The following is a 72,089-nucleotide window of genomic DNA, read 5'->3' as shown; positions in this document are numbered from 1 at the left end:
GCCTGTCTAAGCACTATAATGACGTCATTCAGTTTCGGATGCCTTTGCGATATTTTTTGACCAAAATATCGGGTATCGGTCTTGGAATAAAATGTCAAGTATTGGACAACACTATTATGAACTATGGGTATAGGTTGTCATGTATGTACGTTGGGTATATGATATTTTTTATGTAAGATCAAAACTGTGAAAAAAATGCATCAACAATACAAGCGTTTTCCCGGTATGTACGCTAACGGTAACATAAATAAAAAATGTGCACACTGTAGGCAAAGAAATTGTCACTACGAAAGCCTTAACAAAATGTTGGAGCAATGTAATTAAGCGTCAAGTGCCTAGAAGGAAAAATTCAGCTGAAATGTTGCCAAAGACTGTGCGGATGCATCTGCCGGAAATTGCACCAAAGATAAATTATCGACAGCAATTCGTTACGCAATTGGAGTGTTTGGAAAAAAAACTCTTTGAAGAAATCAAGCTTTGCAATACTCAGCACTTCTTTCTATTATTGCTTGCGTGTACAATGACAATAGCGAACGTACAATTTTCGCACGGTACAAATCAAAACAGTAGAGAAATCGGTGCAGGTTTTCTGTAAGGCGAAAGAGGAAATTGTTAGCGCACAATACTTCATATATAAACAAAAAATTTGCGAACAATAAACATACCCAAAGTTTGATGTCTGGCGTGTATAGTGTCTTCAGTAATGATGCTGGTGATGACTGCACCAAGCACCGCAAAACAAAAGCTTTATACAGCAACTAAAATGGCCCCAAAGGCTAGGAGCTAATTGCATTCTTTGCGTGAGAGGCGCGCACTACCGCGCCTAATTAAGCGAGTGTGCTTATGAGATGCGTCGCGCCATTATGCGCGCGCAAAAAACGAAAAATGGAGCAATAGCGAAAGGCAAAAAACTTACACTCTTATTAACGACAAAAAATTAATTAAAACACCAAAACATAACAATAACTTCGCAGCACGAATCAGTTTGTTGTTACAGTTTAATAGAGCTATATTTCAAGCAAATCCTTTTGATTATTACATATGACGAATCATACTAAAATGCAACAGGAAGTAAAGAAATGATACTTCGCTTAAAGCTTTGCCAAAATCTTGTTAAACCAGCTGCGGGGTTTTAAGCTAAACGTACAGCTCTTAAGTGTTTTAATGCAGTGAGAAATAATAACGAATAAATAAACTGGGAAAAGCCAACCGGGAGATCTAAACCTGAATGATGTAATTACTTTGTTTTCAATTTTGGATTCGATTCTTAAAATAGAGTAAAAATCGAGTTAAGTATATAGTTAAATAAACAGCCACAAGTGTGACAGCAGTATTTTTTATAAAACTTAATGAGACATTGCTGTGTTGAGATGAATGATTGTACAATGTACATGAATAGTTGAATACGATCCAGACAAATCTATTTACTTGACATAAAGGTGTAAGTTGAAAACTGCTATGTCTTGACAAGCTTATACAGTGAATTGGTTAATATTCTGCCTTATGTACGATTTAAATGTTTTTGGAGCCTATTTACTTCACATCAAACAGCAAGTTAAAAAATGGTGCATTATGACAAGTATGTACAAAAAAAGTCAGTATTCGGCTATAAGTACGATTTTAATAGCTTTTGAGCTTATTTACGAAAACTATCGCTTTTTAAACCGATGCCAAATGGTGTCTCTACTGCAGGGGTTCTTAAACTTTTTTTACGACGGACTCCTAAAATTTTTTTTAACGTCGCGTGGATCACGATAGGGAAAAAATTTAAAAAATAACGTCACAATAGAAATAAGCTTCATAAGTCTGTTGATTTCGGTCTAAAAATGTGTAAGTGAAATGGAGTCTAAATACGGTCAGTGCAAAACCGTTTTTTTTTAATTAAACTGCTTTCTTTGAACGAATGTTTACTTTTTTAAATGTACACTAATATTTGAATTAAGCCTTCATGGACCCCCTAAAACTAATTTATGGACCCCCAAGGGGTCCATGGATCCCAGTTTAAGAACCCCTGCTCTACTGTGTATAAACAAGCAAAATAGGGGACATTGAAAACTCCGAAGCCAGTTTATTTGAGCTCTTAGCACAAAATTAAATTAAAAAAGGGATAACGTTTATTAGTTTAGGTACCACCACTTGTTGAACCAAATGTTTTTTTTATGTCTTTATCTTTTAAGTTAGAATCGCAAATCATAGCTGAAATTCCCGCATTAAATTGGTATCTTATAGACACCCGAAAATGTTTAGTTATCGGATGAGTACCGATACAACCATTTGGTATCGGATATCGGATTCGATCCGATATTATCGGACATCCTACTGTTGAGTTAAAAAATCATTTTCGTGATCTGATCACGACAATCGCGGAAAATGGTGATCGTGTTTTTGATGTGACTTGTGTACAGTTTAGAGGTTAAGTAGGTTTCGCAATTGGCTGCCCATCCCTGACACAAACGTTATGGTTGTCAAATATTTATGATTTTTAGGGCCGATCACTTTTGAGTTTTATAGCTAATGTTCTTTTTGAGTTAAATGCGTTTGGATTCACAGTAATCGACTTAAGTTGATTTCATATTTTTCGGTTTTGCAAGTTTGATTTATAACGTAAAATGTCCCCAAACCATGTTTTTCCAATTTCGTTTAAACAGGTAAATGACTGTTACAGGAAGTAAATCAACAACAGTATGACGAATCCAGGGTTTGTGTTGTTTGTATGTCTGTGCCTCACCTTAGCTCTTCCTACGTCCACCCACCAGCAAACTACATCAGGCGATTACATGCTATGCAAACCAATCAGCACTTTCTTCGAGTCAACCAATGCAGGGTTTTCAGACGCCGGAGCCAATTCCTCTATGGGTAGAGGCCCACAAGGCCCCCCTGGAAAGCGAGGGGCCAGGGGAATACCCGGACCAGTAGGACCGCCTGGCCCAGTTGGCCCTGCCGCTTTTATCGATTGGGAAGAAATAGAAAGAAGAATGGAAGCGAAAATTGAAGGTGCAGTAATACTGTAGTAAAATGCTGTGGATTGAAATGTATAATTTTTCTTTTATATTTATTCAAAGTAGTAAAAAAAGTACTAAATTGCTGTTAATTGAAATAAATTTCTTAATAAGCTTATGGCCCGGCCGCTCTAATCGTTTGGAAGTAAATCTAGGGACAAATGATAAAGAATCAGTACTGCTCTTTGTCATAATCTTGTTTCTCAATAAATCCTAACGATTTATTTTTATTTTTTTTAATTCATTTGTATTAGTGTGCTTCAGTTTTAAATGGCTTTCTATAAAACGGCTACAATGTCGTTATGGTAATCGTTACAGAATGGTTCCAGCAAATACGAAACAGTTTATCCCGATTTTGACACAACAAAGGTAACCTATTAACTCAATGTCCGACTTGTAAAGTGTCGTGGCACAGTGTAACAACAACGAATTAAAAGCTTTTTGTGCACCCTTCGTGGTCTGCATGGCTCCAGAAACTAAAGTTGTGTAATGTATATATGTCTCGCTTTAATCATTAATATAAATTTTATTCGGGCGATTGGCAGAGCACACCTTATAGCTTTAAATGTCATACTGATAGTGTAACAATACAAACGCTATGGAGAAACGCAACAGTTTTGCACAAAAGTTAACGAAACGCAGTGTTTCTTTTTTTCCGCGACGAACCGAATACTGAGGGTAATAAATATAACAGCGAAGCTTCGGCGACCCAATTCTATTCAGTTTTTCATGAGGGAACAAACCTTAGACAAAAAGCATAAATATCTTTGAATTAATACGAGCCATGACTTAGTATTTCTCCAACAGTTTTCTCAGATATTGAAGAAATCTTGCTCTAGGGCAGTGGTTCTTAACCTTTTTTTCCCCAGCGCCCCTTTTAATAGATTTACATAGTCTGGCGCCCACCATAATATAAGGGCTGTAGCCTACTAAAGATGATGCGTGATACAGTGAAGCTATATCGGATTCTGCATTGTAGCGCTGTGCAATTAGAAAATTAAAACTTAACTTGTGAGAATATGGTAAATTTACTTAAAGAAACACATTCACATTTATTATTACTTTAAGGAAATAGGGGCAGTATTTCACTCAGTTCTCATTTACAACATGCATGTGCCCCAAACCAAAAAACTCAAAATAATAACCGTAGGCTAATAATAAGATATATATAAAAAAATGCACTTTGAAAAAGGAGGAAAAATGTATTAAATACATTGTATTTAATGACTACCTTGGGCCTGGTGACAATTTGCTAACTTAATTATATCAGGTTCAATATTTGATAAACAGAGCCTCAGATCACCCCTTTTACATATTTGCAGTCTATTTCTCTGCTTAGTTAAGAGTTGCAAGACTGAACTGAATCCCTTCTAACAGCAATAACTTGATTTTTTTTCCAAAGATGAGGATATTTAACGTGTTCCTTTGGCCAGAAAGCTTCATAGCCAATCTGCTGAAACAACACTTCAAGTCATTTTGCAAGTCTATAAGTTCTTCAACTAGATTTGGATCAGAATTGTTTGCATCAGCCTGAAATGGATTTATAACCCACTCTGGTATTTTTAATTCTTTGAGATCTTTAAATCTAATCACCAAATCTACTTTCAATGCTTGAAGATGAGAGGAATAGCAGTCTAGATCAGTGTCTGACAAACATGAATCATCGGTTTGGTTTTCTGTAAGGCTTTTATGCTTGCCTTAGTAAACAATTTTTGTAGAAATCTAGTTTGCTAATAAATGCCATTATTATTCCCTTTGCTTTGATGAGACACATTTTGGTTCCTTGCAATTTAATGTTGACCACATTTAATTTGTTGAAAATATCAGACAAATAAGCAACGTCTGCTCTTCTGCTTTCCAAATCTGAACTCACTTTCTGATCCAATAATTTAAACCTAAAGAAATCAATAACAGAATCATAGAGATCATAAAAGCGTTGTAGACATTTTCCTTTTGAAAGCCACCGGACTTGTGTATGTAGCAAGAGCCGTTCAACTTCTTCTTCATTTTCATGACAAAGTTGGCGAAATATGCGGTCATTCAATGAATGGGCTATGATCTTATTCACTGCACTGATAACAGCTTGCAGGGTACTATGTAATCTGTCGCTGAGATGCTTTGCAGCTAAATGTTGTCTGTGAATGACACAGTGAATTGTAAATATGTCCGGAACTTCTCTTTTGAAATGTGCTATAAATCCACGATGGCATCCAACCATTGATGGTGCTCCATCGGTGGCACATGCAATAACATTCGAAAGTGGAATTCCTTTCCGTTTAAAGAATTGTTCAACTGCCTTATAAACCGTTAAGCCTTTAGTGTCGACCTCTAATTGATCAGCAAACAGAACTCCTCAATAACTTTACGACTGGTATTTATATAGCGCACATAAGCCATGATCAAAGCCTCATTGTCGCGTAGTGTTGTCTCGTCAAGCTGTAAAGAAAACTGTGTTGTTTTGAGTTCATCACAAAGTTTATTTTCAATGTCATTTGCCATTTCATCAATTCTGGAAGAAACAGAACTATTGCTAAGTGGAATCGAAGGTGTCACATCTTTTTGAGTGGCCATCATAGCGCTGATGATTTCTTTCACTGCTGGTATAATAAGAGTTTCACCAATAGTGTGCGATTTACCACATTTTGCAATAAGCTTCGATATTTTGTAAGATGCAACAAATCCTTTCTCTACTTCATTTCCGCATGATTTGAATAGTGCTCCAATGGTGGGGCGTTTTTCAAATTTTACTTTCAGATCACGAAAGTATGCAACATCCTTGTTCGCTTTTTCGGGATGCTTTGCCTTCAAATGATCAATCATTCTCGAAGGTTTCATTCCTTCATTTGTAAAAGTTTTCTCGCATATTAAACACATTGGTAATTGTTCATTAGTCACAGAAGGAATAACACCATATTTTAAGTATTCACTGGAATACTGGCGACACTTTCGCTTTTGGTTAGGCCTACTCATCTTAGGTTTGGCAAATTATAGTAATAGCAACTAAATTAGCAGTATGCTAAATAATCAATAAACTATAATCTGAAACAACAAATATTTTCTTCAATTAGTTATTAGTTAGTAAGAAAAAAACTAGTTTAAGCCGATGTTAGTTTCAATACTAAAAAATCAGCACAGATGTGCCTTAAGGCTCTCAACTTAAAAGTCTTAAGGCACATCTCTGCTGATTTTTTGTAGTTAGTAAGAGTTACACTAATAACCATTATTGACTGACTATTATTATGACCAGTCTATAGAGTCTATAGACTGGTCATAATAACAACATAATAACCAGTCTATGGACTATTATTATAACCAATCTACTGCGGCCATTGCTTGCACTGCCTGCCCGCTGTCCCTGCCAAAAGCTGACCACAAAATGCCATTTACTTGCTACAAGCCAATGGAAACAATGCCCATTATCAACAACAAAAGCCTTTTTATTATTAGTAACTTGTCGGGTGGTGTTGTGCATTGTGCTGTATATGCCAACATAGAATGCTCTGAGAGAGAATCACTACTTCCCTTGTTAAACACCATCTCTATGCTGTATATAGCTCCTCATCCTGGGTGGATTCTCGCACCCCCATCAACAGCTACTCGCACCCCTGGAGGGTGCGAGCACCCCTAATAGGGAAGCCCTGTTCTGGCAGAACTACTAAAGCAAATTTGCAGTGAGGAAAATATCGTTACACCTTCTGAATGTAACGCCCCCTGAATATTTCCGCCCCTCTAAAAAGTTAACAGCGCCCACTAGGGGGCGGTAGCGCCCAGGTTAAGAACCACTGCTCTAGGGCGATCTCAATAAATCTAACCAAATGTTCAACATTCATTAGGTTACTTTTTGATGGATCAACAATCACAGGGTTTTGAGATGTAAGCATGTATAAATGATGCTTAAATATTATTAAGAACGCCTGAACTGTAGCGGGGTTGTTTTCAACGGATCTTGCTTCTGGCTTCCAAGAACCGTGGTTTCTGGAAAGGAACTCGGCGGAAAATCAGCAGCGGAGAGGCTCTGTAGGTTCCACGACGCTTCTCTGGTCGATGTTAGCAGCCGACAAATGTACAACAAGCTTTACAAATTCATCCAAAATGCCAAGATGACTTATATTGATCTGCCAAACGCAGACTGGACAAGCGTTTGGTTGGCGACCACTTACCAGGTATTGTGCTGGCAGTCTTGTAAACTAGTCTTTAAAACGATTTAAGCCCAAGTCGAGTTTGTAAAAAGTTAAAAAAATGACAAGTCAAGTCCCACTCAAGTCATAATTAGAACAAGTCAATTTTAAGTTAAACTATTTACAGTAAATTTGCCAGTTTAGTATGAGCAATAATTAAAGTAAAATGTAATTTATAAAACACTTCATTTCAACCCAAGTTATTTGTCCGAAAGACTTAAGTCATGGCTAGTCATTTTGCTCAAAACCCTCAAGTCAAGTCAGGTCATTTGAAAACAGTGACTTTAGTAAATTTAAAATATGACATTGACTTAAGTCATTACAACACTGGGCACTGGCGATGACTAGTACTGACTATAGAGGAATATGACACGACACTTTAGTAAATTGACCCTAGGACGAGATAACGCAAAATAACACTAAGGTTCAACATAGCAGATGGCAAAGCCGCCAAGTAAAACTCCTAAGAGACACACCCAACGCATTCTGGTTTGGAACGAACCTTTTTGGCTGCAGACTGCCAACGTGGAATTTTTTTTTTATAAGTAGTGCCCCTTTTTAAATTTATTTGCTCTATAGAAACATTATAATAGGTGCTCATAAGTTTACTTTGTAAAATTGAAAGAATCATTCCAACACTTTCTAAGTCAGGGGTTCTCAACCTTTTTTATATGTTTTACCCTTTTAACAAATATGAATATCAAATTTATCCCCAATTTCTAAATTGCGGCTCATTTATTAAAAAAATACATCAGTTATATTCAGTGCGACGACTGCCTTTGTTTTTGGCAACGAGTTGTTCAATGTTTGGTAAAGTAGTAGATAATCATGCACAACAAATATCAGATTCAACATGTTAAGTCGATTTAGTGCTTTAGATTTTATAGTAAGCAATGCAGAGAAGCCTCTTCGCATAGGTTAGATGAAGAAAACGAAACCAGAATATTCAGAGCTTGAATACATATCCTTGGATTTACCCCCTGAAACTAAGAAATTTACCCCACAAGGTAAATTTACCCCAGGTTAAGAAAGGCTGTTCTAAGTGTACAAAACCAGCATGACATTTTAACATTAGTTTGTTTTTATTTCGCTTCAGAACGGCGCGCTGCAAAGTTCAACTGGAAGTGAAGTGTACGTACATTGGCACGGCGACTACCCAAGGGGGACTTCCCCAGGGGTGATTTGGCAAGTGGTCACAGATTCAACGAGGTCGTCCAATACGGAAGGTTACTACAATTCGAATCTGAATGGAAAGTGGGCAATGGCGCTTTGTGGCGTCAAAATGAATTAAAACGTTGGGTTACCGAAGATGTTTGAAACTTCGTCAACTAAATACTTTTGTGTTATTTGTTTTGTCGCCGCTCGCATATAGCTTATTGGAGACCATAAAATAAAACATAACATACATCATCCTAAATAATAGGTTCGTAAAAGTGGCATGATTCAGGCAAAAAGCTTGTTGAAAGCGGACAGCTATAACTTTATGTTAAAGCTGCATTAATTACCTAAATTTACAAAGCTACATTTTGTGTAAAAATAACTTGCCTGGTGACAGGCAGTGTTGTAATGACCGCAGTTAATTACTTGACTTGACTTAAGTGCACTTAAGTCACGTTCTTCAAATGACTTGACTTGACTTGACTTAGGTCTATAGCAGCCACTTCGTCATATTGTGTTTACACAGAGAATTTTTGTTTTAATCGATGTGTCGTAACGGAAAATTTTCAGTAAAAATCTATGGCCTAAATTCTTTGCAATCCTTTCAATGTTTGCGTTACTCCTTGCAGCCAATGTGCAAACGATAAACGGAAAGTTTTCGGTAAAATTCCGTTACGTAGATTTCTTGCAACCACATTCTAATGTTTGCGATATCCTTGCAGCGAATTTGCAAAAATTCAAATTGCTGACACCAATTTTTATGCGTCAAGGCATTTACATCCGTTTTAGTATATGTTTGCAAAACACCGCGGTCTGAACATTAATCGGTTTCCCCGGTCGTGTGATTTTCAAATTGTTGACATTTAACTGAAGTCAGAAGCTGTTTCGCAATCGCATTTTGACGTAAAAATTGTATGTTTCGCGTCAGAAATAAGTGTGAAAAAGGCTTAAGTTACGCTCTTTTTGTCACGTGATATTTTGTTAAGTATTATAAGAATTAATGACGTAAATCTTTCTTTGTTCGCAGAAATTTTCAACTGATTCTCGTCTATAAATAGCGTGTTCAATCAATATAAAATGGGGCTTTTACAGCTTTTACTCAGACAGCAAACTCGAGTGCTTTTGTGACTGAAGACAGCAAAATTGACTGTTCATGTATCTGAACTAAAGGAAAGAATTGGACCTGAATGGCCTTACGAAGACAGGCCATCTCAAATCTTGTAGGAGTGTGGTCGATTCATCCTGGCAATTATATAAATGAAGACTCATTAATCTGACCCACACCCCTACAGGTCTTTTGGACAAATGGCGTGGGTTAAAATGAAGTGTTTTCATTAAGCGTTTTTCATAACAAATTTTATAGTTTAAGGTTAGATTTTATAACATGTACTTGACATTGTATTAACTGCCGTAACGAAGACAATAACAATGCTTGAAAACCGTTTTGAGCAGCAACTGACTTAGTGTTAACGCAATTCTCAAAAACCAAAAATGAGAAAACTGACTAAAAGTAGTAAAACTACATTAATGTATAGCAAACGTACTATTAACTACACCATTTGTGACGTAACAGTACATTCCAATTAAAGGTGTGGTATCCCTGTGATCGACTGTTGTGGTACTGCTCATAAATGCTACAAAACAAATTATTAAGAGTAAAATATTTATGAATTTAGGGGGGCTATGGCCCTTGTCCCCCCCCCCCTAACAATCCGGCACTTTGCACTTGGAGCGACTGGCATGATGTAGCAACTGTTGAACGGCAACGGAAATTGGACCTGAATGGCCTTACGAAGACAGGCCATCTCAAATCTTGTAGGAGTGTGGTCGATTCATCCTGGCAATTATATAAATGAAGACTCATTAATCTGACCCACACCCCTACAGGTCTTTTGGACAAATGGCGTGGGTTAAAATGAAGTGTTTTCATTAAGCGTTTTTCATAACAAATTTTATAGTTTAAGTTAGATTTTATAACATGTACTTGACATTGTATTAACTGCCGTAACGAAGACAATAACAATGCTTGAAAACCGTTTTGAGCAGCAACTGACTTAGTGTTAACGCAATTCTCAAAAACCAAAAATGAGAAAACTGACTAAAAGTAGTAAAACTACATTAATGTATAGCAAACGTACTATTAACTACACCATTTGTGACGTAACAGTACATTCCAATTAAAGGTGTGGTATCCCTGTGATCGACTGTTGTGGTACTGCTCATAAATGCTACAAAACAAATTATTAAGAGTAAAATATTTATGAATTTAGGGGGGCTATGGCCCTTGTCCCCCCCCCCTAACAATCCGGCACTTTGCACTTGGAGCGACTGGCATGATGTAGCAACTGTTGAACGGCAACAAGCCAATGCCAGAACTTGCAACATGTCACACATTTGTCGAGCGGCAATACGCCACCGCTCATACCTCCTCACCCGATGGTGACATACTGATGGTGTCGCAACAACTGCTAAGTGACAATACGCCACCGCGCAACAAGTGGCAATACGCCGCAATCAGCGACGATTCCACAAAACTGTCAAGTGACAACACGCCACTTAGCCGATGCCAGAACTTATAAGGCACAACGCTACCACTGTCAAGTGACTATATGCCACCGTGCCGATGCCAGAACTGGCAAAATGTCACAATTGTCGAGCGGCAATAAGCCACCACGCCACAACTGACAAGTGACAATATGCCACCGTGCCGATCAACCGACGATGCTACAAAACTGGCAAGTGACAACATGCCACTTTGCCAGTGCCAGAACTGGCAAAATGTCACAATTGTCGAGCGGCAATAAGCCACCACGCCACAACTGACAAGTGACAATATGCCACCGGAAACCCTTCCAGAAAAACTGCTATATTTCAGTCCAAACTGTTTTATTTATTTACATCAAATAATAACAAAGTGCATGTTAAACTGCCAAACATGTGGCGCATCATCTACCTTCAAAGTAGGTTGGTCACCCGTAACTAAAATAAGTCATTTTTTTCCATTATTTTTATTTCGCCATATTACAAAGTACGTTTTCTTGAATGTTTCGGTTATCAAAACACGTTTAAAATGCTGACATCAATAGTAAAATAGCAAGAAAACTTTTTGTTCGGTAATATATCAATTTTATCTTGTTTTTGCGCCTTAAAACTGAAAGCGGGCATGTTGTTGGGAATTTGCTCCGCATGCCTTGAGCAACTGTTTCCATGTGTTTTTAGCATTTTAGTAATTAACAAACCGTCAAGCCAAGTGCAAATAATGATTTGAAAAAAAATCTAAACTGTAAAACAGGAATTGCATGAATCTGGTTTGGAGAAGTTTTGTGTGGTTTTCATGACGAAAATTGAACGCACATTGTATCAACTAAATTTGCCCCGCGGTGCAAAATTCACGCAACGCCAAACAAACACGCCTACATAGAGTAATTCCACAATCAGCTTTAATTTGATCAAAAAGGATGAAGCTTTCGGATTTCGAACCAAAATCTCTTTTTTACTGGGCATGGTTAAGCACATGGCTTCTTGAACTTTTTAGCAATGTTGTAAACAAGTAATACCGAAATGCCTTAAGTCCGAGTCAAATCTTTTTCAAAAAATACAGGTCAAGTCCCGGTTCAAATAATCAGTTTCCTAAGTCAAGTCAAGTAAGTCATTGACATAAAAATCAAACGTTATAAAATTGGTAAAATCATTCGATCATGAGGAATTAATCAACTTAGAATAATAAAAAGTGCAAATATTTAGATATATAAACCATTTTTTCAATTATTTGATGAAAACACTTAATTGTCATTTCACTTAATCCCCGCATCAAGTTATTTGTTCAACAAAATAAGTCAATTTAAGTCCTTTCCTTAAAAAACTTATATCAAGTCACATATTTCAAAATCACTGAATTAAGTGCACTTAGGTGAAGTCATTGACTTAGGACATTAGAACACTAATTTTTAGCCTCCCTTTAATTAATTTTTTGTTAAAATATTATGAAAATAAATAAGAATTTCGTTTTTAATAAGTTTTAACAGTTCAATATTGTTACTGAAAGCCAAGCTAGACACATGTACATACGACATACGTGTACAACAACTGTTCGGCCATTTTTGTCTCTTTTTTTCATTGTTCGCGCCTAGATGTCTTTTCAGAACCTACTGGTAATTTTTAACTATGCTTTGTATACAAGTCATTTTGAAAAGACTTAAGTCCAAGTCAAGTCATGTGAAAACTAACTTAAGTCAAAGTCAAATGTTTTGCAAAATTAACAAGTCAAGTCCCAGTCCAAGTCATCGTTTGCCCAAGTTAAGTCCCAGTCAAGTCATTATGAGAGCAAGTCAATTTTAAGTCATGTCATTAACTAAAAAATAACACAAACGCAATATACAGCAATAAAAGTATTTATTAAGCAAAACTTGAGATAATCTTAATCCAAAACACTTCATTTTATCCCAATTATAAGTCCAAGTCAACTCATTTGAAAACAGTGACTTATGGACACTTAGGTCAAGTTAAGTCAATGACTTAAGTCATTACAACACTGGCTTTTATTCCTGTAGTTGTGATTTCATTTCATCCAGCAATCAGTTCAGGGTTGCAACAAATAATGACCAACAAAGGTTCAAGAATTAAATGACAGAAAGATTAGGTTTGGTAACTTTTTTGCGCGAAATTTATACCTGTCAAAAAAAAATATTTTAATTATTTAAATTATTTTTAATCTATTTTAATTTTAATACTTTTCATTTTGAAAAAAGGGAAAATAAGAAGATTTAAGCTGTTTTGAAATAGCCTTTGTAAGGTGACTTAATGCACTTTTGGCTTTATATTTTATATTTTTTTTACCTTTAACACTCAAAATATAACAACAATTGAAGATCTTATTTACAAAAACGTTGAAAAACCGTAAATTTGCCGTTGTCCTATTCGTTCCGTATCCTTTATTATTTCCAAAAAATAGCCTAATTTTACACATACTAATAATATGTAACCCAGTTATTTGGTTAAAAAAATGCTTTCACTTTCTATAGCATAAAAATATTAGGGTACACTATGTACGAATCTCTAATGTAACTTGATAATAAATTACAAAGCCAAAAAGGTCGAGTATAGATCGACACATTCTCCATTAAGACGTTTCGATACGAGCTTGTATCATCTTCAGTTAATATTAACTGAAGGATTAACTGAAGATGATACAAGCTCGTATCGAAACGTCTTAATCAAGACGATGTCGATCTATACTCGACCTTTTTGACTTTGTAATTCATTATAAAAATATTACCATCAACAATTATCAGTATTAAAAATGCTTGGGCCCTATCTAAGTCGTTTTTTTTCTTTTACAAGTATTTTCGTGCGCAGGAAACATTATTCAGAAGAAAAAACTGTTGTGCAACTGTTGCACTGCGTACGTTGATATTTACGTGTCGCGAACGTGTAAGACGTAAATTCAAAAGCACAGCTGAACATGAAAACAGGTTTGTGTGCGTCAGGAACAGGTTTGTGGGCGCCATGTGCGTCCTGTTTGACGATACTCGAACGTATATTGCGTTTATTAGCACAAAAATGGACCCCCGGCGTAATAGGCGTGTAATGTATTTTGAGCAAAACTCGGCTGGTAAAAGCAGTGCTTTACAAAACATGCGTTTTTTTAAGGATCTTTGAAAAATGTAAAGACCAACAGCAATATTAATTTCAAGATGTGAAACTTATTGCCTATTTCCAAGTTATAGATATCTATACATTCCAAAATTAACAAAGTTAACTTTTAATTATTTTTTTTCAAATCTACACTCGGTTCTTAGTACTTTTGGAGCATATGGGCTGGATGCTGTAGTTAGACGTAGAATGAATATCAAAGCCCATACAGAAGTTGGTAGCATTCTATGAACTTAAAAAATATCTTAACTAATAATGGCTGGAGGTTGTGGTTAGACGTCGAATGAATATTAAAGCTCATATATAAGTAACACTAAACAATGCTATTTTACCCTTGTTGGAAACGTATAATGTATTATTCGAAACGTTTAAAATATGCTACTTCTCTATGGGTTTTGATTTTCGTTCGATACGTATATACTATAGTTCTGCTAAATAATAAATTTATTTATTTGTTTACGACTGTTAACTCACAATTAGAACATTAATGCTAACTAACACTAACATTTGTTTAGTAAAAAAAACCTTGAAAACTTACATTAACATGCATTTTAGTTTTGACATCTATGTCACATAACTGAAAAAAATCAGATGACAATCGAGTTACTAAGGTAGACTTTACTTTTAAACTAACCGTTTTACATGTCAAACTAAATAAAAATCGTAGTACGAAATACCATAACAACTTAACACGTGAACAAAATTTACTGTCAGGATTTATAGCATTTTAAAATGAATTAAACTTTCATTTATTCTAAAGACTGTTTCGTGTTAAGCCTTTTAAAAACAGTGACTTAAGTGCACTAAAGTCAAGTTATTTAACGACACTGTAAAAATATCTGGAAAAGATAGTTGTCCATAGTTTGTTGTGGTTAATTATAGCAAATCATAACAGCGGAAAACAATTAAAATTAGAAATAGTTACGACTCTATAAAGGTTCACGGTTTGTAATGTTGTTCTAACGTATCGAAAAAACTTCTATTCTCTTGCATATGCGCGATAATATCGAAATGGGGCCGATACCCGATGCCGAGTATTAGTATCGATTCGATACTAAATTGACATATAACTTTTAGACGAGATAAGCGACCCAACGCAGTGATTTCTGTCTTATGAGGTAAATTTATCAAAAAAATAGTAACTTAGCAACTGAATGTAGGCTAAGACTTCTCAACGTTAAAGCAAATTTTGGTTTAATAACTTGAAAAAATTCCTCTCAACGTTTTAATTTTGTCTATTTCGCTTGTTTAAGTATAGCAATGACGTCATTTTGAATCGGATCGGAATGACGTCATTTGGCATCGGATCGAAACGCGATACTTTTTTCTAAAATATCGGTTATCAGTATCGGAATAAAATATCAAGTATTTAAAATATAACATTTTTAGTGGAAATAAGTTTAACAGCTCTTTTTTAGTTTTTTTTTTGGTTTAAATAAAAACTCACAGAAGCACAACGCATAAGCTCGTTTTGTCGCCTCTCTTGTTTTGCAAACACAAGCTTGCCGAGTTGCAGATTTATCACGGGCCGTGGTAAATTCCCACCAATGTCGTGTTTGCGATTTCGAGGTTTTAAGCAGAAAAGTTTCCATGTTGGTTGGCTTGGGAAATTTTGTGCCGCCGAACGTGCATGGAAGACACACAAAAATCCCAAAGCGGGCTGTGTGCAACAAAAATAATACGGTAACAAGGCGATATCTCTGCAAAAAAGCGGAGTGCACCAACGTTTAATTAAAACCAGATTAGATCGGGTATGGCGAGCTGAGAAAGCCGCAAATGTAGTGTATTGCCAGCGGTGATTCAGGCTTTTAAATATAAATTATTTTCAGGCTTTTAAATAGAAATTAGCGCCGACGTGTATCAGGCCTTCTTGTTTACGTGTTTTCGCCGACGTGAAAAACGGCACTTTTCTGCTCTTTACATGCAGATTGCAATCTCGAGAACCTCATTGCCTGATTCATCAAGTTACCACAATCTTATAATTGCCGCATCGAAGCTTAATATTTCAAATCGAGCAGTTAAAGAGTTTTTTTTCTTGACTTGTGGTTATAACAATTACAGCAAGTGCTTTAATTATAAACTATAATGAATGGTTTAAATTGAGCAGGTAATTAATTATATGCTGTTATCTCAATTGTAATTTACCACATTTGTTTTGGACAATTTTGTTGCACTTTTAGAAAAATTAGCGTGTTTTAAATGTGAAAGTTAGTGTGTTTTAAACGAGAAGTCTAATTTATCTAAATTTTCCCCAAAATAAGAATATATTGCAAACGCATGATTCCCATTGGGCTTCTGTTGTCTAATATTATGTTTCATTTTCTTTCGTCAAAAACAGAAAATGTTTTTTTTTTTGCAAACACGAATCGTTTTGCAAACTAGGATTGCTCAAAAATACTCGCCAATGACTCATCTTAACGGGTAATTCCGCGGCCAAACCCAGTTTAAATATACATCGCGCGACGATTCTACGTCTGATGGCACCCGAAGGGCAAAATTCTAAGCGGCGACGGGCGAGTGAAGATATAAAAGCAACAGGTTTCTCTCCACAAATCAAAAGTTTGAACCGAGTTGAAGCAAAAGGTTTCAGCTCAAGTTCAAATTCAAGCAATAGACTTAAAGCCTGAGACCAACGAAAAGGTAAGGTTGGTTAGGGATTTTGTTTTTGTTCAATAACTTTTTTAATATGTGTTGTTTGTGTAAATATTTCACAAAACGCTTACCCCGAACTGTTGTTTTTCATGGAAGAGCATAGGGTGCCAAAGGCATTCAATTAAACTTCAGAAAATTAGCCTGAACGGCACTTATTTTTAAATTATCTGTAGCCCTGTTTATATGTAAGCTTTTCAATGCAAAATCGGCACAGGAAATTTGGTTTAAAAGGGAATCTTACTTAAAAAAATAAGTTTAAAATTCTACACTGCTGGTTAATGATTTTCTCAGCAAAATTATGTATCATTTTTTGGTAAAATATATGCCACCTGAAGAATCATGAGTTAAATGATACGTTTTGGCGAACTCAATTCAATTTTGTTGATAAGCATTCAGCCTAAACTATAGTTGTAAAAAAAGAAAGCCAAGCTTTAATAACTATGGATAACTTTGACTGCTTCGTGTTTTTTTCGCGGTTTTTATGTCTTTATCATTTTTTTTTATAAAACGCTTTATGGAGTTCTGCCACAACTTGCATTATACTTGTTTTAAATTGTTGGACTATAATTATTACACTAATCTATAATATCGCTTGGAAATGAATGTTTAATGACAAAGATGTTTTATCATCATCAGCTAATGCGACTAAATTCTATTCCAACCATTTATAAAAAGGTTGAATTATCTGATAAAAATTATCATCTGATAAAAAGGCGCTAGAAACGTCTTTATTAGGGTAATACATATTATGCTCAACCTAATTGGCTTGAAAATCAATTTTCAAGGAAACTAAATGTTTTTTGAGAAACAAAACTCTCCAGGCATTAGTTTAACAACTTAATGCGCAAGTGTTGTAAGTAAAAAGTGATTATTTTTCTCCTTTCAGAAAATCTACGAATCTTATCGGATTTCGATCAAGATGAGATTGCTCTTTTGTGCAACTCTAGCGTTGCTAGTGGCCATTTCGTATGGCCAAGGTACGTCGTTGTTAATGGAAAAATTAATCGCGAAACGAACCAACTTTCTAAATTAAATCCTATCTTTAAACAATTGCATCTTACCCGACTTGCATTAACGTAAATCAGGTATTTCAGATATTTTGATTTAAAACAACTAATCCAACAATAATTGCAACAAATATCAGTGTTTTAAACAAGTCATTTTAAACTGAAATAGGTCCTAGTCAAGTCATTTTTGTAAACAAAACTTCCAAGTCAAGGTATTTTTTAAGAACTTAAGTCCAATTCAAGTAATTTTAAATAACAAGTCATGTCCCAGTCAAGTCATAAATAGAGCAAGTCAAGTTCAAGTCACGTCCTTATTAAAGTTCGAGTCACAGTCATATTGCTTAAACGTTAAACTATTGAAACTGATAAACTCGCCCGATTATGAGCAATCACTCAACTAAAATATAACATAAAACGCAACATACAGCCAGCAAGTTGTTTATGCGCAAAACTTAAGAAAAATAGCTCAATTTTATAATAAAAAATGCCTAATGAAAACCATTCAAAAACAGTAACATGAGTACCTTTGAGTCATGTTATCGACAGTGACAAATGTTATCTGTGATCGCCTTTATACAAATAACTTTAATTTTTTCCTTACTCTAAATACCTAATAATTTTATAATTTTAAAATAAAGTACTTAATTTAGTCCTTTAAATAAACGCGATTTTGCAAGGTTGGTTTATGCTCACTAAGAATTAATTCAAGTTTAAAAATATATTAGTTGTTTTGCGTTAAATAATTGGTTTCATTTGTCATTAAGATTTCGCCCCGCAATAGACATTTTAATAACAATATGTGGCATACCAAAAACCAAGAGAAAAAAACAAACAAAAAAAAATAGATAAATCAATGCATTTTTTCAATTTTGAAATGTTTTTGTTCTTGTTTAGCTTGTCCGGAGGTGGATGACATGAAGGACAATGGCGAAATTAACGAGGGTGAGTTGCGACAAACATATTTGTTTTTCGTAAAAAATATGCTTAAAATAAGCTCGCACTGAAGTAACTAAAGAAAACAAATGCACTTTGAACATTTTGTGTTCTAATTTTGAAGGATATTAGTTGGAGGTTTAGTTATACGTGGTAGGAGTATCAAAGCCCATATAAAAGCAGGTCGGGCTTTTCGAAATTTGCTTTAATCATTGTCAGCATCTAATGAATAAAGAGATATTCGAAACGATAAAAAGTTACCTAATTTTAACGAAATGGCTTTGATATTTCTAGCAATTACAAATTAAAATTTTTTAACCTCGCAAATGCTTTCCATGTGGACTCTAGATAAAGATTTTAGCAGACAAGTGTACAACTCAGTATACAGCTAGGAGATTTTGATTAGAACATACACGTAATGCTGTTTTTTACAAAACATTATTATTAATTTTTTTTAATTAGGGGGGAGGGGGCGAAGAGTAAAACATAGTTTTGTGGTCTCCTTTATCTTCATTACTGCTGTGCTTGATCCTTATTCATACCAGATAATGAAATTGTTTTCAACGTTTGCACAAAATTAGTTTTTTTTTACAATCGAGAAAAAATAGTTTAGTAGGTCTTCAAATTACAACCCAAACCATTTTATATTGCACAATCTTTTTTAATTACCGCCAATATTTTTCATTACTGTTGCAAATTTAGGGATGTCCGGGTAATCTTGGATCGAAGCTGATAATTTTTGCCAAGTGTTAGTATCTGTACTCGTCCGATACTAGGGTTGTATCGGTGCCGATCCGATACCAAAGTAATAAATATATTTTATCCATGATTTGTCACCCAAAGTAGCAATTGCTACCTTGAAAGGTATATCAATTACAAAATAGTAGGTTAACAACTGATGGTAATGAATTTCCCTAAACTACAGAAAGTTTAGACCAGAGGTTCCCAACGTGGGCGGTACCGCCCCCTTGTGGGCATTGGCGAGTTACAAGGGGGCGTTTTGGGTCTTTTTCTCATTTGGGGGGCGCTGAACGCACATAAAGGGGCGTTACATGAAAGTATTTATAGCAAAATTTTATACAAAGTTTACATAAAATAGTAACAAACAGCACGGTAGGTAACTTTTAACCTTAAATCTCTTTGACCTCTTTGAAATAGACACGAGTCCATTCAAATACTTTTTCACTATTTTAACTTGGTATAGGCAAAACTTTATCGCGCTTCGCGCGAAAGTTTTTTATATTTGCAATTTGGTTTCGTTTTGATGCTGTCTTTGGACTAAATCTAGATCAGCGCTTCTTTACCGTTGCGCTGGTCTTTTGGACTAGATCTAGATCAGCGCTTCTTTACCGTTGCGATCGCGCTTCGCTTCGCTCGCCAGGTGAAAATCTATAAAAGGTTATCGCGTTTTCTCAAAGTAGCTTTCTTGCACTTTTAATTAAAATGGATGAAAAAATCCGAGGCCCTGGTTAACAGTTGTCTTTACATTTGAATAACACAATTCTTAGTTAACATTTTGTGAGGCCCGCAGAGAACTTTCAGTGTTTGGTTTGGGCCCGCGACTAAAAAAGGTTGCCAACCCCCTGATTTAAAGTCATGCTTCAGAAAGTTGAATTTATGAAATAACATTCAGCCCAAGGGGGCACTAGTGTAAAAAAGGTTGGGAAACACTGGTTTAGACCTAATAACCGGACTAAATTATTCCTAAACGTTTTAATTTAACCTATTTTGTTTGTTTGAGTGAGTATGCTTATGACACCATTGGTAGCGGATCGAATCAAATATCAAATATGGGATCGGATCAAAAGTCAAGTATCGGTTATCTCTAGTTGCAATATCGAACTTTGACAAACCTCCCTAAACGCTAATGTGCCCTAATCTTTCCAGGAGTCTCGTGTTTTCTAAACCCTTGCGATCCAGACAGCGATGTCGCCAACGACACAAAAGAGGGATGCCCCTCGCACTGCGAGTTTAAAAACGGGGCCTGCCACCAAAAATTGGGTGAGTGTTTGATAAAATAGGACTAGAACAGGCAGAGGCACCAGCAGAAAATGTTCCAGGGGAGCAATATGAATACATACACATAACTTAGCTTCAGTACCCATGATGTTAATATGTATATACGGTTTGATATCAGTAGAAATTTATATACAAATCAATATTGTTCCATTCGTAACTTAGTAAAACTGACTTACTTAATATGAAGTAAAAAATTATAAACAATATAATCAACGCATTTTAAATTTTTTTGAAAAAAAAAGTACCCCCTTGCCTCCCTGTGGGGGCCCTCATTAGTACAGGTTGTGGTTTGGAAATACTGTCGGCGATGATCTAGAATCTTATTACACTGTTTTAAAGTGGCAAAAAGGTACAGTAACAATAGGAGTTACTAAAATTAAACTTTAAGGGAGAAATCAACATGAAAATTTTCAAGAAGGGGTAATTTAAGGCCATTAAGACCTTAGCAGGCGTATCATCGCCATTAAAAGGCTGGACATCGTTCGACCACGAAAAACTTCATGAAGAACTAGGTTTTATTTAGCGACTTTTATTTTCGACACGTGGCCTTATTTGGGAAATTCAACAACTAAATACACTTTTGAACAATCTCTCCATTTAGTGAAACCGTCCGTATTGGAAGAAAAATACGGGGAAGCATCTGAAGACGACTTAGACGCCAGAAACTACCAAATCGGTAAGAAATTAATGGTGAAAATAACGGCCCAAATAAACGTTAAAAGCGACATGCTTTACGAAACGTTTGAACAATAAAGCATGTCGCTTTTAACGTCTATTTGGGCCGTTATTTTCACCATTAAACTTTTGAACAGATCCGTATATAGTGTTCCAAGGTAAGAAATTAATTCTGTTAGTCAACGTAAGTACACAAGTGTTGCTGAGCTTTCAAAGACCTGTGTGCTTTAATATCAGTTTTAATCTAATTCGAATTTTACCAAAAGCACGTATTAGTCAAGAATTTTTAATTTCTCAGTTAAAACAGTTTATAAAGCGATTTGTCAAAACCTATACAAATAATGACTGGAATATTTTCCATTTACATTCTTATGAGAATAAATTGCGATTTGAACTAAATTCTTTGTGAATTATTAAACATAATTCTAGTTTAAATTCTAGTGGATATTCTAATTTTCAAAACGTCAGTAATTCTAAATCTAATCTAATTCTATAGGAAACGTAAATGACCTAATTGTATTTTTATTCTAATTTGAAAAACACTGAAATGCTTTAATTACAGTTCTAGGTTAATTTCAAAAATAATGAATGGAATATTTACCATTTACATTCTTATGAGAATGAAGTACGATTTAAAACTAAATTAATTGTGAATAAATAAATATAATTCTAATTTAAATTCTGGTTGATATTCTGATTTTACTTCTGTAATTTAAAAAAACTTCGGTAATTTAAAAAAACTTCGGTAATTTAAAAAAACTTCGGTAATTTTCATTCGAATCCAATTCATAAAAACTTAAATGAGATAATTGCATTTTTATTCTAATTTGCAAAAAAGCTCAAAAATGCTTTAATTTTCGTTCTAATTTAATTGAAAAAGCTATTGTATTGTACATTTTGGATTTAAATTGTTATGTGAATAAGCTATGATATAAACTAAATTAATTGTGAATATTTAAATGTAATTCTGGTTAATATTTTGGTTTTTAAAACTTCAGTACTTCTAATTCTCATCTAATTCGAGAAAACGTAAATGATCTAATTGTATTTTTATTCTAATTTGGAAAAGACTAGATTGCTCTAATTTTAGTCCCAATCTAATTTCACAAAAATAAAATAAATCTAGTTGTCCAATGGCATCGGGGACAATACTACCCTCCCGGCAAAAACACTAATAAATTACAAAACCCTTTATTTTAAATGGCGAAGGTGGAAGTCCCTCTTTGTACCGGTACCCCCCAGGACAATACCCCCCTTTCGTCCCCTATGGCCAGTGCCCCAAGTTCCCGCAAACCTGTCGAATAAATCCGAGAGACCCGCAAATAATCAAGCTGCTTGACCCACCATTAGACGTACCTTACTGTCACAGGTAAGCCATTTACTTATTTTAAAAAGTAACTATAACTAGTTGTGTCCTAAAAAAGCTAATTAGGAGAAAATTCCATTCTTCCACACTTTATTAGCTTTCGTTTGGTATGTGATTTGGTGGCAGTCACAATTTAAGATTAGGAAATTTAGCTCTTTACCAATAATTAGTTATTTAAAAACACGAAGTTAGGGTTTTACTCACAACTTTAAGGCTTAACTTACAATTTAAGACCACGAGCTCAAGTTTTAATTTACAACTTTCACTCAGAAATACACGATTTAAGTTTTACTCGAAACTTTAAAACTCTCAGATTTATGCTTTTACCGACAACTTTACAATGCAATCTTAACTTTGTACTCATCAGTTAAGAAAACAAGGTTAGACTTTAATCAACAACTTAAACATTTATGTTCTAGGTTTTCACTCAAAATTTATAACTCGCAGATTTAGGTCTTCAAACTTAAAAAAATAAGATTAATAATAATTGGCTCAAAACTTAGGAACAAAAGATTAGGTTATTCAAAAATTAAAAAATGTTTAATTTTATTTTACGTCAAAATTAAAACTTAAGAAAACAATATTAATGGCTAATTTGCAAACTAAAAAAAAAAGTTAATCCTAAAATTTTAAACTCATAGATTTTCTCCTAAAATTTAAAACTCACAGATTTAGGTATTGATGTAAATATCAAAATAACAAGAAAAATGATTTGCTCGAATCGTAAAAGAACACAAGCTTAGGTCTTTAATCAACAATTTAGAAATAAATAAATGAACTTTTTCAATCAAAATAGACTTACAGATTTAGGTTTTTACGTAAAGCTAACGAAAAAGGAGGTTGGGCTTTTAACTAAAATTTAACTACACAAGATTAGGTTTATATTTACATCTGAGACTTTTCATCGATTTAGAATTCCTTGCAACAAAGAAGACCCATCATTGGAGAGAGATGCTTTGCGCTGCCAAAATACACCTGGATGCTACTTCGACCGCGGATTAGGAACAATTCGCAGGGCAGCGGGACATTCAATCCTGCCTGGGGTCCCGGTCTGTCATTTGGCCATTAGGAACAAAGCCTTCCATTTGCTGGTGCAAAAATACAAACAAGAGGTGGGTTTCGTTTTTTTTTTTTCGATTTTTTTCTCGTTCAGCTTTCATCTATTTGAATACGACTTGTGATTTTCTCGACCCGAAAGTACTTATTCTGATTGCCAAAATCAACGCTGTTTATCTTACTAACTCAGATAACTTTTTAAGGAATTTCAAAGCAAAAAATGTCGAGTAAATCGACATCATCTTGATAAAGACGCTTCGTTATAAACTTGTATCATCATCAGTGAATGTAACATCAAAGTTATAGATTACAGATCCGTGTATAGTGTACTGAATTGATAACTATTTTTATTAATTAACATGCTATGTTTTACAACTCTGATTTTTATTATATGCAATGGAATAATTGTGTTTCAAAGTTAGTACACTTGGGTGTTTTAGAGTAATCGCTCTTTTTAACAAAAATCAAACTTGATTTTCTAGCTAATACAAGACCTTTCTAAATGAAAAAAACATTAAGGTTTTTGTAGAGGGTACAATAACGTAAGCACCGATGTTTTTGAAAGCAAAATACAAAGCCTTTTTTGTGAAATACAGATTTTAATAGGAAAAATAACTGTACTGTTAGGAAGCAAGCATGTTATAATTTTTGTTCGCAGAAACAACTGTTGTCTAAACAACGACTCTTTTACCTCATGGTTCATTCTTTCTTGATAGACAAAACGCTATTTTTCACCACAGCCCAGAACAAAAGCTTGTTAATATATATCAGTGGTGTAAACAAGTCGTTTTGAAATGACAAGTCAACTACAAGTCATTGACATAGAAATTGCACAAGCAAATTGTTAAAATTAAGATAAATAACACAATTATAGCAAAAATGTTCAATACTTTTAACTCAAGTTGTTTAACAAAATGAAGTCATCTAGTTCAAAATACTTAAGTCTAGTAAACTGTTTTATAAAAGTGACTTTGGTCGTGTCATTGACTTAGGTCATTAAAACACTAATAGAAATATAAGGCTGATTATTTAAGCAAGTACAGTGCTATCTTAAAACACGCCATACTCTTTTCCAGAGCAATGCTAAGTGGTACGGCATGTACACCAAGTGCCTGATTAAACAAAACGCAGACAAGATTTACGCACAGCCGCCTGGTTGCTACATGGTTGATGTGCTTCATTATATTGGACAAAGGCCTAAGAGGGCGGGGTGGAAAGGTAAATGTTAGAGATCTTGAGATCTACGGATACTAACTACCGTTCTTACCGTGTTCTTTAAATACAGGCTCGGTAAAAAAATGAAAGTTTGAAATTATAAGAAATAAAGTGAAAGTCACAAATTCTTTAAAATAATAATAGATTCTAAATTCTTAAAACCATAAGAGATTACCAAAATGTTAAAAATAATAAGACATTCCTAAATTCTTTAACACAAATGTAGTTTAAATTCTTCAACATAAGAATATTTCCAAATGCTTTAAATTAAACAAAAATCCTAAATATTTGAAAAACAAAAAGAGAGTTAAAAAATTCCGCAAAATAATAAGAGGATCTAAATATTATTTTTTATACGAAGCGATCCCCATATTTCATTGAACAGAAAACCACGGCAAAAATTCTTCAAAATCTAATCGAGTTTTAAAATCTTTAAAATAAGTTGGGTTTTTAAATACAAGATTTTTTAAAGCTTGTCCTTGGTGACCGATAAAAGCATCAAAGAAACCGCAGCAATACATCTTATAGTAACTGCTAACTCTCTGCTGAAGTAACAGAAGTATACTATATTTTTGAGATGGCAAAAAAATTCTTTAAAGAACACTGGACATTTGTCTTCTACATAGCCCTATATTTTATTGTTTAACTGTTAAACTATAGGGCAAATAAATCACTTTTAGAAGAAAGAGCGATCGATTTTAACTTTGTTATACGCCCGTCCATCTAGGAATAAATGACAAGAAATGTTGTCTTCTCCATAGCCCTATATTTTACTTATTTACTGGTTTAACTGTAGGACGGATGTATCGCTTTCAGAAGAAATAGCGATCTATTTTAACTTTGCTTTCTACCATTTCTTCCAGGAATAAATGGCCAGGAGTGCTCTCTGATTGGCGGCTGCTACAAACCCGGTAAGTGTTATTACCCGGCTGAGTTGCACAAGATAAAGGTCCGCTCCGGTGTGGACAGTCAGCGCAAACCGACACCATCTTCACGCGACATCTACGGCCAGGCGATGTGCCTGCCTTTCAACATCCACGGGTCGGCGGAAGAAATCCTCAGCAGCTACCACCACTGTCTGCAGTCCGGCTGCGTACTCGACTCCTTCGTGGACGAAAAAAAGATGCGCGATGCTCTCTACAACGTTACCCTCACCAAAGTGCCCAGAGAACTTCGTCACGCTTTTTGGGCGAAAGTATGCAGCGGGGAAGCGAGGCCTTATAACTGGCACAAAATCCTGCAAGGACTTAAGAGGCCTGTCTTTCCCGGAATTCAACTCCCCGTGTACCCGCCGCCCGCTCCAGGCCCCTATCCCTTTTCGCTCGAGGTAAACGCGACGACGGAGCCTCCTTCGGCCCAAGAGAGATTGTCAGAAGTTCACTCGTTCTTCGGCGGAAACCTGTACGACCCGCAGAACTGGTGCGAAGGCGATCCTAGTCAAAGCTACTTGGGTTATACGCCCTGGGGACAAGGTGGTTTACCCCCAAATAACCAAAACTACCCCCCAGTTAACCCTGGCCCACAACCTTATTCTTACCAGCAACCTCCGCAATACCCACCCCAATACCCACCGCCAAATCCCCCGCAATATCCTCCTCAATACCCCCCACAAAACCGCCCACAATTCCCCCCACAATACCCACCCATCTATCCACCCCGACCCCGACCCCGTCCCTGTCCTTACGCTTTTCGCAACACCGGCTACTTTAGGCTGAAGGGAAGCTTTAAAGGTTGCTGCGAGAAAAACTACTGCTACATACCGCGTCCCGAGCTTTACCATCCCTACTCAGGCGTGGCTCCCTACCAATCCTATTGGAGCAGATGGAGCAAGTGCAGTAAGACATGCAACACAGGCTACAGGACGAGAACGCGCCCGTGCATCGCGTACAGGGGCGATAGATGCGACCCATTGTCGGAGAAGGAGCAAAGGGAGATTTGCAACCCCCAGCCTTGCCCGTACTACGACAACTGGTCAGACTGGACCGACTGCACTGTAACTTGTGGAGGAGGAACTCAGAGCAGATCTCGCGTTTGCCAGCCGAGCAATGTAGGCTGCGGTGGCTTGTCGGAGGAAACGCGTCCCTGTCGCACCGGGAAATGCCCTAGGTATTCGTGGGGTCCGTGGGAGGCTTGCAGCGTGAATTGCGGCAAAGGCAAGAAGCGACGTGTGTACAGGTGCGACCATCCTGGCGACTACCAGGCCGAGTGTGATGCCGACACGTACAAGGAGGCTGATTGCACTGTCTTCGCAACGCCTGTCTTATCCCATAAGTCCCCTTGTTATGGCGGCTACTGCACAAAGTATTACAAATGCCCCTCCAAGTGTCCCAATGGTAGACCAGCTGTATGCCTTTCATTTGAGCGCGAGGTGGGCGACAGTTATTGTTGTTAAACAGTTAACTGCCCTGACGAGTGTTCTCTTACCGGCTTAAACGTTCCAACTATTTTTGATCGCTTTTTGTTTGCTTGGAAAATAATAATTTTACCGTTGATTGTCTTCTGCCTTACTTAACTTACCGTGTAGAAGTGCTCTAGCCTTTCTTTTGTTGTGAAATAAAACTTGGAGTCTGCTATTTGAGAGTGGTAAATGTTGTAGGGGGCCTTTTTAAGGGATATTTAAAGTAGAATATCAAGTTAACGTTCACTTTATTAGGGTTTATCACTGAGAACAAAAAACACTGGAACATTCTTAAGTTGATTTGTTTGGTTAATATCTACTTATTAGTTACAAAAAACCTTTAAAAGCGGGCTAAATATGCTTACTTATATCAAACTGGAAAAAAAAATACCTTAGATTCGAATTTATAAGTACAAGTTTGTGGGAACTATACAATATAAAAATAAAACACACGGACGTTGTAAATAAAACACACGGACGTTGAACTCACTGTATAAACTGTCAATATTTTTATGGTAAAGCACAACATTGCTCTTTGAGTTGTAATGCAGGTTACAAGCATCCCTTGAGCAACAGTTGAAATTATAGCTTCTAAGCTGCGGAGTCGACTTAGACCAACTTTAGTTCAAGTGCGACATCGTCATAGGCGTAGCCAGGGGGGCGGAGGGGCATGCCCCACCCCCAATGCCCCCCCCCCCCCACTTTTAAAGAGTTTACTTTTAATAAGTTGTTTTTTAGCATTTATGAGCAGCAGGGCTGCGGAGTCGAAGTCGGACTCGGGACTCGCGACTCGGCGGAGTCGGTTTGTTTAGCCGGAGTCGGACTCGGGACTCGGGTAAGACTATTAAAATCTACCCGAGTCCCGACGTACACTTTACGCAGTAGCAATTTCGTAACTGAAAACATCGCACACTGGTAATCGTAAAGGTATTTCAGAAAAGATTTATTCATAAAAAATTAACTAACATCACGCTTAATTTGAGTATAAGGTTTTCGTGTTTCAAAAAGAAAAGGGCCTGGAAAATCCAGTGCTGTTTACAACTACTTTAAAAAATGCGAAGACGAGGACAAATTGATGTGCGACGTTGCTGGCGCCGGTACCAAAGTTAGCATTTCATGTGCCAGCAGCAGCAACGTCTGCTCAAATTTAAAGAGACATCTCAAGAGAAAACACCATGCAGAGTACGATGCAGTGTCCACAAAGGACAAAAGAATAAAACACACCAGCAGTGCCGTGGAGACGCAAGCTAAGCTGACGTCGTTTTATGCGACAAAAAATAAACATAAACATGGATGACAGCAAATGAAGAAACACATAATAAGTTTAGTAGTGAAGAACGGTCTACCGCTGGTAAGAAGTAATTTTTCTTTTTTGAACTGTAAATTTTAACCGAAAAGGATGAAACCCTAAATTTAACTCTTTTCATTGCTCAGGTGACATTCTCGAGTCCCGGGTTCAAGGGTCTTGTGGGAGACATGGCACAGAAGCTGGGAGTTGCTTTAGATCGAGATGCCATTAGGAATCTCATCACCGGCGAAGCAATCGCAAGAATCCAAGAGTTAAAAGTCGAGTTGCGTGGAAGGCTGGTTTTTCTTAAAGTTGATGGATGCACCCGCCAAAAAAAGAATTACTTTGCCGTAAATGTGCAGTACATTTTGGGGGTGATAATAAAGTTAAAATTAAAACGCTGTCTATACGAGACTCGGAAGGCAAACACACTGGACGAGACACGAAGGACATGATCGAGGCAACCATGCAACTCTTTTCTTTAAGCAAAGCTCAGGTCAGTCGTGCGAATACAATAATGTCTGCTATTTTAAGTTACTTTTCAGTGTTAAACACAAGTTTTGCCTTGAGCTTGTTTTTTACAAAATACGTATGTGTTTATTTTGTAACTTTTAATGTAGAATCATAATAGTCTTACACAGCAAAAATTGGTGCATTGTGACGTTATAATCGAACGGTTAGTCGTAAACATAATGTTTAACGCTCACAGACGATGTTTTTTAATACAAAGTTAGACTATATTTTAAAACAAGCTTGTTAATTACTGTCAGTCAGGGTTTAAACATTTCGAGATTAAACTTTTTTAATATATATATATTCTATTCAATCGGCTTAACGTTGCAGGTGTCGTCGACAACGCTTCAAACATGACGAAGGCGGTGCAGCTTTTAAATGAGGACGGGGACGAACCCGAAGTTGAAGTGGAAGTTGAGGTGAACGAGGAAATCAACAGGGATTCATTTGTAGAAGAAGAAGAAGCATTGGACACTGGGCTCGAGTTCCATTTGGCTTTGAGCAACGAAGATTTCAATTGCAAAATCTATCACATGCGTTGTGTAATACACACTCTACAGTTGGGGATAAGGGATGCCTTGAAAGGCGAGCCGACCGCAGGACTCTTAAACAGGGTACGAGTTGTCGTGAAAAAACTACAAACGACCAACTTAGCCCCAATTTTTAAGAAAAGGTGTGGCCTTCAGGCAATTCTAGATATGGAAACAAGGTGGGGTACGCCCTACCTCATGCTGGTGCGTCTTCTGCGCATGAGACCAGTCGTCGAAGAGCTTGGCGCCGCGGCTCCTGCTCTTTTCATGTCTGAACAAAAGTGGTAACGGGTCGCCACCCTCAAGGGCCTTTTGAAAGAACCTTGCAACGTAACGGTACGGTTGCAAGCCGCAGAATTGACTCCCGGCGCGTTTTTAAAAGAATGGTGTTCCTTGAAAACGAAGCTAGATCGGTTGGGGCAAACACACTCTGTTGCAAGGAAGATATTGGATAGTCTAGAGCTCAGGGAGCTATGTTGGAGAATAATGAAATATTTTCAGCAGCTGTGTCGCTCGACTTGCGGTACCGGCTTCTGCTAAGCGATGAAAAGCGTAGGACCGGGAAGCGGAATGGATTGGAAATACTGCGTCGCCTTCGACGTGTCGAGTCAGCTGCAGCAGTCCAATCTGACAGCGAAGTTGACGACGAACCTGTAGATACCTCTTCCACTGCTTCTAGTAGCGATGAGCTTGAAAAGGCTCTCGACAGGCAAGCTAAAGCCCTCACTACAGCCAAGCTGAAACACGCGACGGGAGGAAAAGGCATGGAACAGGCCTGGACGGCTATGGAAGAGCTGGGTCGAGTGAAGGGGAAAACCGTTTTTGATACAATCCTATACCTTCCACATGAGCTACAGAAATTGGCGATGGTTCTGTCAGCTTTACCAGTTAGTCAAGTGAGCGTCGAACGTTTGTTCAGCGCATTAAAATTCATCTTCTCTGATTTGCGCAGCTCAATGAAAGAAGATCTCGTGGAATCTATCCTATTTTTACGAATGAACGAATAATAATCGCTATATTGTTGTATCTTTCTTTCTTTTTTTGTTTCTTTCTTTAAAGTTACGATAAAACTAAATACAACACAGAGCAACTTGGTTATTTATATTGGTTATTTGCTTTATACTATAGCTGGTTTTATATTTATATACATAAGTCGGATTTGGGAGTCGGACTCGGGAGTCGGACTCGGGTTTATTTTGTAGGTCGTAGTCGGACTCGGGTTGTTTCAAACCGACTCCGCAGCCCTGATGAGCAGTACCACAACAGTCGATCAAAGGCATGCCACACCTTCAATTGTCATGCCTTGTTGCGCTGATATAACGTTTGGTATACAACAATGGTGATTTACTACTTTTAGACAGTTTTTCCTCTTTGAATGTTTATGAGTTGCGTTGTCAGTTGCTGCTCGAAACGGTTTGCTAACATTGTTATTTGTGTTCGTTACGGCAATTAATACAATAACAAAAGCTAAACAAAAAATTCCAACTTTTATTGCCCCCCCCCCCCAAAATTTTCGGTACGCCACTGGACATCGACCGAAAATGAAGAAAATGAACTCGGGTACGAGTCCTAATCCCGAGTCCGACATCGACCTAGGAACCGAACTCAATTCCCGAGTCTTAATCCCAAATCCGTCAACGGCGACGTGATTTATTTGTTACTTTTTGCGAGTTTTCATTCCGAGTAGGGATACTTGACATACTCCGATCTGCAATCATTACAGTTACTAGTGTTGTAATGACTTACTTACTTACGTGCACTTAAGTCGCTGTTTCCAAATGACTTGAATTAACTTAGCCATGTGGGAGAAAATGACGTTACTTGACTTAAAAAGTTTTTCCTTCGGACAAATGACTTGGGTTAAAATAAAATGTTTTCAATAAACCTTTTCTTTAAAAAAGGGTTCAGTTGAGTTGGTCGTAATCGAAACCAATTTTTTCATTGCTCGTAATCTTACCAATTTTCTGATTCAACGTTTAACGTTTATGACGAGAACTTGACTTAAAATTGACGTCATATAATAATGAATTCAGTGGGACTTGACTTGTGATTTATTAAAAAAGATGTGACTTATACATTAATTTTAGGAACTGACTTGACTGGGACTTAAGTCATTTCAAAATGAGTTGTTTACAACACTGCAAGTTACATTCGCGACTTTTTTTATTATTTTAGTTATGTTGTGCATCAAGTGTCATAAGTTTTATTTAGCTATGTTTGCCAAAAACTTGTTACTTCCATTAACTAGCTAACAAATTTTCTAATTTAAGTAGTAATTTAACTATATAATATGGTTTACAGTATTAGTTCGCAAACTAGTGTTTTTAAAGTCCCAACCATAGGAACCTTATTTTTCTATTGTTAATACGCTTTTTTTAATAGTACCTTAAAAATGCAATACACGCGAAAAAAATTACTGAAGCATAATTTATTAAGATGCATTTTTTGTAACTGTGCAAGATAATATAGGTTAATTTTAGTTAGAATTACGTCTGATAATAAATAAATAAATAATGATTAAAACAAACATTTAACACAAATAATATATGTTTGTAAATACTTACATAAATACAACTGAAATACATCGAAAACGGCAATAAAAGGTATGAATGAACTTAAACTGAACTGTAAAGATGGCGTGCACAATTTGGCAAAGCGCTAAACAAATATTAGGGCAAAAAATGTAAATATAAACAACAAAAATATTCCCACAAGCAATTTTAACCAACAATTAAAACCGTTGTGAAGTCGTAAAGAGTCAAAACAACTAGAAACTGAATAGAGACATCCAATACTTGGTATTCAATATGCTCAGGTACCCGCGATGTTTTACCGCGATGTGATCAGCTAAATAACGTCATCAACATAGAAAAATAGGCAAAATTAATCAATTGATAAAGAGCCATGGTAATGATTTTAAAGGTTTTGGGGCGAACGGTGCTTTTAACGTAGAAATACCCAATCATCTGGGTGGCAAAAAATTTTGGGTGGTATTAACATATGATAAAGTGCATGGAAAAACTACGCGCACACAATCAGCGCCAATAAATGTGACATATATAGGCAGTAATAAATAGCGCGAAAGACGGTAAAAAAAAACAATAAACGATACTACGCATTTCTAAAGTATTGCAATTTTCATAAGTATTTCTTATTTCGATTGCTTTTATGTAATTAAACATAGATAGGAGATCTTTTGATCATTTTGGTTAAGCATGGGCCACGGTCAGGGCATGAAAAGCGACTCGACATGAAATGACGTAATGTATGTAATCCAATTTTGCAAAGTTTATATTTTCATGTAACTGATCAAAAAATTGCATTAGTGCAGGGGTTCTTAAACTGGGGTCCGCGAACTGGTTTTAGGGGTCCATGAAGGCCTAATTAAAGAACTAATGTATACTTAAGAAGTAATCAATTTTTCAAATAAAATATTTTAATTAAAAATTAAACGGTTTTGCACTGAATGTATAGTTAGACTCCATTTAACTTTCACATTTTTCGGACCGAAATAAACAGAGTTGTGCAGTCTATTTGTATTGTGACGTCATTTTGGAGCATTTCTTGCCTACCGGGGTCCATGCAAAGCAAAAAAAAAAATTTAAGGGTCCGCGGTAAAAAAGTTTAAGAACTCCTGCATTAGTGTAAAGACGCCTCAGTTAACCTCGATCTGTGCACTATTTTTTGCACAAGCGCTTATGCAATTCCTTGACAGTGCACAGGATTCTCATGTAAGTTGTACCCGGGTGAATTTTTCGTGCCGACGATTGTCCCTGCTGAGGAAAGAAATAGTGTTAGTCGTGCGATGAAAGACTTTAAAAAAAATACTGTAATGTAACTGTTTCCAATTTAGAAAACAATATAACTCAAAGTTCAAAAAGCCGAGTAAAACCAGGATCAGAAAATTTTCAAGGTACATATACTTCGCCTATGCTGACATCGACAGCTCCTATTAGTAAAGTGAAAGAAAAGAAACGACGGCTTTTCAAATCTAATTCAAAAACGCGCCGCTCGGTTAAGTCCACCTGTCGTGACATTCGATAGCAACTATAGTTAAGTTAGAATTGAAAAAAAGAAAACAGGAGAAGTGCTTAGGCCAGGGTAAACATTGCGCAGATGGTGTTAACTAATCCGAGGTAAATGTATTTTTTGTATGTTAATAGTGGCATTTGAAAAGTAATTGAAAAAGTAACAGTTTGCACTTCTGCATGTTGCAGGACTTTTGACCCAATGTCATAAAAAGTCGAGAACCTAACAACTCTTTCCGGATTAGGCTGGATTAACGATTTTAAGGAATTATTTAATCCCGAAAACCGTTTCGCGGTAACTAAAGTGGTTTGCACTTGAGATTGTGATGTCTTTCTAGAATCTAGACACTCTTAAACAAATATACCTGTTATTAATAAAACAAAATTTCAGATATACCTCTTTTAACCATTGCGTCAATTTATTTTTAGCGTTAAATAAGAGCATCTTTCACTAAGCTTTATTTCAGCGGTTCCATTAACCAGCTTCGCGAACCCCAGGTCAAGAACTACTGCTCTTAACAGTCTAAAACTCCTGCAAGGTGCTGAGACTGGACCAAGCTAACTTGCTGATTTGTTAAATAGCATTTAAACTCATAAATAACCCGTTTTCGGCATTGCAATATAACTAGTAAAATACACTTATCATTTAAAGAAGTGGCAATACCAAGATTTCAGACGCCCTGGTAGGATTTTCGCGTACTTGTGCGACTTGAACGTCTACTTGCGTCTTCGTTGGTTAACGTGCGTGTGTGTAAGCTTATGTCAATGTAAGTACGTACGTGTGCGTACTCGTGCGTGCGTCTAAATGCGTGAATGAGCGTACCTTCTTGTCATGAATGTATCATGTACTATCTATCCGTAAATGCGCGCACCGGGTCGGGAGTTCCCCTTCTCTCGATTTTCTCGCTTTTCTCGTAATTGTTACGTCACGGGTTTGATTGTTTGTCTTCACGTGGGGCTCCGGCGATTTTGGCCGGAAGCCATGTATTTTGTGGAGTTCAGGTCAGTTCACAGCCAGGTGGGCTGAGGAATTGTAAAGTTGACGTCAGGAGCTCGTAAAGCTCTTGGCGATCATTAGCTTGAATGTATTTTGTGGAGTTCAGGTCAGTTCACAGCCAGGTGGGCTGGGGAATTGTAAAGTTGACGTCAGGAGCTCGTAAAGCTCTTGGCGATCATTAGCTTGAATGTATTTTGTGGAGTTCAGGTCAGTTCACATTAGCTTGGTTCGTCAGGACAATTATTCAGCACTTTCTATCGTTACAAATGTAACAAAAAGTAAATGGTTTGATTTAGGAGTTTTACGATTAAACGACAAAATATACTTCATGAATCCCCCTTTAATCCCTACAACATTCATAGTCTCTTTTCTTACAATATTAGAAAACCAACCGAAATTGCCGAGCGCGTAACACAATCAATATTCTTGGAGGATGTCAAACCTACTACAGCCAACAATTGGACAGACAAACCCACAGCGTTACATTTTCGTCAACGAAAGGTAATGAAAGCAGCGGCAGGTCCGATGGAGTAGTCCGTAACTGTGGCAATTTTGGGTATCTTAATAAATGAGAACGCCGACAGACAACTGTCTGGTCGTTAGTTGGAATATCATGTGTATTCAAGTCCGTGTACATTAGCTAGGTTTGCGAGTTCTAATATCTAGCACATTTCTAGCGGTTGTTTTACTCAGAAGTTAGTTTTAAAAGCACTGGATATCTTTAATTTTTCATTAAATTTCGTCTTAAAATATGTTAAAAAGTTGATCGTGAAACTGCATTTTTAAATGTAACGACACTTCGCGGAATTAGACCTTTGTAGGAAAGATGTATTTTTGGGGTTGATTTAGAATTTTGGTAATTTTGAACATAACTCCGATATTTTAGTTGTGCAGTTATCATGCCTAACGGTTAAAACTGAGGTCTTTTAATTTCTGGAAATTTGGTGGGAATTTGTCAAGAGAAGGGATACATGGATTTTAGTAACAGAATCAAAACAAGGTAAAAAAATAAAAAAATTGCGTTTTAAATGGCTTTCTATGTCAAACAGAACCGTAGCGGTAAATAAAAGTGAAATCCTTAATTCCAACTTTGAAATAGGTGTTACAAAGTTTTAATGTACAAGGTTGTGACTGACGAATCAAGTCAACTATACCTATGCTGCAACGTTCAACTTGGTTAACGTTTAACGCTCCTGAAAGCAATTACCTTGTACTCCGTAAATAGAGTCGTTTATTTCCAACCTTAGCATTAAATATTCCTATGATTAAAAAAATTGACACGTGAAACTGTTTAGTATCAATAAAACTAAGTGGTTCTGGATTCGGAATTGGTTTGTGGACCCATATTTGGGTGTTTTAATAGGCTGTAAAAGATTAACAATCGAACGAAAATTTACATTCACGTTATCCAGCTTCACTTACTGTTTTGATGTTCAGATGATCCAGGTAGAATATAGTGTTTTCTCGTAGCCGACCGTGTGCTTGGTGCCCACCATGGCCAGGATTATACAAATCTATAACTTCTTTGCTGATCTTTTTTTTGAGATGTCTCAAGTGTCGACGGAGTTGTGGATTTGTTAAGTTCGTGAACAGATTTAAGTTGCAGTAGTCGTGTATGTCACTCTGCACATGAAATGTATTCAGATAATTCTACCTTAGAAATGTCCTTGGGTTGATTACGGGTATTACGATGCTAATGCTACAACAGTCGAAATTTCAGCACCGTGAAAGCCGCATTTTAGAACTCTACGTTTAAAGGCTGTCCGGAGAAATGCCTGTATTCGTCCTTATTACGCCCGACCTTGTTAAAATACCACACAAGCCAAGAAAAAAAGTTTTAGGGAAATTTTAAACCGAAATCTGAAGAAATTCTTAAAGACCGACAAACGCTATAATTCCTAGTTGTTGTACAATTATTTAGTTTATTTATTTGTCGATTATTAATTAGTTAGTCTAACTGTATTCGACAAAAAAATTAAGGACGCGAACGCGAGATCTAATCAAAGGGAAATTACCGGTTGGGTAAATGTTACAGCAAAAAACATAAAATACCAAAAAAAGATTCCTTTAAACTTTTTACAAACAAAATAAATTGTTTACCTAAGACTTTTACTATTGTATTTTATCTGGGTGGCTTACTCTTAATCGACAAACTTCATTATTCCGTTTACTTATTCCGATGTTCGCTTTTTTTATAATAGCCTAAACCCTATGTAGAATTTATTGGAATTGTTTTGTCTTGGCTACTTGCGGCCAAAAATAACAAAAAAAATGTAAATTGAAATATAAAACTAATTAATAACGTATACCATTAGGTATACTTAATTACATAAACCGTCTTACCTCACTTCTGAGACTGTGCCGTATTTTTTTGCATTGGCCAGATGATGGCCTCGAACAGCACACGTTAGATATCATTAAAATCGCAAAAACCGCTAACAATTCCACGTTTAAAACAACTCTCATAATGTATTTAAATATTTTTGAACCTTGAATTGTATTAATTTTAGCGTTTTGTTCCTGAATGCAGCCAAAAACTCAGAGTGTCTTCAATGTAGAAAAGTCGCTTTTTATATAGCTTTTTGTTTTTTCTTCGTAAATAACTAATTCGAAATAGGTGAATTTTAGGGAGAAAGGACAAGGTATTCCGGGAAATATGTCCGGTGTGGTTTTGGCCATAGTTACCGGAGTCAACAGTTTGTATTTGTTCAAAGAAAACATGCCATCCCTAGTGTATTGATTATTTTCGCAACTGGTTTGCGCTACTAGTGGTAATAATTCAACATTTCGAAGAGACACAATTACGGCCAAATTAAAGTTATATCGTGTCGTCAAATCACATTGTAAAATATGCTCCTGTCACTAATATTAATATTTTTAACGCCCTATATTTTTTTAAATATTTTAATCGGCCTTTTTTAGGATTTTTGCTGGTATAATTTTCCTTAAAAAAGCCTTTTGTAAAATTAAATAAATTTTCCACTCTATGTTAATGTTAGCAGTTGTGGATTATTTCGTGGGAAACGTTTAACGTTGTTTACTTTATTTTGCAACGTTTTAACGCTATTTACTAAAAAACTGTAAGTTAATTAAAGAAATGGAGGTAAGTTCGACTTTTTGTAAGCTTTTGTATTAGATCTTATAATTGTTTGTGATTAGGTGGTTTAATGACATTCTTTTTGTATAAAACTTGAGTTTTCGTCTACAAGAGTTAACCGAATTTGCCAATCCGATCTTCTTCTTTCGTGTGTCAAACACGGAGCTCTGTTGACGAGAGCCATTTGACGTGTTTGACGGTTTAAATACATTGGTTTCGCTTATGTTAGCTACTTATAAATGATGCCACGTAAAGGCTGTCTTTATATCCCCCTATACGATTAATCTTAGCCAATCCGATTAATCCTATTATTGTCAGGTTTAACAAATTAAAACGTTTTATACTGCAGTTTTTATTGCACTTAAAACAAGATTCAAATCAAAAACGGCATGTTCAGTCGCCTTTTTTTGTTCTGTATTTTTAAGCAAAATGTTATCAATTTCCGAAAACAATTATGAAAGTTATGCAAAACTCTGAAAATTAAATCAAATACTACCACCACCCAAACTTAAACTATTACTATATTGGTGCCAGCGTAAAATAGAAATTCGGTCCAATTGACAATTACTTTGACCTGTGCATCTGTTCACCTTGATTTGTTCGGCTTGGCACTCATGAGATTTGGTTAAAATCGGCAGTACTTTGCAGACAAGCAGAACAGAAACACCAATTGTACCATACTCCTTAGATACTATATAGCAGTGTTGTAAACAAGTCATTTTGAAACGACTTAAGTCCCAGTCAAGTCATTTGAAAAATAACTCAAGTCCAAGTCAAATCTTTTGCAAAAAATAACAAGTCAAGTCCCAGTCCAAGTCATCGTTTGCCCAAGTTAAGTCCCAGTCAAGTCATTATGAGAGCAAGTCAATTTTAAGTGATGTCATTGACATAAAAGTAAATTGTTAAACTATTAAAATTGGTAAGCTCGTCCGATTATAAGCAACAATTAGACTAAAAAATAACACAAACGCAATATACAGCAATAAAAGTGTTTAATGTGTAAAACTTGAGATAAATTCTAATAAAAAACACTTGGTTAAATCCCAAGTTATTTGCCAAAATGACTTGAGTCCAAGTCAAGTCATTTGTCGAAACGACTTAAGTCAAGTCAAGTTATTTTGGTCAAAGGACTTAAGTCAAGTCAAGTCGTTTGAAAACAGTGACTTAAGTGCACTTAGTCAAGTCAATGACTTAAGTCATTACAACACTGCTATATAGGTAAATAATAACTTATTTCAACAAGTTTTGTCATATTTAGTCACTAATATAAATGCACATTTTGTTATTTTGTCTTAATAATGTGCTATAATATATTTTCTGCTGTGGATATTGTTGCTTCACATGCCTGATTGTATGTTCCTGTATTTTTTTATTGCAGGATGTTCCTAAGCACTCAATGCACACGCTGGTGTTTAGGAGTCTTAAACGCACACACGACATGTTCATATCAGACCAAGGAAGCCCTTTGCCAGTCAATGAAACATCGTAAGTTTTTTTTATTTTAACATTTTAACATGGATTTAGGGTTTAAAATTTGTGCAATATTTGTTAAATAAATGGTTGGTTGGTTTGTATATATCTAAGATTTATAGTTTGCCATAATTTTTAGTTTAATTAACATTTTCACAAACCTTGATTAACATATATTTTCCGGTTGTATACTTCTGCAATGCATTTTTTTATGTTTTGCTTTGTTTGAGCCAGTGTACCTTTTTCATGCCAGGGCTTATATGTCGCCCCCAAAAACGATTGTACCAGTATTTTCTTGTACCTGCTTGAAAGTTTTTTTGCATATCTTGAAAGAACTGGGTCAAAAAACTAAGCTGAAAAAGCAAGTTTTTTTGTGCAGTTTTACAATGGTACAGTCAGCAGAGATATTTTTTCATATCTCTTAGCACTAAAATAAATTAAAAATAAGGTTCTTATTTAATTCTGCAGGTTTATTAAGAAGTCTAGTAATTACTGTATTACATTTTCATTAAGATGACTTTAGCCTTGGAATTAAATAGCATACCTTTACTACTTTTTAGATTAAAAATAAGTCGCAGCATAAAAGCACTCTCGCAGTATGGGCCGGTCCTTCATATGGCAAAAGCAGAGAAAAAACAAGCTCTTATACAACACTCCAACTTATCGAATGGACACACTCAAGGTACGTAAACACTAAACTCTTCTAAGTTTTATACTGTAAGTTTATGGATTTTTGTATGAAAAAATGATTTGCTTTTTTTAACAGTTACATGTATATATGTGATGGTAATAGTTAATCGGTCCGATAAACATCTTAAAATGAACTCATCAGGAGACAAAATGTACTCGCATTTGCAAAAGGGTATAGAGTGCAAAACCTCAACCCTGTAGTATAAAATCTTGCATGTTGCATTATGTATAAACTGTTGCTACCAGACATAGTAATAAAAATCACAGATTAGTTATACAAATCACCGCTAGTACAGTACAGGCGTTCTGTGTTATTCACCCTGACGAAAGCGACTAGCATAGGTTGCCGAAACGTTGGTAAAAAATTACAATGTGGCATTATGGTGTGAAACTGTGCATATGCATTACACAGTCGTAGTTAAAAACTTAGTCTAGAATATATGATAGTTTGTTAGCTTTATAAGTTTTTGTTTGTTAGACGCTCATCTAGCCATTATGCCAGCAAGTGACTCCAGTGGTGCCAAAACTACCCACAGGTAAGATAACACAAGTTGTGTATTTTTATGCAAAACAAAAACAGGCCATATAGTAATGGCATGTTGTGATTCAAAAATGTCCGATCAAAATGTTATTGGCTTAAAATTCATTGGTTGTTATACATGGTAACATAGTTAGGCTGCAGATTTTTTTAATTTTTTGCAGTTGTGCTTGTGTATATACTTTCTTGTAAATATATATTTATACAATTACTAAGATTGTGGTAGATTTGTAAGCTGTTGCACAATAAAATTGTTTGTTTTGTTTATCAAAAAAGCTGAATACGTAGACTGTTTACAAAATAATGTAAGAAAGCATAAAATATTTCCTAAAATTAGCATAATTGTATTTCTGACCATGTAAAAATGGATAATATCCATTCCTGTAAAAAAAAGCATGTAAAATATGTCATCTTCCTTCTGGACAAAAGTACTTTAGACTAAAAATTGTCCAACACAACTAAATAATATACTTTTTGCTATTAAATTCTGTTAATTTAAATCATTTTTTATTCTAAATTAGTACAACAATGCAAGCCACAACCCAAGATATCAAGAAACTTCAAGAAAACAATAAAGCTCTTCTAGCTGCAAACAGCCGCCCCATTGTGCCAAGAAAAGCTCAAATCATGCCCAAACCCAGATGGCATGCTCCATGGAAGTTGTACAGGGTCTGTACTAGAGATTGGCCCTCATTACTTTTTTGAAATTATATTAATAACTGATTTTTAGGTTTTTTGCTGAACCATAGCGATTTATTTGTCTACCTAGAATATGGTAATAATAAATTGGAAACAAAATCCTAAAAACATTTAGTTTGTCTACCCATTTAATCTTCAAGTGTTTATGATACCAAAAAACTCAAACTAAAATTTTATAAACGGAAACCAGCTAGATGTCCAATTTACAAGTTAAAAAATAGAAAATTTAAGGAAAAATCCCTTAATATTTCATAGTGCTATCCTTGAAACGATTCGCCCAAGTTTACTGGTATCCATTATATAATTCATATATTAACTTGCAATAAATATTTGCATTAACAGAAATTTCCGATACTTTTTTATTTCGTTTCTGATAATTCTGCCAAATGTACTGCTGTTCCAGTCTAATGCCAAAATATTTTAATTACTATGATGAAATTAAAACTGACAAAAATTTCCTAATTAGGAAAAAAACTATTAATGTGTTATTTAAAAAAAAAGTACCTTTTATGACAGGAAATCAGCTGAAAGAATACGCTAATAGTACAGTTTAACTAAAATTATTGTTCATTTTTGTTAGAAATGTTGTTTGATTTATATTATTACTTATTTGAAAGTTTTATATTATTATTTTTTTCAATTTATTTTTGCTTCAGTTTAATTGTTGAATTATTTTTGTTTAGTTCAGGTTTTTTTTTTTCAGGTTATCAGTGGTCACCTTGGCTGGGTGAGATGTGTCGCATTTGAACCTGGAAACGAATGGTTCTGCACAGGGTCCAACGACAGAACTATAAAGGTATGATAATTCAAATTTATGAGGGCGTTATTATGAAGCTCTAAACTATTGCCTGTGTTTGCTGACACAGTAAGCTCAAATTATAAAAAAATCCTGGATAACTTGCTGTTAGTAATTTTAAGAAGTGACTTGTTTGTTACATGATGCCTTCGGAAAGTCTTACCAATATCAGTCCGCCAGATCAGGATTGTAGTGTAAGCAAGGTCAAGCTTGATAAACAACTAGCCTTTGAAGAGGTTTGAACTCACAACCTCCAATCACACCTTCGGCCATAGCGACGGACTCGGCTTGCCTGACTCATGAGTGTCCTTGAGCGAAAATGGGTGGTTATAAGATCTGCTGGACTAAATTTGCGACAAATTAGGTTGAGCACCACCGAATAAATGCCAATTTTTGCCCAAATACAGAATTAAACAAGCGTATTACACTTGGTAAAAAGCCCTTCGCATTCAATAGTCTGACGAAAAATTGAGACCGGCAGCCTGAGGGCTATTTATGAATACCCAACATTTCAATAAAATAGAATGGCATGTTAAGTTACAGAAAAACTAATTTTCTAGGGTGGAAATTGGCAGACTGTGTGTCAACATTTTTGGCGAGAAATTAAGTTTATTTGCGACAAGTGCTGATTGGTTGATACGGATTTTAATTCAATATCAAAACTGTGGATAAGAGTTGGTTGATTTGCAGATTTGGGATTTGGCGAGTGGCAAGCTAAAACTATCGCTGACCGGCCATATCAGTTCAGTTCGAGGTCTTGTAGTAAGCGACCGCAACCCTTACCTATTTTCGTGCGGCGAAGATAAGCTGGTGAAATGCTGGGACCTCGAACAAAACAAAGTAAGTATTGAAGGTAATTTTACGATTTTTACTGAAAATTGCTTGTCGTCTTTTTTTAACACATCTTAGTTACTGGTCAGTCCCAATTATTTTCAAATCATTTGTAAACAATTTCTGCATTAGCCTTTATGATTTCCTGTTCAACTATTAAAGGATGTCAAAAGAAAAGACTAAAAATATAACAGATATATTGAAATTATTGAAACCTAGCCAAGGGTAGATTTTAGTGGATTATTAATTTTCTATACAAATGCGAGTAACATTTCGTATTTGTTTTCTTTATTAGGTAAATCGGTTAAGGTCATTTGTCTGAATTACTTTAGTTCATATGTCTTTTATCTAAAATCTTTAGTTCACTTTTTTAAAAGTTAAAGTCTAGTATTTTTTACAAAATACTTTCGATCAAGTCAAATATTAAGTCGCGAAGCTTAAGTTAAGTATTTTAACCAAAATACTTTAGTTTAAGTCAAGCTACTTTATACAAAAGACCATTTTTCATGAAAGACTTTTAAAACAAGCTATTTTTCATGAAACATTTGCTGTAAGTTGTTACAATAGTGCCTATAGATTTTTGTTTTGTATCAAGGTGGTTCGTCATTATCACGGACACCTCAGTGCTTGTTATGCGATTGACTTACATCCAACCATTGACGTTCTTGTAACTTCCGGCAGAGATTCAGTGGCAAGGGTAAGTTCTAGTGTGGAAATGTGTAAGCTTTTATTTTTAAGTTGTTTGTTTATTCGCAGAAATACTGATATTCCCCCTGACTTAATTGCATATTTGTGTTTTTACATATTTACTTTTTTAGGCTTGTACTACTTTGTTTGTGTAGTAACTCGTGATCTAAAAAAAAAAGGCTTTTTCCAATATTTCAAAGAAACAAACAAAAAATATATTTTAGTAAGAAAACTGTTAATGTTTTATTTAGGCCACAAAAGAGTTTTGTTTCATGTTTTTTTGTTATATTTAATTGTAAGGTTTCCAAAAAGTCGTTGAATCTTTTAGTGTCTTCAGGTGGCTTTGAATTGATTTCTGTGATAAAAGTATTTAAAAAAACGTTTTTTATTTTATTTATTGTATGTGCAGCTTAAATTACGTGTTTACTACCTGCTCTAGTAAATCAAGTTTTTCAACTATTTATTATTGTGTTCACCACGACATTTATACTGCTTTGTTTTCAAATAAATGCAAAACATGCTAAGTGTTTCAATTTTAGGGCTTTGATTTCTAAAAAAAGTCTAAAAAAGTGGCTTGACTTGTGTTTTCCATTATGTTCGGTGTCATTTACCCTGACGAAGACCACTTGCATAGGTTGACAAAACGTTAGTATATAATTACAATTACCAGAGGAGCTGTTTGTTGATATATATATTATTGTGTTGGTAGGTTTGGGACATGCGCACCAAATCCAACATCATGACGTTGTCTGGCCACACTAATACTGTGGCCGATGTCAAGTGTCAGGCGGCTGTTCCGGAGGTAACTTCTGTCTGCAATATTTGCAAATAATATCTCTAATGTTACACTTTCTAAAAATAGTTCCAAGCAGGTTTTCCTATAGACCTAAGTACTTTAAAACTTTTATATATAAGTGTTTTTATGGTACTCATAAGAGACTTTCTTATTGTACACATAAAAAAAAAAAATAATTGTGTTTTTGTTTTAAAGAGCTTTTCCACCAATATATATCTCAAAAATCATTGTTGCACGGTGCTTTTGAATCTATTGTGTAATGATCACAAATTTACAAGTAAATAACATTTTTTAGCAAAAGGAATAACGTAGTTTGAAAGATAATGGCCTGGGGTTTTAGTCAGACAGAAAATGATATCAATGTTAGTTGCAACTGCTTTCTTTTCACAGGTGATAACTGCGTCCCATGACTGCACGGTGCGCTTATGGGATCTGGCGGCGGGTAAGAGCCGCTCAGTTTTAACGAACCACAAGAAAAGCATTCGTTCGATCGCACTACATCCCACACAGTAAGTAATATTGTGCCTTCATTGCGTTAAAATGACTCTTTTTTTTACGTGTGTCCGTTTATACTTGGGAGTTAGAAAAGCTGGTTGCTTTAGGTATATATTATATAGTTTTTTTTATAAGTATTTTGTTCCCTCCTATTTTCAAAAGAGCTCAATTCTTTTTCTATTCAATTGTTATATCATGTTTTTTAACCAGGTTTTAATTTCAATTATTCCTATACTTTGTTTCATGTTATAAAATTATAAATAAGAATCATTTTATTTAAAAAAACGACTTTACAAAGGTCTAACACTAAATTAGTTCAATGGTGAAAAAATATCGATCGTCTAGCTTTAAACATTAACATTAAAAACCTTTTTGATAATAACATAATGTTTAGCGTATTTACAGATGATGCTCATTTTTAGAGTCAAAGAATGAACTAAATCGATCAAAATCAATTTCCTACAATAAAGTTACGTTTAACCTTCATAGCGATTTTCCCAAACCGCGCATTAAGCATACTGCGTTTTGTTCAGATACACATTCGCCAGTGGAGCACCGGACAACATTAAGCAGTGGAAATTCCCCGACGGCGATTTCATTCAGAACCTGCAAGGCCACAACGCAATCGTCAACTGCCTCGCACTTAATTCAGAGGGCGTTTTGGTATCTGGAGGTAAAAATCTAACTACCCGTCCCGTAAACTAACAAAGTTCAATTTTGTAGTATACTGACTGACGGCTGTATTTAGACGTAGAATGAATATCAATACAAACGTGGGTTGTATTTAATTCATTCCACGCATTAGGGCAGCTTCTAGCCATTATCACCTAAAGGTTAATTTTTACAAGTTAGTTTGCTCAGACATCCTTTAGAGAACCCTGAAAAACAACTTCATTTGTTATCGTATCTCAGCAATCACGAAACCTCTATATTTGGATCGGAGCGAATATAATGGATAAATATAATTTTTATCGATTTTAAAACACATCGGAAAATCATTGCTTAACATCGCGTTAAAAACAAAGCCTTGAAATCTCAACCGTGCCAAAGCTTTTTTGATATAAATTTGACTTTGGCAACAAAATTAGTTGTTTGTTTAAGGTATAAGCATACCCGCTAAAGTCTAATTACCATTTAAAATTCAAAGATTAACACTTAAAAACACCATATCGACTGCTTTGTTTTGTTTATATGTCGAGCTTGCAATTAAAAAAAAAACCTTTGGTATATTTTCTCATGTGTGCAGTTCATTTCCTGTTTGACAAACACTCGAGTCTATTCCCGTATTTCCGTGCTATTTTGACACAATTCGCATCCAACAACAGCCGGAGAGTTCCGCCTGTTGCCTGCCCCGTGTAGTTTAATGACCTTTAGCTATTGGACCTTGTGTTCGTGTTACAAACCCGATGTATTTTGTTGAAAGATTGTCCGACATGACCGCGATAACGCGTTCCACCTCTCCACGCTTTTCCGTAAAGAACCACTTCCCTCTGTCCGGCGCGGAGGCGTCAATTGTCGAGTGCTTCAAGTTTTTTACCCAATATTGACTTTTATGAATTAATCGCAAGAATCCATCAACGCGCCCACCCTGTTAAAACAACGCCGCATAGTAATGCGCTTGATTTTGCTCGCTGTTCCAACTTCTTTATCTCGCGATTAATGGATAAAATATGTGAGGTCAAATGTAATTGACGTAATGTTGGCGTTTTTAACATACGCACAAATATCTGTTGGGCTCGGCTAGAACAACGTCGCCTATTCAGTGATGCTGGAACTCCTTTGCGTGTATTTGTAAAGTGACCCACTCAGTTGTCAAATACGCCAAATAAACTTTACCCAATGTTGGCTTTGCGCGTAATACGAAATTCCCGCGCGGATTCGCCGTATCAGAACCCGCGTGCGAAAAAAAACGTAACTTTTCCGATCGTTATTCTCGGAACGACTCTTGTATTCCCAGCTGGAAATAAACGCATTTTCTACGACACGGTCCTTTGGCATTTTCTCTAATTACATCACTCAGGCAGCTGCTCCTATACTTTTCCAGAGGAAATTTGTTACGCATAATTTTGTTAGTCCTGCCTTCGATTTTAGCTACAGCCGAAGCTGCTTTGTCGTCCAACGGTAAGTTTAAAAATAGAGTTTAAGTAAGCGGTAAAGGAAGAACTCGGGTTACGTCATATGCTGACCGTTTACTAAACAATATTTGCAACGTTACAAAGTTTAACACACACGACAACAAAAAGCGAAACATCTGACTTATTTTTGATATTTTTTGTGCGGGCTGCTACTTGACCAGGAAGAAATGAACACTTCGAATTGAATGGGCATTTAAAATAAAATAACTGCAAGGAAATTGTAGTCGGACAAAAAGCGCCGCCCTGCCTTTCGTGCTGCTCATTTGCGCTTTTGAGCGGTTTCTTGCGCGCGTTCGTGCTTTTTGAGGAAACGGCGATAAAGGAGACAAAAACTTTCGGTGGCGGCGAGCGAGCGCATTCGAAACGGACAGCGGACCGCTCGAGTTAAAGTTTACTACTACTATGTCACTTGTTAAAAGAAAGCAAGGCGGTCTCCAAGGGCGGTAGAGAGCGTTGCAAGGAAAGTGACTAAATGCGCAGCTAATTGCTAAAGCGGGTGGAGAGCGTTAATTGGGACGAAAAAGTTAATTTGCGAGTTGCTTGCGATTGGGGATTTAATCTGATACGAAAAGGCTAAAAAGTTCCGGTCGTCCAAGTCTGGCAGTGGGCTTTGAAAAGGTGTTTTTTTCTTTTTCCAAAACAGGCAAGTTGTTAAACGGCAGCAGGCGACAGGTTGAACACAAGCGCGCTTGTTACGTCACAGTGCTCTCGCATGTGGCGTGATGATTCGTATGTCGGCAATGCTTTGAGGGAAAAAGGCCGGTTTAGTATTATTCAACTGGCGCTCAAAAACGCCAAGTCGACGATGAAAACAAGTCGCGCATAAATAAGCAAAAGCGGCGACGACAAAAAGCCACTGGTTTCGGGTTTTGTCTTGCAAAAAGTTGTTTGGTTTTTGCGAAAATAAAACATGTTCCTTTTTTTGTGTTGCACACGTTTCACGTGCTTCTCGGTGCCCGCCATTTCGATTTGCCCTTTTGCTGTTTATTTAGCTTTAAGGACGGAGGGAGTTTGCGCAAGCAGCGATCCTCAAACCCTTACACATCGGTCCGTTTTTCAGAGGACAAAAATCAAAATGGCGTGTCGTCTGAGCGCCCGCCCGCCGAGCAGAGCGAAAGTAGAAACTTGCAGCAAGTTACTGGAAACCAAAGTGAATCCTCCAATATTTTACAAACCCAGTAGCCCAAAAACGCTTAATTAAATTAGGAGCTAATCTGCATGTTAAAACGTCTTTTAAAACCCCGATGTTTTGCAAAAAGTCCTTCAACTTATTTGTTACGCAGCTAAAGTCGTGTGTTTCACAAACTGCCCTAGAAAGAACAAATTTTTATTATTGTGTTGACCATGGCATTTATACTCCTCTATTTCAAATTAAATTCGAAACATACCGACTTTAACCGTTTTCATAATTCGCCAAAGAAAATCAGCTTTACTAGTGACATTCAAAGATCAAAACTTAAAAGTTCAGGGCTCTTGAACTCGGCATGCATTTCTGTTGTTAATTTCTGGAGCACGCAAGTGAAAAATGCCCTTCGATTCTTTTCGCATGTGTGCAGTCCTTTTCCTGTTTGACCAGCACTCGAGTCTATTCCCGTATTTCCGTGCTATTTTGGCGCAATTCGCAGCAAAAACAACCCTTCGTTAGCCGGAGAGTTCCGCCGGTTGCCTGACATTGCAAGAGTAAAAAATAACCTTTTTGCCTTTTACGTGTTTGCGAGCGGGTCAACTACCGGTTTACTGTCTATTTAAAGCTGTAAATTTAGGACGAAATGATTGTAAATAAGCTACAGAAACCGCTTTTGACTGAAGGAGGCATCAGATCCGACTCGGTTTGCTCATCATAAAGTATATACTTGTTAGCAATCCGGTTTAAACTCTTAGTCGATAATATCGGCCGCCCCTCGTTAAAATGTGCTGCGTTTTTTACGTTTTTGACCTGTGCTAACTCAGGCCAAATCCATCAGACGCCTTAGGGTTTGTTAATTTGACCTGGCAGTGGTGACCCGTTTAATCACTCTCAAACACACCATATACGACGTTGTGCTGTGCGCTACTAAAATAGACCTTGTTTGGTTTGCGTTAAATAATCTTTAGCGTTTATCTCTTTCGCTTTTAATTTTAATTTTAAGGCGTTGTTCGTAAATAAACGGAGTAAAGCAATAACAAATCACATGGCATGACCCTTGCAATTTTGAAACAATCTTGTTAGACAACTATATAAACTACCTTATGCTAATTGAATAACCTTGAAGGCAGTAATTAAAAACTAAACATGTTTACTTTTATTTTGTTTTATCGTTTTTCCGCAGTTACAGGCGCCATATTCTCACTCAAAAGTCATTTCGAAAAATATAACACGCCCAACAAAAATACCCGGATTAAAACGAAAGTGTTGGTGTTTCTAAAAATATCACTCTCGCCTTCTAGTATTCAAAATGACTGGTCTACTATTTGTTCCGGTAATTTAGTTCAAACAAAGCAAATTTTGATTTATTCCGGGAATTTCCCTAGACCTACTACAAAATGTCGTTTTGCTATTAATTACGAAAAAAAAGGTTTTTTGAAAACTTTATACATTACCCACCCTTAACCAAATAGGATGAAACCACACAAATAGCCCGAAACTTAAATTTTAGCAACTAAAAACCTAAAAAAAGTAAATGATATATTTTTTCCTGTACAACAAACAACTTACCCATTTTCTTTTAAAAAAAAATTCGGGTTTTAGCATCACGCCAAGCTAGCATGCAACCTTATAGTTTAATAATTAATAAACGTATACAAACTAAACCGCTATTTAGATTTTATTTTCAATTAATTCAAATTTTGAACATTTCCCAGGTAGATAAAATAATCGGTATCGGGTATCGCTTGAAAAAATTGTAAACAAATCGGGTATCGAGATCGGTCCAAAAAAGTGATATCGGTAGATCTCTAGAATAAATGGCGGCGTTTTTTTGCAGCGGACAACGGCACAGTGCACCTGTGGGACTGGCGCACCGGCTACAACTTCCAGCGCACCAAGGCGCCGGTCCAACCGGGTTCGTTGGACAGCGAGAGCGGCGTGTTCGCGATGGCGTTTGATCGCAGCGAAAGCAGGCTGGTCACCTGCGAAGCGGACAAGACCATCAAGATCTACAAGGAAGACGACGAGGCGGTGAGTTGTTGCAAAAAGCTGCAATATATAACGCGCAATTCTTTTTAAACCATGGTATTAAGACCAACGACCTGATAAGCAAAGAACGCAGAAATATTCACGACGAGAAAGACCTAAATTGTTTTGACCACCAACTACAAAATCCCATTTTTTGGAAGTAAATTTTTATCTGATGGCTTTTTGGTTCAGCCAATAAACATTTTTCCTTGTTTTCCGTACTTTATTATGGAAAAAGGAAATACTCGTAGCAAAAATTCACTTTTTGAATTCTGACCAATATGCAAATATTACCGCGAGCGTGTTTCACAATTGTTTCGTTTTCCTTTTCTACACATTCGTTTAGCTCGGATTGTTTCAATTATTAATCAATTGTTGTATTAATGTTCGGCCGGAATGTGTATCGAATTACTTGCGTGATGAGAAAATGCGTTAAAATTGGCGCCTTATCAACGCTGCTGTTGATAGAACACTCAACGAAGAAACCGAATTAGCGCGTAAAACCTTACGTCAGACATATTTCTGTCGCGTGCCCACGTTGGACGTCACAAGTTAAATAACTTAAAGGGTCGTCTCGTCTCTAATCGTACGATGCTCTGGACTTAGGATAACTTGTTTTTAGTGTAACATTCCAGCTTGTTTTTTTCGGAGGATTTTTCAGTAATCGTAAAATGCATTTTTCTAAGAATTATAAAATTATTTCCTAACTACGATTTGAATTTTACAGCGCTACTAATTGTCGAGTACTCTAACACCGCATGTCAGTTTCATAAAAAAAAGTTTGTTCTTTTCTGAAAAAAGCACATTTGGTCATTCAATCAAACATCAAATTCCTGTTTTTCTCCTCGCAGGACGAAGAAAGCCACCCAGTCCAGTGGAAGCCGGAAATTTTGCGCAAGAAGCGATTCTGAAACTTCTACTTTCGTGCTTTGTTTTTGCGCGCACTCGGCAGAGCGACCTTAGCGCAGGGATCGAAATGACGTTTTCTCTGCGCGCCGTTTACGGAAACAGAAGAAGCTTCTAGAAACGCTTAAAAAAGCAGCGTGTTTCCTCATTTCAACCCGGTTTTAAATGATCTGCAACCCACACTGCTTCTGTTCAAATTGTCGTTTATTAAAGATGTAATAAAAGTCGAAATTTTATCGTTTTTTGTTACCTTAGCCTTGCAGTAATTGTCATGTCAAATCACATTGTTGGCAGAAAACCTTTGTCATTGTTTTGGGTAAAATTTTAAAATCGACGACGGGCTTGTTTTACCTTAGCTGTCGCCAGCTATGTACAAGAAAAAAAGACTTGTATCACCCCTTGAATGCCCCGCAATATCTCTTTGTTTCGCAGGATATTTTTGATTGGCTAAAGAACAATGTTTAAATAATCGTTTTCAAATTACAATTTTTTAATTCCTGGAATTCTTTAATCAAAATGTTTGTTTGCATATGGCGCAAAATGTTTGTCTTAAGCGCGTTTTTTTTTCACAATTCTGAAAACCAACACAAAAAGCAGTCGTAGTGCCAGTTTCGAGAATTGGCTTATCTTTTTCCGAGTAACTGCAATTACAACGGGTCATTTGTTTTGAAATTCGCCAAATTTTTTTTTATTCCCCCCCCCCCCCCTTGTGTAGTTTAATGACCTTTAGCTATTGGACCTTGTGTTCGTGTTACAAACCGGATGTATTTTGTTGAAAGATTGTTCGACATGACCGCGATAACGCGTTCCACCTCTCCACGCTTTTCCGTAAAGAACCACTTCCCTCTGTCCGGCGCGGAGGCGTCAATTGTCGAGGGCGTCAAGTTTTTTATGCAATATTGACTTTTATGAATTAATCGCAAGAATCCATTAACGCGCCCACCCTGTTAAAACAACGCCGCATAGTAATGCGCTTGATTTTTGCTCGCTGTACCAACTTCTTTATCTCGCGATCAATGGATAAAATATGTGAGTTCAAATATAGTTGACGCAATGTTGGCGTTTTTAACATACGCGCAAATATCTATTGGGCTCGGCTAGAACAACGTCGCCTATTCAGTGATGCTGGAACTCCTTTGCGTGTATTTGTAAAGTGACCCACTCAGTTGTCAAATACGCCAAATAAACTTTACCCAATGTTGGCTTTGCGCGTAATACGAAATTCCCGCGCGGATTCGCCGTATCAGAACCCGCGTGCGAAAAAAACGTAACTTTTCCGGTCGTTATTATTTTTTGAATACGACACGGTCCTTGGACGTTTTCTCTGTTAAACCTAATCACCTGGGCAGCTTTCCTACTTTTTCTGATGAAATCCGTTACGCAGAATATTGTTAGTCCTGCCTTCGATTTTAGCTAGCCGAAGGTAAGTTTAAAAATAGAGTTTAACTAAGCGATAAAAGTAGGACTCCGGTTACGTCATATGCTGACCGTTTTATTAAACAATATTTGAAACGTTACAAAGTTTAACATTTAAACACACGGCAACAAAAAGCAAAACATCTGATTCCAATATTTGATATTTTTTGTACGGGCTGCTGCTTGAAGAGTAAGAAATGAACACTTCGAATTGAATGGGCATTTGAAATAAAATAACTGCAAGGAAATTGTAGTCGGACAAAAGGCAGTTTTTTAATTGTTATGGTCGGTGCAGTTGTCCTGCCATCATTACTACCTGTCAAAATTAAGAAAATGTTACGCCAAAGCGAAATGTGAAAGACGACGTCCCGCTGGTTTGACACAAAACGGTCGTTCATTCGTTGACGATGGTGCAAAAGCGCTCGGCGACCCTGCCTTCTTTGAGGCTGAGCGCGACGAAGAGCAGCCGAATCATCCAGTGGTAGTTGTCGACGAAGGTGATGGGCGGGTTGTGGTTGGCCGACTTTGCTTCGTCGTCCCAACGGTTCAGCATCCGGCGGCTCTGCTCTGGCCACTCGACTCCCTTGTCCGCTTTTTCGCCTATCGAAAAGCGCCGCTTGGAATCGAAGCCTGCCGGTTTGCGGCGCCCTGCCTTTCGCGCTGCTTATTTGCGCTTTTGAGCGGTTTCTTGCGCGCGTTCGTGCACCTCTGGCAGCAGCGGCGAGCTAGTGACGCGCGGCAAGCGTGCGATTTGAGATTAGTGGGGTGCCGAAAAAGGTTTTAGCTCGGCGGGGGGCAAAGGGTTGTTTTGGCGTCGGATTTTTGAGGAAACGGCGAGAAAGAAGACAAAAGGCTGTCGGTGGCGGCGGGTGAGCGCAATCGAAACGGACGGCGGACCGCTCGAGTTCAAGTTCACTACTACTACTATGTCACTTGTTAAAAGAAAGCAAGGCGGTCTCCAAGGGCGGTAGAGAGCGTTGCTAGGAAAGTGGCTAAATGCGCAGCTAATTGCTAAAGCGGGTGGAGAGCGTTAATTGGGACGAAAAAGTTAATTTGCGAGTTGCTTGCGATTGGGGATTTAATCTGATACGAAAAGGCTAAAAATTTGCGGTCGTCCAAGTCTGGCAGTGGGCTTTGAAAAGGTGTTTTTTTCTTTTTCCAAAGCAGGCAAGTTGTTAAACGACAGCAGGCGACAGGTTGAACACAAGCGCGCTTGTTACGTTACAGTGCTCTCGCATGTGGCGTGATGATTCGTATGCCGGCAATGCTTTGAGGGAAAAAGGCCGGTTTAGTATTATTCAACTGGCGCTCAAAAACGCCAAGTCGACGACAAAAACCAGTCGCGCATAAATAAGCAAAAGAGGCGACGACAAAAAGCCACTGGTTTCGGGTTTTGTCTTGCAGAAAGTTGTTTGGTTTTTGCGAAAATAAAACATGTTCCTTTTTTTGTATTGCACACGTTTCACGTGCTTCTCGGTGCCCGCCATTTCGATTTGCCCTTTTGCTGTTTATTTAGCTTTAAGGACGGAGGGAGTTTGCGCAAGCAGCGATTCTCAAACCCTTACACATCGGTCCGTTTTTCAGCGGACAGAAATCAAAATGGCGTGTCGTCTGCGCGCCCGCCCGCCGAGCAGAGCGAAAGGGAAACTTGCAGCAAGTTACTGGAAACCAAAGTGAATCCTCCAGTATTTTACAAACCCCAGTAGCCCAAAAACGCTTAATTAAATTAGGAGCTAATCTGCATGTTAAAACGTCTTTTAAAACCCCGATGTTTTGCAAAAAGTCCTTCAACTTATTTGGTACGCAGCCAAAGTCGTGTGTTTCACAAACTGCCCTAGAAAGAACAAATTTTTATTATGTGTTGACCATGGCATTTATACTCCTCTATTTCAAGTTAAATTCGAAACATACCGACTTTAACCGTTTTCATAATTCGCCAAAGAAAATCAGCTTTACTAGTGACATTCAAAGATTAAAACTTAAAAGTAGAGGGCTCTTGAACTCGGCATGCATTTCTGTTGTTAATTTCTGGAGCACGCAAGTGAAAAATGCCGTTCGATTCTTTTCGCATGTGTGCAGTCCTTTTCCTGTTTGACCAGCACTCGAGTCTATTCCCGTATTTCCGTACTATTTTGGCGCAGTTCGCATCAAAAACAACCCTTCGTTAGCCGGAGAGTTCCGCCGGTTGCCTGACATTGCAAGAGTAAAAAATAACCCTTTTGCCTTTTACGTGTTTGCGAGCGGGTCAACTACCGGTTTACTGTCTATTTAAAGCTGTAAATTTAGGACGAAATGATTGTAAATAAGCTACAGAAACCGCTTTTGACTGAAAGGAGGCATCTGATCCGACTCGGTTTGCTCGTCATAAAGTATATACTTGTTAGCAATCCGGTTTAGACTCCATTCACATAATATCGGCCGCCCCTCGTTAAAATGTGCTGCGTTTTTTACGTTTTTGACCTGTGCTAACTCAGGTCAAACCCATCAGACGCCTTAGGGTTTGTTAATTTGACCTGGCAGTGGTGACCCGTTTAATCACTCTCAAACACACCATATACAACGCGTTGTGCTGTGCGCTGCTAAAATAGACCTTGTTTGGTTTGCGTTAAATAATCTTCAGCGTTTATCTCTTTCGCTTTTAATTTTAATTTTAAGACGTTGTTCGTAAATAAATTAAAGCAATAACAAATCACATGGCATGCCCCTTACAATTTTGAAACAATTTTTGTAGACAACTATAGAAACTACCTTATGATAATTGAATAAACAAGAAAACAATTAAAAACTGAAAACATGTTTACTTTTATTTTGTTTTATCTGTTCTCCGCAGTTACAGGCGCGATATTTTCACTCAAAAGTCATTTCGAAGAATATAACACGCCCAACAAAAATTCCCGGATTAAAACGAAAGTGTTTGTGTTTCTAAAAATATCACACTCACCTTCTAGTATTCAAAATGACTGGTCTACTATTTGTTCCGGTAATTTAGTTCAAACAAAGCAAATATTGATTTATTCCGGGAATTTCCCTAGACCTACTACAAAATGTCGTTTTGCTATTAATTACGAAAAAGGTTTTCTGAAAACTTTATACATTACTCACCCTTAACCAAATAGGATGAAACCACACAAATAGCCCGAAACTTAAATTTTAGCAAATAAAAACCTAAAAAAAGTAAATGATATATTTTTTCCTGTACAGCAAACAACTTACCCATTTTCGATTAAAACAAATTCGGGTTTTAGCATCACGCCAAGCTAGCATGCAAACTTATAGTTTAATAATTAATAAACGTATACAAACTAAACCGCTATTTGGATTTTATTTTCAATTAATTCAAATTTTGAACATTTCCCAGGTAGATAAAATAATCGGTATCGTGTATCGCTTGAAAAAATTGTAAAAAATCGGGTATCGAGATCGGTCCAAAAAAGTGATATCGGTAGATCTCTAGAATAAATGGCGGCGTTTTTTGCAGCGGACAACGGCACAGTGCACCTGTGGGACTGGCGCACCGGCTACAACTTCCAGCGCACCAAGGCGCCGGTCCAACCGGGTTCGTTGGACAGCGAGAGCGGCGTGTTCGCGATGGCGTTCGATCGCAGCGAAAGCAGGCTGGTCACCTGCGAAGCGGACAAGACCATTAAGATCTACAAGGAAGACGACGAGGCGGTGAGTTGGTGCAAAAAGCTGCAATATCTAACGCGCAATTATTTTCAAACCATGGTATTAAGAACAACGACCTGATAAGCAAAGAACGCAGAAATATTCACGACGAGAAAGACCTAAATTGTTTTGACCATCAACCACAAAAATACCATTTTTTGGAAGTAAATTTTTATCTGATGGCTTTTTGGTTCAGCCAATAAACATTTTTCCTTGTTTTCCGTACTTTATTATGGAAAAAGGAAATACTCGTAGCAAAAATTCACTTTTGAAATTCTGACCAATATGCAAATATTACCGCGAGCGTGTTTCACAATTGTTTCGTTTTCCTTTTCTAAACATTCGTTTAGCTCGGATTGTTTCAATTATTAATCAGTTCTTGTATTTATGTTCGGCCGGAATGTGTATCGAATTACTTGCGTGATGAGAAAATGCGTTAAAATTGGCGCCTTATCAACGCTGCTGTTGATAGAACACTCAACGTCGAAACCGAATTAGCGCGTAAAACCTTACGTCAGACATATTTCTGTCGCGTGCCCACGTTGGACGTCACAAGTTAAATAACTTAAAGGGTCGTCTCGTCTCGTCTCGTCTCTAATCGTACGATGCTCTGGACTTAGGATAACTTGTCTTTAACATTCCAGCTTGTTTTTTTCGGTGGATTTTTCAGTAATCGTAAAATGCATTTTTCTAAGAATTATAAAATTATTTCCTAACTACGATTTGAATTTTACAGCGCTACTAATTGTCGAGTACTCTAACACCGCATGTCAGTTTCATAAAAAAAACGTTTGTTCTTTTCTGAAAAAAGCACATTTGGTCAATCAATCAAATTCCTGTTTTTCTCCTCGCAGGACGAAGAAAGCCACCCAGTCCAGTGGAAGCCGGAAATTTTGCGCAAGAAGCGATTCTGAAACTTCTACTTTCGTGCTTTGTTTTTGCGCGCACTCGGCAGAGCGACCTTAGCGCAGGGATCGAAATGACGTTTTCTCTGCGCGCCGTTTACGGAAACAGAAGAAGCTTCTAGAAACGCTTAAAAAAGCAGCGTGTTTCCTCATTTCAACCCGGTTTTAAATGATCTGCAACCCACACTGCTTCTGTTCAAATTGTCGTTTATTAAAGATCTAACAAAAGTCGAAATTTTATCGTTTTTTGTTACCTTAGCCTTGCAGTAATTGTCATGTCAAATCACATTGTTGGCAGAAAACCTTTGTCATTGTTTTGGGTAAAATTTTAAAATCGACGACGGGCTTGTTTTACCTTAGCTGTCGCAAGCTATGTACAAGAAAAAAAGACTTGTATCACCCCTTGAATGCCCCGCAATATATCTTTGTTTCGCAGGATATTTTTGATTGGCTAAAGAACAATGTTTAAATAATCGTTTTCAAATTACAATTTTTTAATTCCTGGAATTCTTTAATCAAAATGTTTGTTTGCATATGGCGCAAAATGTTTGTCTTAAGCGCGTTTTTTTTTCACAATTCTGAAAACCAACACAAAAAGCACTCGTAGTGCCAGTTTCGAGAATTGGCTTATCTTTTTCCGAGTAACTGCAATTACAACGGGTCATTTGTTTTGAAATTCGCCAAATTTTTTTTTATTACCCCCCCCCCGAATTAATCGCAAGAATCCATTAACGCGCCCACCCTGTTAAAACAACGCCGCATAGTAATGCGCTTGATTTTTGCTCGCTGTACCAACTTCTTTATCTCGCGATCAATGGATAAAATATGTGAGTTCAAATATAGTTGACGCAATGTTGGCGTTTTTAACATACGCACAAATATCTGTTGGGCTCGGCTAGAACAACGTCGCCTATTCAGTGATGCTGGAACTCCTTTGCGTGTATTTGTAAAGTGACCCACTCAGTTGTCAAATACGCCAAATAAACTTTACCCAATGTTGGCTTTGCGCGTAATACGAAATTCCCGCGCGGATTCGCCGTATCAGAACCCGCGTGCGAAAAAAAACGTAACTTTTCCGGTCGTTATTATTTTTTGAATACGACACGGTCCTTGGACGTTTTCTCTGTTAAACCTAATCACCTGGGCAGCTTTCCTACTTTTTCTGATGAAATCTGTTACGCAGAATATTGTTAGTCCTGCCTTCGATTTTAGCTAGCCGAAGGTAAGTTTAAAAATAGAGTTTAACTAAGCGATAAAAGTAGGACTCCGGTTACGTCATATGCTGACCGTTTTGTTAAACAATATTTGAAACGTTACAAAGTTTAACATTTAAACACACGGCAACAAAAAGCGAAACATCTGATTCCAATATTTGATATTTTTTGTACGGGCTGCTGCTTGAAGAGTAAGAAATAAACACTTCGAATTGAATGGGCATTTGAAATAAAATAACTGCAAGGAAATTGTAGTCGGACAAAAGGCAGTTTTTTAATTGTTATGGTCGGTGCAGTTGTCCTGCCATCATTACTACGTGTCAAAAATAAGAAAGCCCCGCTGGTTTGACACAAAACGGTCGTTTATTCGTTGACGATGGTGCAAAAGCGCTCGGCGACCCTGCCTTCTTTGAGGCTGAGCGCGACGAAGAGCAGCCGAATCATCCAGTGGTAGTTGTCGACGAAGGTGATGGGCGGGTTGCGGTTGGCCGACTTTGCTTCGTCGTCCCAACGGTTTAGCATCTGGCGGCTCTGCTCTGGCCACTCGACTCCCTTGTCCGCTTTTTCGCCCGTCGAAAAGCGCCGCTTGGAATCGAAAGCCTGCCGGTTTGCGGCGCCCTGCCTTTCGCGCTGCTTATTTGCGCTTTTGAGCGGTTTCTTGCGCGCGTTCGCGCAGCTCTGGCAGCGGCGAACGGGCGACGCGCGGCAAGCGTGCGATTCGAGATTAGTCGGGGGCCGAAAAAGCTTTTCGCTCGGCGGGGGGCAAAGGGTGATTTTGGCGTCGGCTTTTTGAGGAAACGGCGAGAAAAAAGACAAAAGGCTGTCGGTGGCGGCGGGTGAGCGCAATCGAAACGGACGGCGGACCGCTCGAGTTAAAGTTCACTACTACTACTATGTCACTTGTTAAAAGAAAGCAAGGCGGTCTCCAAGGGCGGTAGAGAGCGTTGCTAGGAAAGTGGCTAAATGCGCAGCTAATTGCTAAAGCGGGTGGAGAGCGTTAATTGGGACGAAAAAGTTAATTTGCGAGTTGCTTGCGATTGGGGATTTAATCTGATACGAAAAGGCTAAAAAGTTCCGGTCGTCCAAGTCTGGCAGTGGGCTTTGAAAAGGTGTTTTTTTCTTTTTCCAAAACAGGCAAGTTGTTAAACGGCAGCAGGCGACAGGTTGAACACAAGCGCGCTTGTTACATCGCAGTGCTCTCGCATGTGGCGTGATGATTCGTATGCGGGCAATGCTCTGAGGGAAAAAGGCCGGTTTAGTATTATTCAACTGGCGCTCAAAAACGCCAAGTCGACGATGAAAACAAGTCGCGCATAAATAAGCAAAAGCGGCGACGACAAAAAGCCACTGGTTTCGGGTTTTGTCTTGCAATAAGTTGATTGGTTTTTGCGAAAATAAAACATGTTCCTTTTTTTGTGTTGCACACGTTTCACGTGCTTCTCGGTGCCCGCCATTTCGATTTGCCCTTTTGCTGGTTATTTAGCTTTAAGGACGGAGGGAGTTTGCGCAAGCAGCGATTCTCAAACCCTTACACATCGGTCCGTTTTTCAGCGGACAGAAATCAAAACGGCGTGTCGTCTGCGCGCCCGCCCGCCGAGCAGAGCGAAAGTAGAAACTTGCAGCAAGTTACTGGAAACCAAAGTGAATCCTCCAATATTTTACAAACCCAGTAGCCCAAAAACGCTTAATTAAATTAGGAGCTAATCTGCATGTTAAAACGTCTTTTAAAACCCCGATGTTTTGCAAAAAGTCCTTCAACTTATTTGTTACGCAGCTAAAGTCGTGTGTTTCACAAACTGCCCTAGAAAGAACAAATTTTTATTATTGTGTTGACCATGGCATTTATACTCCTCTATTTCAAATTAAATTCGAAACATACCGACTTTAACCGTTTTCATAATTCGCCAAAGAAAATCAGCTTTACTAGTGACATTCAAAGATCAAAACTTAAAAGTTCAGGGCTCTTGAACTCGGCATGCATTTCTGTTGTTAATTTCTGGAGCACGCAAGTGAAAAATGCCTTTCGATTCTTTTCGCATGTGTGCAGTCCTTTTCCTGTTTGACCAGCACTCGAGTCTATTCCCGTATTTCCGTGCTATTTTGGCGCAATTCGCAAGAGTCTTCCGCCTGTTGCCTGACATTGCAAGAGTAAAAAAATGACCTTTTTGCCTTTTACGTGTTTGCTTGCGGGTCAACTACCGGTTTACTGTCTACTTAAAGCTGTAAATTTAGGACGAAATGATTGTAAATAAGCTACAGAAACCGCTTTTGACTGAAAGGAGGCATCAGATCCGACTCGGTTTGCTCATCATAAAGTATATACTTGTTAGCAATCCGGTTTAAACTCTTAGTCGATAATATCGGCCGCCCCTCGTTAAAATGTGCTGCGTTTTTTACGTTTTTGACCTGTGCTAACTCAGGCCAAACCCATCAGACGCCTTAGGGTTTGTTAATTTGACCTGGCAGTGGTGACCCGTTTAATCACTCTCAAACACACCATATACGACGTTGTGCTGTGCGCTACTAAAATAGACCTTGTTTGGTTTGCGTTAAATAATCTTTAGCGTTTATCTCTTTCGCTTTTAATTTTAATTTTAAGGCGTTGTTCGTAAATAAACGGAGTAAAGCAATAACAAATCACATGGCATGACCCTTGCAATTTTGAAACAATTTTGTTAGACAACTATAGAAACTGCCTTATGCTAATTGAATAACCAAGCAATTAATTAAAAACTAAACATGTTTACTTTTATTTTGTTTTATTCGTTCTCCGCAGTTACAGGCGCCATATTCTCACTCAAAAGTCATTTCGAAGAATATAACACGCCCAACAAAAATACCCGGATTAAAACGAAAGTGTTTGTGTTTCTAAAAATATCACACTCACCTTCTAGTATTCAAAATGACTGGTCTACTATTTGTTCCGGTAATTTAGTTCAAACAAAGCAAATATTGATTTATTCCGGGAATTTCCCTAGACCTACTACAAAATGTCGTTTTGCTATTAATTACGAAAAAGGTTTTCTGAAACCTTTATACATTACCCACCCTTAACCAAATAGGATGAAACCACACAAATAGCCCGAAAATTAAATTTTAGCAACTAAAAACCTAAAAAAAGTAAATGATATATTTTTTCCTGTACAACAAACAACTTACCCATTTTCTTTTAAAAAAAAATTCGGGTTTTAGCATCACGCCAAGTTAGCATGCAACCTTATAGTTTAATAATTAATAAACGTATACAAACTAAACCGCTATTTAGATTTTATTTTAAATTAATTCAAATTTTGAACATTTCCCAGGTAGATAAAATAATCGGTATCGTGTATCGCTTGAAAAAATTGTAAAAAATCGGGTATCGAGATCGGTCCAAAAAAGTGATATCGGTAGATCTCTGGAATAAATGACGGCGTTTTTTGCAGCGGACAACGGCACAGTGCACCTGTGGGACTGGCGCACCGGCTACAACTTCCAGCGCACCAAGGCACCGGTCCAACCGGGTTCGTTGGACAGCGAGAGCGGCGTGTTCGCGATGGCGTTCGATCGCAGCGAAAGCAGGCTGGTCACCTGCGAAGCGGACAAGACCATCAAGATCTACAAGGAAGACGACGAGGCGGTGAGTTGGTGCACAAAGCTGCAATATCTAACGCGCAATTATTTTTAAACCATGGTATTAAGACCAACGACCTGATAAGCAAAGAACGCAGAAATATTCACGACGAGAAAGACCTAAATTGGTTTGACCACCAACTACAAAAATCCCATTTTTTAGAAGTAAATTTTTATCTGATGGCTTTTTGGTTCAGCCAATAAACATTTTTCCTTGTTTTCCGTACTTTATTATGGAAAAAGGAAATACTCGTAGCAAAAATTCACTTTTGAAATTCTGACCAATATGCAAATATTACCGCGAGCGTGTTTCACAATTGTTTCGTTTTCCTTTTCTAAACATTCGTTTAGCTCGGATTGTTTCAATTATTAATCAATTGTTGTATTAATGTTCGGCCGGAATGTGTATCGAATTACTTGCGTGATGAGAAAATGCGTTAAAATTGGCGCCTTATCAACGCTGCTGTTGATAGAACACTCAACGAAGAAACCGAATTAGCGCGTAAAACCTTACGTCAGACATATTTCTGTCGCGTGCCCACGTTGGACGTCACAAGTTAAATAACTTGAAGGGTCGTCTCGTCTCGTCTCTAATCGTACGATGCTCTGGACTTAGGATAACTTGTCTTTAGTGTAACATTCCAGCTTGTTTTTTTCGGTGGATTTTTCAGTAATCGTAAAATGCATTTTTCTAAGAATTATAAAATTATTTCCTAACTACGATTTGAATTTTACAGCGCTACTAATTGTCGAGTACTCTAACACCGCATGTCAGTTTCATAAAAAAAAAAACGTTTGTTCTTTTCTGAAAAAAGCACATTTGGACATTTGGTCAATCAATCAAATTCCTGTTTTTCTCCTCGCAGGACGAAGAAAGCCACCCAGTCCAGTGGAAGCCGGAAATTTTGCGCAAGAAGCGATTCTGAAACTTCTACTTTCGTGCTTTGTTTTTGCGCGCACTCGGCAGAGCGACCTTAGCGCAGGGATCGAAATGACGTTTTCTCTGCGCGCCGTTTACGGAAACAGAAGAAGCTTCTAGAAACGCTTAAAAAAGCAGCGTGTTTCCTCATTTCAACCCGGTTTTAAATGATCTGCAACCCACACTGCTTCTGTTCAAATTGTCGTTTATTAAAGATGTAACAAAAGTCGAAATTTTATCGTTTTTTGTTACCTTAGCCTTGCAGTAAGTTGTCATGTCAAATCACATTGTTGGCAGAAAACCTTTGTCATTGTTTTGGGTAAAATTTTAAAATCATTGACGGGCTTGTTTTACCTTAGCTGTCGCCAGCTATATGCAAGAAAAAAGACTTGTTTCACCCCTAGAATGCCCCGCAATATCTCTTTGTTTCGCAGGATATTTTTGATTGGCTAAAGAACAATGTTTAAATAATCGTTTTCAAATTACAATTTTTTAATTCCTGGAATTCTTTAATCAAAATGTTTGTTTGCATATGGCGCAAAATGTTTGTCTTAAGCGCGTTTTTTTTCACAATTCTGAAAACCAACACAAAAAGCAGTCGTAGTGCCAGTTTCGAGAATTGGCTTATCTTTTTCCGAGTAACTGCAATTACAACGGGTCATTTTTTTTGAAATTCGCCAAATTTTTTTTTATTCCCCCCCCCCCCCCCCGTGTAGTTTAATGACCTTTAGTTATTGCACCTTGTGTTCGTGTTACAAACCCGATGTATTTTGTTGAAAGATTGTCCGACATGACCGCGATAACGCGTTCCACCTCTCCACGCTTTTCCGTAAAGAACCACTTCCCTCTGTCCGGCGCGGAGGCGTCAATTGTCGAGTGCGTCAAGTTTTTTACGCAGTATTGACTTTTATGAATTAATCGCAAGAATCCATTAACGCGCCCACCCTGTTAAAACAACGCCGCATAGTAATGCGCTTGATTTTTGCTCGCTGTTCCAACTTCTTTATCTCGCGATTAATGGATAAAATATGTGAGTTCAAATATAGTTGACGCAATGTTGACGTTTTTAACATACGCGCAAATATCTGTTGGGCTCGGCTAGAACAACGTCGCCTATTCAGTGATGCTGGAACTCCTTTGCGTGTGTTTGTAAAGTGACCCACTCAGTTGTCAAATACGCCAAATAAACTTTACCCAATGTTGGCTTTGCGCGTAATACGAAATTCCCGCGCGGATTTGCCGTATTAGAACCCGCGTACGAAAAAAACGTAACTTTTCCGATCGTTATTCTCGGAATACGACTCTTCTATTCCCAGCTGGAAATAAACGCATTTTCTACGACACGGTCCTTTGGCGTTTTCTCTGATTACATCACTCAGGCAGCTGCTCCTATACTTTTCCAGAGGAAGTTTGTTACGCAGAATATTGTTAGTCCTGCCTTCGATTTTAGCTACAGCCGAAGCTGCTTTGTCGTCCAACGGTAAGTTTAAAAATAGAGTTTAAGTAAGCGATAAAGGAAGAACTCGGGTTACGTCATATGCTGACCGTTTACTAAACAATATTTGCAACGTTACAAAGTTTAACACACACGACAACAAAAAGCGAAACATCTGACTTATTTTTGATATTTTTTGTGCGGGCTGCTACTTGACCAGGAAGAAATGAACACTTCGAATTGAATGGGCATTTGAAATAAAATAACTGCAAGGAAATTGTAGTCGGACAAAAAGCGCCGCCCTGCCTTTCGTGCTGCTCATTTGCGCTTTTGAGCGGTTTCTTGCGCGCGTTTGTGCTTTTTGAGGAAACCGCGAGAAAGGAGACAAAAACTTTCGGTGGCGGCGGGTGAGCGAGCGCAATCGAAACGGACAGCGGACCGCTCGAGTTCAAGTTCACTACTACTATGTCACTTGTTAAAAGAAAGCAAGGCGGTCTCCAAGGGCGGTAGAGAGCGTTGCAAAGAAAGTGGCTAAAGTGACGATTTGTATGTCGGCAATGCTTTGAGGGAAGAAGTCCGGTTTAGTATTATTCAACTGGCGCTCAAAAACGCCAAGTCGACGACAAAAACAAGTCGCGCATAAATAAGCAAAAGCGGCGACGACAAAAAGCCACTGGTTTTGGGTTTTGTCTTGCAAAAAGTTGTTTGGTTTTTGCGAAAATAAAACATGTTCCTTTTTTTGTGTTGCACACGTTTCACGTGCTTCTCGGTGCCCGCCATTTCAATTTGCCCTTTTGCTGTTTATTTAGCTTTAAGGACGGAGGGAGTTTGCGCAAGCAGCGATTCTCAAACCCTTACACATCGGTCCGTTTTTCAGCGGACAGAAATCAAAATGGCGTGTCGTCTGCGCGCCCGCCCGCCGAGCAGAGCGAAAGTAGAAACTTGCAGCAAGTTACTGGAGACCAAAGTGAATCCTCCAGTATTTTACAAACCCCAGTAGCCCTAAAACGCTTAATTAAATTAGGAGCTAATCTGCATGTTAAAACGTCTTTTAAAACCCCGATGTTTTGCAAAAAGTCCTTCAACTTATTTGGTACGCAGCCAAAGTCGTGTGTTTCACAAACTGCCCTAGAAAGAACAAATTTTTATTATTGTGTTGACCATGGCATTTATACTCCTCTATTTCAAATTAAATTCGAAACATACCGACTTTAACCGTTTTCATAATTCGCCAAAGAAAATCAGCTTTACTAGTGACATTCAAAGATCAAAACTTAAAAGTTCAGGGCTCTTGAACTCGGCATGCATTTCTGTTGTTAATTTCTGGAGCACGCAAGTGAAAAATGCCTTTCGATTCTTTTCTCATGTGTGCAGTCCTTTTCCTGTTTGACCAGCACTCGAGTCTATTCCCGTATTTCCGTGCTATTTTGGCGCAATTCGCAAGAATCTTCCGCCTGTTGCCTGACATTGCAAGAGTAAAAAAATGACCTTTTTGCCTTTTACGTGTTTGCTTGCGGGTCAACTACCGGTTTACTGTCTATTTAAAGCTGTAAATTTAGGACGAAATGATTGTAAATAAGCTACAGAAACCGCTTTTGACTGAAGGAGGCATCTGATCCGACTCGGTTTGCTCATCTTTTAGACTCCATTTCATTTAGACTCCATTCACATAATATCGGCCGCCCCTCGTTAAAATGTGCTGCGTTTTTTACGTTTTTGACCTGTGCTAACTCAGGCCAAACCCATCAGACGCCTTAGGGTTTGTTAATTTGACCTGGCAGCGGTGACCCGTTTAATCACTCTCAAACACACCATATACGACGTTGTGCTGTGCGCTACTAAAATAGACCTTGTTTGGTTTGCGTTAAATAATCTTCAGCGTTTATCTCTTTCGCTTTTAATTTTAATTTTAAGGCGTTGTTCGTATATAAACGGAGTAAAGCAATAACAAATCACATGGCATGACCCTTACAATTTTGAAACAATTTTGGAAGACAACTATATAAACTACCTTATGATAATTGAATAACCTTGAAGGCAGTAATTAAAAACTAAACATGTTTACTTTTATTTTGTTTTATTTGTTCTCCGCAGTTACAGGCGTGACATTTTCACTCAAAAGTCATTTCGAAGAATATAACACGCCCAACAAAAATACCCGGATTAAAACGAAAGTGTTTGTGTTTCTAAAAATATCACACTCGCCTTCTAGTATTCAAAATGACTGGTCTACTATTTGTTCCGGTAATTTAGTTCAAACAAAGCAAATATTGATTTATTCCGGGAATTTCCCTAGACCTACTACAAAATGTCGTTTTGCTATTAATTACGAAAAAGGTTTTTCTGAAAACTTTATACATTACCCACCCTTAACCAAATAGGATGAAACCACACAAATAGCCCGAAACTTAAATTTTAGCAAATAAAAACCTAAAAAAAGTAAATGATATATTTTTTCCTGTACAACAAACAACTTACCCATTTTCGATTAAAAAAAAATTCGGGTTTTAGCATCACGCCAAGTTAGCATGCAAACAATAGTTTAATAATTAATAAACGTATACAAACTAAACCGCTATTTGGATTTTATTTTCAATTAATTCAAATTTTGAACATTTCCCAGGTAGATAAAATAATCGGTATCGTGTATCGCTTGAAAAAATTGTAAACAAATCGGGTATCGTGATCGGTCCAAAAAAGTGATATCGGTAGATCTCTAGAATAAATGGCGGCGTTTTTTTGCAGCGGACAACGGCACAGTGCACCTGTGGGACTGGCGCACCGGCTACAACTTCCAGCGCACCAAGGCGCCGGTCCAACCGGGTTCGTTGGACAGCGAGAGCGGCGTGTTCGCGATGGCGTTTGATCGCAGCGAAAGCAGGCTGGTCACCTGCGAAGCGGACAAGACCATCAAGATCTACAAGGAAGACGACGAGGCGGTGAGTTGTTGCACAAAGCAGCAATATCTAACGCGCAATTATTTTTAAACCATGGTATTAAGACCAACGACCTGATAAGCAAAGAACGCAGAAATATTCACGACGAGAAAGACCTAAATTGTTTTGACCATCAACCACAAAAATACCATTTTTTAGAAGTAAATTTTTATCTGATGGCTTTTTGGTCCAGCCAATAAACATTTTTCCTTGTTTTCCGTACTTTATTATGCTATAGGACAAAAGAAATACTCGTAGCAAAAATTCACTTTTAAAATTCTGACCTATATGCAAATATTACCGCGAGCGTGTTTCACAATTGTTTCGTTTTCCTTTTCTAAACATTCGTTTAGCTCGGATTGTTTCAATTATTAATCAGTTGATGTATTAATGTTCGGCCGGAATGTGTATTGAATTACCTGCGTGATGAGAATACGCGTTAAAATTGGCGCCTTATCAACGCTGCTCTTGATAGAACACTCAACGTCGAAACCGAATTAGCGCGTAAAACCTTACGTCAGACATATTTCTGTCGCGTGCCCACGTTGGACGTCACAAGTTAAATAACTTGAAGGGTCGTCTCGTCTCGTCTCTAATCGTACAACGCTCTGGACTTAGGATAACTTGTCTTTAGTGTAAAATTCCAGCTTGTTTTTTTCGGTGGATTTTTCAGTAATCGTAAAATGCATTTTTCTAAGAATTATAAAATTATTTCCTAACTACGATTTGAATTTTACAGCGCTACTAATTGTCGAGTACTCTAACACCGCATGTCAGTTTCATAAAAAAAAAAACGTTTGTTCTTTTCTGAAAAAAGCACATTTGGTCAATCAATCAAATTCCTGTTTTTCTCCTCGCAGGACGAAGAAAGCCACCCAGTCCAGTGGAAGCCGGAAATTTTGCGCAAGAAGCGATTCTGAAACTTCTACTTTCGTGCTTTGTTTTGCGCGCACTCGGCAGAGCACCTTAGCGCAGGAATCGACTGACGTTTTCTCTGCGCGCCCTTTGAGGCGAAAGAAAAAGCTTCTAGAAACGCTTAAAAAAGCAGCGTGTTTCCTCATTTCAACCCGGTTTTAAATGATCTGCAACCCACACTGCTTCTGTTCAAATTGTCGTTTATTAAAGATGTAACAAAAGTCGAAATTTTATCGTTTTTTGTTACCTTAGCCTTGCAGTAATTGTCATGTCAAATCACATTGTTGACAGAAAACCTTTGTCATTGTTTTGGATAAAATTTTGAAATCGACGACGGGCTTGTTTTACCTTAGCTGTCGCCAGCTATATGCAAGAAAAAAGACTTGTTTCACCCCTAGTATGCCCCGAAATAAAATCTCTTTATTTCGCATCATATTTTTGATTGGCTGAAGAACAATGTTTAAATAATCGTTTTCAAATTACAATTGTTTAATTCCTGGAATTCACTCAAAATGTTTGTTTGCATATGGCGCGAAATGTTTGTCTTAAACGCGTTTTTTTTCACAATTCTGAAAACCAACACAAAAAGCAGTCGGAGTGCCAGTTTCGAGAATTGGCTTATCTTTTTCCGAGTAACTGCAATTACAACGGGTCATTTGTTTTGAAATTCGCCAAATTTTTTTTTATTACCCCCCCCCCGTGTAGTTTAATGACCTTTAGCTATTGGACCTTATGTTCGTGTTACAAACCGGATGTATTTTGTTGAAAGATTGTCCGACATGACCGCGATAACGCGTTCCACCTCTCCACGCTTTTCCGTAAAGAACCACTTCCCTCTGTCCGGCGCGGAGGCGTCAATTGTCGAGGGCGTCAAGTTTTTTATGCAATATTGACTTTTATGAATTAATCGCAAGAATCCATTAACGCGCCCACCCTGTTAAAACAACGCCGCATAGTAATGCGCTTGATTTTTGCTCGCTGTACCAACTTCTTTATCTCGCGATCAATGGATAAAATATGTGAGTTCAAATATAGTTGACGCAATGTTGGCGTTTTTAACATACGCGCAAATATCTGTTGGGCTCGGCTAGAACAACGTCGCCTATTCAGTGATGCTGGAACTCCTTTGCGTGTATTTGTAAAGTGACCCACTCAGTTGTCAAATACGCCAAATAAACTTTACCCAATGTTGGCTTTGCGCGTAATACGAAATTCCCGCGCGAATTTGCAGTATCAGAACCCGCGTGCGAAAAAAACGTAACTTTTCCGGTCGTTATTATTTTTTGAATACGACACGGTCCTTGGACGTTTTCTCTGTTAAACCTAATCACCTGGGCAGCTTTCCTACTTTTTCTGATGAAATCTGTTACGCAGAATATTGTTAGTCCTGCCTTCGATTTTAGCTAGCCGAAGGTAAGTTTAAAAATAGAGTTTAACTAAGCGATAAAAGTAGGACTCCGGTTACGTCATATGCTGACCGTTTTGTTAAACAATATTTGAAACGTTACAAAGTTTAACATTTAAACACACGGCAACAAAAAGCGAAACATCTGATTCCAATATTTGATATTTTTTGTACGGGCTGCTGCTTGAAGAGTAAGAAATAAACACTTCGAATTGAATGGGCATTTGAAATAAAATAACTGCAAGGAAATTGTAGTCGGACAAAAGGCAGTTTTTTAATTGTTATGGTCGGTGCAGTTGTCCTGCCATCATTACTACGTGTCAAAAATAAGAAAGCCCCGCTGGTTTGACACAAAACGGTCGTTTATTCGTTGACGATGGTGCAAAAGCGCTCGGCGACCCTGCCTTCTTTGAGGCTGAGCGCGACGAAGAGCAGCCGAATCATCCAGTGGTAGTTGTCGACGAAGGTGATGGGCGGGTTGCGGTTGGCCGACTTTGCTTCGTCGTCCCAACGGTTTAGCATCTGGCGGCTCTGCTCTGGCCACTCGACTCCCTTGTCCGCTTTTTCGCCCGTCGAAAAGCGCCGCTTGGAATCGAAAGCCTGCCGGTTTGCGGCGCCCTGCCTTTCGCGCTGCTTATTTGCGCTTTTGAGCGGTTTCTTGCGCGCGTTCGCGCAGCTCTGGCAGCGGCGAACGGGCGACGCGCGGCAAGCGTGCGATTCGAGATTAGTCGGGGGCCGAAAAAGCTTTTCGCTCGGCGGGGGGCAAAGGGTGATTTTGGCGTCGGCTTTTTGAGGAAACGGCGAGAAAAAAGACAAAAGGCTGTCGGTGGCGGCGGGTGAGCGCAATCGAAACGGACGGCGGACCGCTCGAGTTAAAGTTCACTACTACTACTATGTCACTTGTTAAAAGAAAGCAAGGCGGTCTCCAAGGGCGGTAGAGAGCGTTGCTAGGAAAGTGGCTAAATGCGCAGCTAATTGCTAAAGCGGGTGGAGAGCGTTAATTGGGACGAAAAAGTTAATTTGCGAGTTGCTTGCGATTGGGGATTTAATCTGATACGAAAAGGCTAAAAAGTTCCGGTCGTCCAAGTCTGGCAGTGGGCTTTGAAAAGGTGTTTTTTTCTTTTTCCAAAACAGGCAAGTTGTTAAACGGCAGCAGGCGACAGGTTGAACACAAGCGCGCTTGTTACATCGCAGTGCTCTCGCATGTGGCGTGATGATTCGTATGCGGGCAATGCTCTGAGGGAAAAAGGCCGGTTTAGTATTATTCAACTGGCGCTCAAAAACGCCAAGTCGACGATGAAAACAAGTCGCGCATAAATAAGCAAAAGCGGCGACGACAAAAAGCCACTGGTTTCGGGTTTTGTCTTGCAATAAGTTGATTGGTTTTTGCGAAAATAAAACATGTTCCTTTTTTTGTGTTGCACACGTTTCACGTGCTTCTCGGTGCCCGCCATTTCGATTTGCCCTTTTGCTGGTTATTTAGCTTTAAGGACGGAGGGAGTTTGCGCAAGCAGCGATTCTCAAACCCTTACACATCGGTCCGTTTTTCAGCGGACAGAAATCAAAACGGCGTGTCGTCTGCGCGCCCGCCCGCCGAGCAGAGCGAAAGTAGAAACTTGCAGCAAGTTACTGGAAACCAAAGTGAATCCTCCAATATTTTACAAACCCAGTAGCCCAAAAACGCTTAATTAAATTAGGAGCTAATCTGCATGTTAAAACGTCTTTTAAAACCCCGATGTTTTGCAAAAAGTCCTTCAACTTATTTGTTACGCAGCTAAAGTCGTGTGTTTCACAAACTGCCCTAGAAAGAACAAATTTTTATTATTGTGTTGACCATGGCATTTATACTCCTCTATTTCAAATTAAATTCGAAACATACCGACTTTAACCGTTTTCATAATTCGCCAAAGAAAATCAGCTTTACTAGTGACATTCAAAGATCAAAACTTAAAAGTTCAGGGCTCTTGAACTCGGCATGCATTTCTGTTGTTAATTTCTGGAGCACGCAAGTGAAAAATGCCTTTCGATTCTTTTCGCATGTGTGCAGTCCTTTTCCTGTTTGACCAGCACTCGAGTCTATTCCCGTATTTCCGTGCTATTTTGGCGCAATTCGCAAGAGTCTTCCGCCTGTTGCCTGACATTGCAAGAGTAAAAAAATGACCTTTTTGCCTTTTACGTGTTTGCTTGCGGGTCAACTACCGGTTTACTGTCTACTTAAAGCTGTAAATTTAGGACGAAATGATTGTAAATAAGCTACAGAAACCGCTTTTGACTGAAAGGAGGCATCAGATCCGACTCGGTTTGCTCATCATAAAGTATATACTTGTTAGCAATCCGGTTTAAACTCTTAGTCGATAATATCGGCCGCCCCTCGTTAAAATGTGCTGCGTTTTTTACGTTTTTGACCTGTGCTAACTCAGGCCAAACCCATCAGACGCCTTAGGGTTTGTTAATTTGACCTGGCAGTGGTGACCCGTTTAATCACTCTCAAACACACCATATACGACGTTGTGCTGTGCGCTACTAAAATAGACCTTGTTTGGTTTGCGTTAAATAATCTTTAGCGTTTATCTCTTTCGCTTTTAATTTTAATTTTAAGGCGTTGTTCGTAAATAAACGGAGTAAAGCAATAACAAATCACATGGCATGACCCTTGCAATTTTGAAACAATTTTGTTAGACAACTATAGAAACTGCCTTATGCTAATT

General features: G+C 37.6%; 2 protein-coding genes across 2 annotated transcripts; both read left to right on the top strand.

Moving 5' to 3' along the window:
• The first annotated feature begins 18,200 nt into the window (after nucleotides 1-18,200).
• LOC146158186 (uncharacterized) lies at nucleotides 18,201-27,483 on the top strand. The gene is made up of 7 exons (XM_083386016.1): nucleotides 18,201-18,588; nucleotides 20,467-20,580; nucleotides 21,200-21,274; nucleotides 22,483-22,642; nucleotides 23,553-23,751; nucleotides 24,772-24,913; nucleotides 25,774-27,483. The coding sequence occupies exons 1-7, from the start codon at nucleotides 18,561-18,563 to the stop codon at nucleotides 27,300-27,302; spliced, it is 2,247 nt and encodes a 748-aa protein (XP_083242142.1). The 5' UTR covers nucleotides 18,201-18,560; the 3' UTR covers nucleotides 27,303-27,483.
• A 10,175-nt stretch (nucleotides 27,484-37,658) lies between these two features.
• Nucleotides 37,659-51,046, top strand: LOC146158185 (pleiotropic regulator 1-like). Its single transcript, XM_083386018.1, has 13 exons — nucleotides 37,659-37,767; nucleotides 39,140-39,246; nucleotides 39,792-39,913; nucleotides 40,400-40,457; nucleotides 40,981-41,128; nucleotides 41,862-41,954; nucleotides 42,645-42,794; nucleotides 43,381-43,482; nucleotides 44,182-44,274; nucleotides 44,659-44,777; nucleotides 45,297-45,436; nucleotides 49,862-50,055; nucleotides 50,904-51,046. Exons 1-13 carry the CDS (start codon nucleotides 37,762-37,764, stop codon nucleotides 50,961-50,963), a joined length of 1,392 nt encoding a protein of 463 aa, XP_083242144.1. The 5' UTR covers nucleotides 37,659-37,761; the 3' UTR covers nucleotides 50,964-51,046.
• Nucleotides 51,047-72,089: the final 21,043 nt, after the last annotated feature.

The sequence above is a fragment of the Ascidiella aspersa genome, chromosome 3 (assembly GCF_963924565.1).
Source record: "Ascidiella aspersa chromosome 3, kaAscAspe10.2, whole genome shotgun sequence".
NCBI lineage: Eukaryota > Metazoa > Chordata > Ascidiacea > Phlebobranchia > Ascidiidae > Ascidiella > Ascidiella aspersa.
This window is presented reverse-complemented; position numbering and strand designations above follow the sequence as displayed.

Excerpts from the sequence above, each read along its gene's own strand:
- LOC146158186 (XM_083386016.1), top strand. The coding sequence starts at position 18,561 with ATGAAGGACAATGGCGAAATTAACGAGG. Across the intron at positions 18,589-20,466 it reads CAATGGCGAAATTAACGAGG|GAGTCTCGTGTTTTCTAAAC; the intron begins GTGAGTTGCGAC and ends TAATCTTTCCAG. Across the intron at positions 21,275-22,482 it reads CGCCAGAAACTACCAAATCG|GTGGAAGTCCCTCTTTGTAC; the intron begins GTAAGAAATTAA and ends TAAATGGCGAAG.
- LOC146158185 (XM_083386018.1), top strand. Across the intron at positions 39,914-40,399 it reads ATCGAATGGACACACTCAAG|ACGCTCATCTAGCCATTATG; the intron begins GTACGTAAACAC and ends TTTGTTTGTTAG. Across the intron at positions 40,458-40,980 it reads GGTGCCAAAACTACCCACAG|TACAACAATGCAAGCCACAA; the intron begins GTAAGATAACAC and ends ATTCTAAATTAG.